General features: G+C 44.0%; 3 protein-coding genes and 1 long non-coding RNA gene across 7 annotated transcripts in view; 2 read left to right on the forward strand and 2 right to left on the reverse strand.

Moving 5' to 3' along the window:
* The window catches only part of LOC143293069 (uncharacterized), a 68,913-nt gene extending 67,671 nt beyond the window's left edge, over nt 1–1,242 (forward strand). The window contains exon 31 of the mRNA XM_076603950.1: nt 1–1,242. This exon is cut by the window's left edge and continues 624 nt beyond it. The gene's annotated coding sequence lies outside the window, so the exon portion shown is untranslated.
* Nucleotides 1,243–9,197: 7,955 nt separating this feature from the next.
* LOC143293072 (uncharacterized) lies at nt 9,198–14,267 on the forward strand. Its single transcript, XR_013056724.1, has 2 exons — nt 9,198–9,367; nt 9,530–14,267. It is a non-coding gene; the product is annotated as an uncharacterized LOC143293072 (long non-coding RNA).
* On the reverse strand, nt 12,310–39,042 carry LOC143293070 (stearoyl-CoA desaturase 5-like). Of its 4 annotated transcripts, XR_013056723.1 has the most exons (6): nt 36,559–36,700; nt 33,922–34,162; nt 31,219–31,349; nt 24,552–24,757; nt 18,105–19,224; nt 12,310–18,006 (listed from the first exon to the last, which is right to left on the reverse strand). XR_013056723.1 is itself a non-coding variant. In XM_076603953.1 (5 exons), the coding sequence occupies exons 2-5, from the start codon at nt 34,133–34,135 to the stop codon at nt 18,801–18,803; spliced, it is 975 nt and encodes a 324-aa protein (XP_076460068.1). In that variant the 5' UTR covers nt 34,136–34,162; nt 38,885–39,042; the 3' UTR covers nt 12,310–18,800. The 4 variants fall into 4 exon arrangements, 3 of the variants coding, with proteins under 3 accessions (XP_076460068.1, XP_076460067.1, XP_076460066.1); XM_076603953.1 differs by lacking the exon at nt 36,559–36,700 and adding an exon at nt 38,885–39,042 and having other exon boundaries at nt 12,310–19,224; XM_076603952.1 differs by lacking the exon at nt 36,559–36,700 and adding an exon at nt 36,850–36,979 and having other exon boundaries at nt 12,310–19,224.
* Nucleotides 39,043–60,947: 21,905 nt separating this feature from the next.
* LOC143293073 (group XIIA secretory phospholipase A2-like) lies at nt 60,948–68,234 on the reverse strand. The gene is made up of 4 exons (XM_076603956.1): nt 67,900–68,234; nt 63,425–63,492; nt 62,119–62,284; nt 60,948–61,082 (listed from the first exon to the last, which is right to left on the reverse strand). Exons 1-4 carry the CDS (start codon nt 68,099–68,101, stop codon nt 60,964–60,966), a joined length of 555 nt encoding a protein of 184 aa, XP_076460071.1. The 5' UTR covers nt 68,102–68,234; the 3' UTR covers nt 60,948–60,963.
* Nucleotides 68,235–72,089: the final 3,855 nt, after the last annotated feature.

The following is a 72,089-nucleotide window of genomic DNA, read 5'->3' on the forward strand; positions in this document are numbered from 1 at the left end:
GCTACATCACTTCACTGGTGGACACTTGTGATTAGCTACATCACTGCAGTGGTGGACACTTGTGATTAGCTACATCACTGCAGTGGTGGACACTTGTGATTAGCTACATCACTTCACTGGTGGACACTTGTGATTAGCTACATCACTTCACTGGTGGACACTTGTGATTAGCTACATCACTTCAGTGGTGGACACTTGTGATTAGCTACATCACTTCACTGGTGGACACTTGTGATTAGCTACATCACTTCAGTGGTGGACACTTGTGATTAGCTACATCACTTCAGTGGTGGACACTTGTGATTAGCTACATCACTTCACTGGTGGACACTTGTGATTAGCTACATCACTTCAGTGGAAGTAGTAATTTGCTACATCACTTCAGTGGTTGACAGTAGTAATTTGTTCCATTACTTCAGTGGAAGTCAGTAGTAATTTGCTACATCACTTCAGTGGAAGTCAGTAGTAATTTGTTACATAACTTCAGTGGAAGTCAGTAGTAATTTGTTACATAACTTCAATGGAAGTCAGTAGTAATTTGTTACATAACTTCAGTGGAAGTCAGTAGTAATTTGTTACATAACTTCAGTGGAAGTCAGTAGTAATTTGTTACATAACTTCAGTGGAAGCCAGTAGTAATTTGCTACATCACCTCAGTGGGAAGTCAGTAGTAATTTGCTACGTCACTTCTGTAGAAGTCCGTGGTAATTTGCTACATAATCTCAGTGGAAGTATGTAGTAATTTGCTACATCACTTCTGTAGAAGTCAGTGGTAATTTGCTACTGAACCTCAGTGGAAGTATGTAGTAATTTGCTGCGTCACTTCTGTAGAAGTCAGTGGTACTTTGCTACATAATCTCAGTGGAAGTATGTAGTAATTTGCTACGTCCCCTCAGTGGAAGTATGTAGTAATTTGCTGCGTCACTTCTGTAGAAGTCAGTGGTACTTTGCTACATAATCTCAGTGGAAGTATGTAGTAATTTGCTACATCCCCTCAGTGGAAGTATGTAGTAATTTGCTACATGATTGAGTGGCTGGATATCTGGGTGCTGTCAAATAAGTGCCTGCTTGTGTTTCACAGAATCTAAGTCACACATGAGCTAATTTGATTATTATATATAAAGACATGTTACTGAAACACATTGGTTTGGAGTTGTTGGTTGTTGTTTTTTCATGTGTTATGTATTGTGAGATAACTCCAACATCTCCTGAGTTTGGGTCATTTAGTGTCATGTAATTATATGTGTTCTTTCATTATTGTTAATTGCTTTGAACATTTTTCTTTTACTCTTTCTCTATATCGCGGGTTTACCTGCTTTTAATCTGGATATGGTCTTTAGGATTGGTTTGACGAAAGATATCTGCATGTGTGTGTGTGTGTGTGTGTGTGTGTGTGTGTGTACATATGTATAAAAGACACAGTGTAAGCATGTTCATTGTCATTATTTTGTGTGTTACCATGTATTATCCTATTTATGCTGATAGCAGTGGAATCAGTGCTCATATTCATGCTTACAATATAATCTACATTCATCTTACATTATCTGTTGTTACTGATAAGGTCCATACATTTCCATGTGAACATTTTAACCGGATATGCCTGTTCATGTATGCTTGTAAGAATAATGTGCATGATCAGGCCTGATAGCGTGACAGAGCGAGTTTTCCTTGAACAAATTTTGAGTGAAAGGTAAACCTCTTGTTGGGATCAGGGTGTATCTGTCAAGCAAATTGGGGTTTTTGTGTGTGTTTTTTGGTGTTGTTTTTTGGGATGGTTTTTTTTTTTTTTTTTTTTTTTTTTTGTTGGGTTTTTTTGGACAGTAGCAAACAGGTGACGTGGAGGCATCATGGCACAGTCAGTCAGGCATTGGATTTCTGTGTTGGTCAGTGACCAGGGTCGGAGGCCCCGTTTCAACGTTATGTTGTGTGTGGTTGGGAAAGGCTCGTCACTCCAACTCTCCTCACTCCATCCAGGTGTGAAAGGGAACCTGACTTTGGTTATGGGAGGCTGAAACAGCTGAAGGAGAGAATTGGGCCGCGCTTTCCCATGCTGAACCCTAGACACAGTGGGTGTGGATTCACTGCCTTCCTATGCTGAGCCCTGGACACGGTGGGTATGAATTCACTGCCTTCCTGTGCTCAGCCCTGGACACAGTGGATATGGATTCACTGCCATCCTATGCCCAGCCCTGGACACAGTAGGTATGGATTCACTGCCATCCTATGCCCAGCCCTGGACACAGTAGGTATGAATTCACTGCCATCCTATGTCCAGCCCTGGACACAGTGGGTGTGAATTCACTGCCTTCCTATGCCCAGCCCTGGACACAGTGGGTATGAATTCACTGCCTTCCTATGCCCAGCCCTGGACACAGTGGGTATGAATTCACTGCCTTCCTATGCCCAGCACTGGACACAGTGGGTATGAATTCACTGCCTTCCTGTGCCCAGCCCTGGACACAGTGGGTATGAATTCACTGCCTTCCTATGCCCAGCCCTGGACACAGTGGGTGTGAACTCACTGCCCCGATGGTTGTAAAAAGCTGGGGCACCTTTAACATTTTTGTGTTTTTTTGTGGATAGCAGCAATCTGAGGTATGTTTCCTTCCTCAGTTTTGGTTTCAAGGAGGTGTTGAAGCATGCAGGCTGATCCATATGAGCTAGTACACATTGCTTTATTGGTTATTTTAGATAAAGGAGGGTGTGAAAGAGAGCAGATGCCAAACCAGTGTACAGACTCAAAGGGCTGTTGGTTCTTGAGAACCTACCATAGGTATATACAAAACATTAGCCTAAAATGAGATAAGAAAATAAGCAAATGAGTGAATACATTCAGATTTTTGTTGGTGTCATAGTGTACCAAGTCAAACTGATACAAACTTGGGACTATTGGTTTGTTTCGATCATCAAATTCCGCAGCACAGACTCAGTACATGGGACTATTGGTTTGTTTCGATCGTCAAATTCCACAGCACAGACTCAGTACTACGATGCCTCTGTCAGTCTCATCGTCTAATCAGGCAGTTAATAAATACATTATTTTTTCCTGGATGAGAGTATAGCCCTCTTCAGCATGGCCACTCTGTTGCTGAATGGTTTGGGACCTACGTGGCAGGGTTTTCTCCCTTGAGCTGTTCCCCTGGATGTGGACTTACAGAAGTGCCTGCTTCTGTTGTGTTGAAGTCCACAGAATGCTGTTGAAGGCAATGCCTGCTTCTGTTGTGTTGAAGTCCACAGAATGCTGTTGAAGGCAATGCCTGCTTCTGTCGTGTTGAAGTCCACAGAATGCTGTTGAAGGCAATGCCTGCTTCTGTCGTGTTGAAGTCCACAGAATGCTGTTGAAGGCAATGCCTGCTTCTGTCGTGTTGAAGTCCACAGAATGCTGTTGAAGGCAATGCCTGCTTCTGTCGTGTTGAAGTCCACAGAATGCTGTTGAAGGCAATGCCTGCTTCTGTCGTGTTGAAGTCCACAGAATGCTGTTGAAGGCAATGCCTGCTTCTGTCGTGTTGAAGTCCACAGAATGCTGTTGAAGGCAATGCCTGCTTCTGTCGTGTTGAAGTCCACAGAATGCTGTTGAAGGCAATGCCTGCTTCTGTCGTGTTGAAGTCCACAGAATGCTGTTGAAGGCAATGCCTGCTTCTGTTGTGTTGAAGTCCACAGAATGCTGTTGAAGGCAATGCCTGCTTCTGTCGTGTTGAAGTCCACAGAATGCTGTTGAAGGCAATGCCTGCTTCTGTCGTGTTTAAATCTACAGAATGCCTTTGCTTTTGTCAGCCTCCTTGTGCATAAATATTTCCTTCTTTTTTTTTTTTTTCGAAGCCACAAGGAGGGGAGCATTCTGTCTGTATCCATCAAGGCCTGACCAGGGCGTCATTGACAATCATTCACACGCAAAGGAATTTTCCCAAAGATTTATTTGAAGTGTTATTGGTGTTCCATACAAACAAATGATGGAAGTATTACCTTGATGAAGGTCTTACTGGAACAAAAACTAAACAAAAAAAAGATGATGCTGTGTAGATCTTGACTAGAAACTGAAACAAAGGGTTTTCTGGGGGAACATGGAACTCTGCTGGCAAACTGTGCTGTTCAACATTCCAAATGGCTGTCCAATGCTGGTGTCAGCTTCCAGTGGAGTCTTAACATGTGAGCTCTGGAATGGGGCTTAACCTTTTTGTTGTCGTTTCTTTGTTTTTATCCTAGTTTTTGCTAATTTTTAGCAGGTCTGATGTATAGTATAGCAGGTGGATATGCATATTGTGTAGCTCTGGTTATGTTCACCAGTGTTTTGTATTTGGGGGATATGCGTAGTGTACAGCTATGGTTATGTTCAGTATATTGTATTTGGTTAGAGACCAAACATACACTTAAGATATATATACTTTCAGAATCAAAATGTACTACCTTGTTGTTGCTGTAATCTACAGTTCTTTTCTGTCCAGGATCATGTAACAGTTTCACCCATCCATCTCGTTATGGCAGCAAGGTAAAAAACGACTGTGATATATAATATATATGTATGCCCATGTCTTGTGGGTTCTCATCTTTTAATCTCTCACCCAATTACTGGTCCTGTTGGTGTTGACTTCTTCATTCGTAGGATGCAACTCCCATGTTCACTTGTATGAACATGAGTGGGCTTTTATGTGTATGACCGTTTTTACCCTGCCATGTAGGCAGCCATACTCCATTTTCAGGGGTGTTTGTGTTATAATTCATGGCCTTTGTATTTATCTGTGTATAATTGTACGTGTTTTTTTTCAGTTATTAGTGAAAAAGTTTGTAAGATTTCTGACTGGTTGTAACTGTTGTGTTTCCCAGGCATGTAGATGATGTATGACAGCAGAGTAGCAATTCTTAATTTAAACATGTTATCTTGGAGGTGCCACAGCGAAACTGGTTACATGCGGGACTTGTGATCCAGTGTTGAGCAGTGACAGGGTTCCATGACCCGTTTCAGCATGCTGGTCTGTCCTTGGGAAAGGCACTTCACTCCGGTTTTCCTCGCCCCATCCAGGTGTGAATGGGAACCTGACTTTGGTCGGGGAAGGTTGAAGGAGGATAGCCCTGCCCTGCTATTGCTGAGTCCTGGACACAGTGGGTGTGTATTCACTGCCCCTACGGTCAACAACAGTGGGTGTGAATTCCCTGCCCCCTATGGTCAACAACAGTGGGTGTGAATTCCCTGCCCCCTATGGTGGTCAACAGTGGGTGTGAATTCCCTGCCCCCTATGGTCAACAACAGTGGGTGTGAATTCCCTGCCCCCTATGGTCAACAACAGTGGGTGTGAATTCCCTGCCCCCTATGGTCAACAACAGTGGGTGTGAATTCCCTGCCCCCTATGGTCAACAACAGTGGGTGTGAATTCCCTGCCCCCTATGGTCAACAGTGGGTGAATTCCCTGCCCCTATGGTCAACAACAGTGGGTGTGTTTTCACTGTCCTTATGGTCAAGAGGCTATGGGGACCTTTAACTTTTTTCCCTGACCACCACCAGATTAAGGTAAAGTGGGACTTATTGAAGCACCTGATTCAGTGTGATTTGAGTGAATGTAAGGATGGACACATGTTCAGTGTCAGACTGTCATCATCATTTCTGCTGTTGGGGGCAAACAGGGAAAGTCTCCACTGTAAATCAGTCAGTTTGATGCTGTGGTCATTTCATTGTATTCTTCACTACTGTCTGGAAATTTTCTGCTCAAATGTTTGTACAATAAACATTCAGTGAAATGTTTTGTTGAGAGATTGTGGTCAGAACAATCAGTCATCTGTGGTGGAGGTGTTTTTTTCCCCACAAATGGCATGGTATATATCACGTAAAAGATGAAATGCAAAAGGTTGTCCATGCAAGCCAAAGCCTCCCCCAAGACCAGGAGTTATTTCAACTTCAATGCATTGCATGTGACAACTGACAGGGCTTCAAGATGGTGTAGAAAGCTGGCCAGGATTGTTACAACAGACTTGACCAGTTTGTTCAGTGTGAAGTCTTTTATGGAAAAACTGATCAACTTTTAACTCATGGTGGGTTACTCTGCATGTCACAGAGCAGTGCCACACACATTCTTGAAGGCCCCTTTGGCACTGCAGTTGGCAAATGTACTTACGCTCAGGAACTGTAGATTACATTTTGTTGAATATGAAAAATGAATACAAGCCATGAAACCTTTTTTTTTGGTTTATTACTGTTTAGTTTGATACAGCACTGCAAAACAAAACTACCATTTGTGTGATGTCCACAAACTGCTTTGAGGCAAAGTAATGTCATCGTTACACATGTTCTCGTCAGACACAGCAGCTGTTCTGAGCTTGTGGATCATGAAGACACAGCTTGTTAGCAATCCTCAACAAAACATTTTGTATCATTATAGAAAAAGCCTTTTATGCAAACAAGGAAGCACTACACATAAATAACACTAATATTAAATATTTAGTTGTAACCCTTTGGACTGAAGTCGTTTGAGGAGAATCACAACTCTTGACAAAATGTATCTGTTCCACGTAGAACAAAGAAATGTGAAAATCAATACTTCAACCTGTGATCACCAATTTGTGAGGGGCCTTGAACACAATGCCTTCCTCTGTGGCAGTAAAGGCAGGGCAGAGGGTGACCCTGACTGTTGGTTCTGAGAGCCAGTCAAGGTGAAGAGCTTCCTGACTGACAGCTGATTGATCTGCAAGTGTATAGACTGGAAGGGTTCAGACACTAGTAGGTCTGCACATCTGTTGACAAGAGAGACCAGAACACATCTCCACCCTTCATGAATCCACCAGGTGCCATGACCAAGATTCAAACCCAGGAGCCTCAGATCAAAACAAACACTGGAACCACTTGGCTGTCATGCCTGACAGTGCTACGTTCTGTGACTGACTTTCACCATGTGGACTTGGCTGTCATGTCCGGCAGTGCTACGTTCTGTGACTGACTTTCATGTCAGGCAGTGCTACGTTCTGTGACTGACTTTCATGTCAGGCAGTGCTACGTTCTGTGACTGACTTTCACCTTGTGGACTTGGCTGTCATGTCTGGCAGTGCTACATTCTGTCAGGCAGTGCTACGTTCTGTGACTGACTTTCATGTCAGGCAGTGCTACGTTCTGTGACTGACTTTCATGTCAGGCAGTGCTATGTTCTGTGACTGACTTTCACCTTGTGGACTTGGGTGTCATGTCTGGCAGTGCTACATTCTGTCAGGCAGTGCTACGTTCTGTGACTGACTTTCACCTTGTGGACTTGGCTGTCATGTCTGGCAGTGCTACATTCTGTCAGGCAGTGCTATGTTCTGTGACTGACTTTCACCATGTGGACTTGGCTGTCATGTCAGGCAGTGCAACGTTCTGTGACTGACTTTCACCTTGTGGACTTGGCTGTCATGTCTGGCAGTGCTACATTCTGTCAGGCAGTGCTACGTTCTGTGACTGACTTTCATGTCCGGCAGTGCTACGTTCTGTGACTGACTTTCATGTCCGGCAGTGCTACGTTCTGTGACTGACTTTCATGTCAGGCAGTGCTACGTTCTGTGACTGACTTTCACCTTGTGGACTTGGCTGTCATGTCTGGCAGTACTACATTCTGTCAGGCAGTGCTACGTTCTGTGACTGACTTTCACCTTGTGGACTTGGCTGTCATGTCTGGCAGTACTACATTCTGTCAGGCAGTGCTATGTTCTGTGACTGACTTTCACCATGTGGACTTGGCTGTCATGTCAGGCAGTGCAACGTTCTGTGACTGACTTTCACCTTGTGGACTTGGCTGTCATGTCTGGCAGTGCTACATTCTGTCAGGCAGTGCTATGTTCTGTGACTGACTTTCATGTCAGGCAGTGCTATGTTCTGTCACTGACTTTCATGTCCAGCAGTGCTATGTTCTGTGACTGACTTTCATGTCAGGCAGTGCTATGTTCTGTGACTGACTTTCACCTTGTGGACTTGGCTGTCATGTCTGGCAGTGCTACATTCTGTCAGGCAGTGCTATGTTCTGTGACTGACTTTCACCATGTGGACTTGGCTGTCATGTCAGGCAGTGCAACGTTCTGTGACTGACTTTCATGTCAGGCAGTGCTACGTTCTGTGACTGACTTTCACCATGTGGACTTGGCTGTCATGTCTGGCAGTGCTACATTCTGTCAGGCAGTGCTATGTTCTGTGACCGACTTTCACCATGTGGACTTGGCTGTCATGTCAGGCAGTGCAACGTTCTGTGACTGACTTTCACCATGTGGACTGACCAGTCAGTCAACACACTTCTTCCCTGTCCCACACAGACATATATTTCACAGCTGAGTCCTTCTGTTTCCATCATCGTTATCATCATACTGCAAACATGCTTCACTCAAATACTCGGGATGCAATGATGGCTTCACCCAGACGTAATTCCTGTGAAAACAGATGATCTCCAGTTACACACACAGAGGAAATCTAACCATCTGGGTAATCATCATGCCAACATCATTTGCACACAGTCCATATGAATTGTCAGCAGACTTCCAAATCTCAATAACAGAACTGAATGACTCCACGAAATCAGTTAGATGGTCTCCACCGTACCCTTACTTCCCTTTGTCAAAGACACATTACTATTTTCAGTTCAGGATGTCAGAATGATAAGTGCTAGTGAAAATATGACTGAGCCACCATCCTTATCAATCCCTAGACTGCTGAGACACAGCTTACAGATAGGGACGTCAGTGAAGGGCTGTCACCTCACTGAGATCAGACACAGCTTACAGATAGGGACGTCAGTGAAGGGCTGTCACCTCACTGAGATCAGACACAGCTTACAGGTCAGGATGTCAGTGAAGGGCTGTCACCTCACTGAGATTAAGACACAGCTTACAGGTCAGGATGTCTGAAGGGCTGTCACCTCACTGAGATCAGACACAGCTTACAGGTCAGGATGTCAGTGAAGGGCTGTCACCTCACAGAGATCAGACACAGCTTACAGGTCAGGATGTCTGAAGGGCTGTCACCTCACAGAGATCAGACACAGCTTACAGGTCAGGATGTCAGTGAAGGGCTGTCACCTCACAGAGATCAGACACAGCTTACAGGTCAGGATGTCTGAAGGGCTGTCACCTCACTGAGATCAGACACAGCTTACAGGTCAGGATGTCTGAAGGGCTGTCACCTCACAGAGATCAGACACAGCTTACAGGTCAGGATGTCAGTGAAGGGCTGTCACCTCACACAGATAAGACACAGCTTACAGATAGGGACGTCAGTGAAGGGCTGTCACCTCACAGAGATCAGACATAGCTTACAGGTCAGGATGTCAGTAAAGAGCTGTCACCTCACTGAGATTAAGACACAGCTTACAGGTCAGGATGTCAGTGAAGGGCTGTCACCTCACTGAGATTAAGACACAGCTTACAGGTCAGGATGTCAGTGAAGGGCTGTCACCTCACACAGATCAGACAGAGCTTACAGGTCAGGATGTCAGTGAAGGGCTGTCACCTCACAGAGATCAGACACAGCTTACAGGTCAGGATGTCAGTGAAGGGCTGTCACCTCACAGAGATCAGACACAGCTTACAGGTCAGGATGTCTGTGAAGGGCTGTCACCTCACTGAGATCAGACACAGCTTACAGGTCAGGATGTCAGTGAAGGGCTGTCACCTCACAGAGATCAGACACAGCTTACAGGTCAGGATGTCAGTGAAGGGCTGTCACCTCACAGAGATCAGACACAGCTTACAGGTCAGGATGTCTGAAGGGCTGTCACCTCACAGAGATCAGACACAGCTTACAGGTCAGGATGTCTGAAGGGCTGTCACCTCACTGAGATCAGACACAGCTTACAGGTCAGGATGTCTGAAGGGCTGTCACCTCACAGAGATCAGACACAGCTTACAGGTCAGGATGTCTGAAGGGCTGTCACCTCACTGAGATCAGACACAGCTTACAGGTCAGGATGTCAGTGAAGGGCTGTCACCTCACTGAGATCAGACATAGCTTACAGGTCAGGATGTCTGAAGGGCTGTCACCTCACTGCAATGAGACACAGCTTACAGGTCAGGATGTCAGTGAAGGGCTGTCACCTCACTGCAATGACACACAGCTTACAGGTCAGGATGTCAGTGAAGGGCTGTCACCTCACTGCAATGACACACAGCTTACAGGTCAGGATGTCTGAAGGGCTGTCACCTCACTGATTAGACAGAACTTTGAGGTGTCAGTCACCACTCTGTATCTGAACTTTTTCCTCTTGGGATTACATTACTTTTGTTCAGCAAAATCAGTTATACCACTTAGAGTGCACCAAAAGTAATCACACTTCATTTCTCAACATTCAGCAGAAAAGGGGTTAAACAATTCAGGGATTAATATATTTAAAAACTGAATAATAATAATAAATTGACTTTCATGGGTCAATAAAATGGAGACTTTTCCCTATCAGAAATGCAGTGAATGAAAAGCAAAGTGGTAAAATACTATCACCTTTTCGTCCTCTTCCTTCTGACACTCAGCACTATTCCAGACAAAGGCATGGTAAACAGGGAAAAAAAAATGCCATGTGTTCAGACTGTTCATTTCCTGCAGACACACACAACATGAAACAATCACAAACTGCTGAAGGACACAAATTCTATCATGGACCAGCGTTGAGTAGTTTCTTCATACAGATACTCCAGTATCGTCAAATAGCCTTTTTTTTTCTTTTTTTAACAAACACTTCTTTTCAAACATACCTTTGTGGCACTTACCATCAACATTTGAAACAGTCACCAGTCCCACAAGCCTGTGTATCACATTTCATGACTGCAGTGTATTTTTCTCCTTTCCTCAGCTGTCCGCTGGAAAAGTCACAGCAAACCTTGTGCCTCACATCCACACAGCATGCAGTCCTGTATTTAGCAATACAGTGGAAGCCTGTGGAACACAGTCCCCTTGCCAGTCAAACACTATGTCCACCCTCCACCACACACACCCACATTTTAGCAGCTTTTTTTTTTTTCACTTCACCTGTCAGGATTAAAGCCAGCAAGCGTCTGTTGCATACCTGCTAAATTTGAAAGAAAAAACTGTGAAAGCCTGTGTATGTGTCCATAGGTACTACTTAAGGTAATTTTTACAGTATCCAGTAAAAAGAGTAGAATAAGGAGAAACTGTGCTTGATTCTGATAAAGTTATCACTGATGAAAATGATACAAACTGAAAACCAAGAACAAAAAAAGGTTAAAAAATACCAGTCAGTAATCAACATTTACACAGTGACAAAGCCAGCCACAAAATCACAAAATAGTTCAATCCATCTTTTAAAATCTACTTTGAAAAATATTCTCAGCCACAATACTGCATCCCACACTCACAAAAAACTGCGTTGACAGCTTCGTTAACCCGTGCTCTGAAATTACATTCTCATTGTGATATGCAAAAACACAGCAATTCGCAAACAAAAAATCTGAGTACTTAATCGGTTTTCTGAAATCAACTGTGGTGCAGTACATACACCTTGTGTTTATATCCGAACAGTGAAAAGTCATTTTGGTAAGAAACAACCAAAGGTGCAGTTGGCTGGACCAACTGTGACAGGTTTATTATAACTGATATCCATGTAATGGCTAACTTCTGTCAGAGACCGAAGTAAGCACTTGTGAGATCAAGGCTAGTGTCAAGGTTTTTGAGGATGCCTCTTGGCAAAGAATATGGCACTGGTCACCGACAATAGTATCTCTCTTCAGCGTAGTCTTTTTCCCTCACCCACCCTCACAACAAAGCAGCAGCAACAACTCTCTTCACCCTTCTTTACACCTAATTCCCATCTGTGTCCACGCTACAGCCAATAAACCTTTCCATCAACACTCATAATTCCCATCTGTGTCCACGCTACAGCCAATAAACCTTTCCATCAACACTCATATATATATATATTTTTTTTTTTTTCAATACATCATCAATGAAGCGTGAATAATCCACCTTGATCAATCTACAAGCAGTTCCCTATGATACTGTCATCAACACAAACTGCCTGTGACATTGCCATCAACTCTGAAATACATTCACAACCATGTGTTTCCCACAGATGTACACATGTCATTCATGTTCATGTCACAGGCTATCCAGCAATCCTCAAGTGACAGGGGTGTGAGCACACACAAAATATGACAGTAATATCTGCATCATTTATGTACTCAATGCATCGTACTTTAATCTTTCAGAAATCCCTGTGTGTGTGAGCAAGTATGTGGGTGTGTATGCATGTATGGGTGTGTGAGTGTGTGTACCCTGAAGGTACTTGTGTGGACAAGATGTTTTCAAGTGTATCAATGGGAGTAGATGAGAATTCTATCACAGCCAAACAAATGAAAAAAACCTTTGAAACATTTTCAATGTCAATTTTTTTTCAACAATTGGCAAAGCTGTACACATCAAAATGAATTGATTAGTTGAACAGAATACATTCCATATGTAAGGGAATGGTTGATTCACACTATCAGTTAACAGACAGAATGGTCGATTCACACTATCAGTTAACAGACAGAATGGTCGATTCACACTATCAGTTAACAGAGGGAATGGTTGATTCACACTATTTGTTAAGAGGGAATGGTTAATTCACACCATTTGTTATCTATGGAATGACAGAAGCAGAGGATTTCCACTTCCAGGTGTTGACTACTCAAAGCAAGTGGACAACTAGATAGAAGTGTCTGGTCAGATATATAAAACAGCAGGTAAGGGGCAGAGTGTTAAACGTAACGTTCAATCACATTTTTTTTCTTTCGTAATGCTTTTTATTCAACTGTTAAGGCAAAAACATCACACTCACAGCATGAAAAAAAAAGAAGAAAATCTCAATTTCAATGGAATTGTAACTAAAAGAATTATCAATACAAGTGTCATTTAATTCTACCCAACACAAAAGGACTGAATATTTTGCAGTGAAAAAACAGTTTGTTCGTAAATATATTGAAGACCAGCTCTGAGCATTTGGCATATTCATAATCTCTATATCAAAATAAACAGAAAAAAGAAAGCGCACACACACACAATACCCACATCCTTCACAGCAGACACATCACAGGGAACCAAAAATGGAAGCTTCAACAAGGCAGTTTTATCTACACAATCCTAAAACTAAAAGCTTCCCATTATTTAGCCTTTGTGAGGAAAACATCCTTCACCAACCAGATTATAATAGAATAAAGAATAATATCAATAAACAAACTTTAAACATTTTTCGATCGTGCTTTAAAACAAAACTGACCAGACTTGGTAAAAACTAAATCATTAATGAAGTGGATGTGCACATGACAGCAATTCTGGGTCTAACATGACAAAAGAAAAAAAACCCCACTGTATTCTGCACATCTGTCATTTCAGCTGATATCCAGAGTGGAACATGCTGGATGCCTTCAGCAAACAAACGCCGAATTACAGAGGGGATAGTTTACAGACAGGAGTGAACGAGCTAATGTGTTGCAGAAAACTGAAATAAACACTCATCCTCCATTATATATATATATATATATACATATAAAAGCAAACACTACATACACAACCTCAAAGTGCCCACATCTTTTTTGGGAGGGGGGGGGGATTGTGTGGTGTTGTGTGTTAATCATTTATGAAGGCAACAACCAACCATTTTCAATATCAAACCCAGACATAACCAATTATCAGTCAGTTTCATCACCTTCAGAAGAAAACAGGATATACGTGTTGCAGTGTTAAGTCTGGCACTCACACAATGTCTCTCTCCATCAGAGGACATGCCTTTTCAGTTTTGTATTCCCCATAACTAAACGCCAGCATGGGTCACAGGCTGTTGCCCAAACGTGGCAGACACCAGGAATCCACAAACTGGAAGTGTGTTTTACTGACCGGCGATCAGCCAAGGTCCAAACACCACAATTCCATGTGGACTTCTCTGATGACACCAAGGCATCAGTTGTTCAGATGGGGAACTGAACATATCTTGAAAACAACACACACAAAATCCCTACATGTCACTTCAGTCAGCTGTATTATCTGCGGAATCAGAATACTACTTCATGGGATTCCAAGTCAGCTGTATTATCTGCAGAATTAGAATACTTCTTCATGGGATTCCAGCACCCATGGTTCCCATGTGATTTTCTATGCTCATCGTTGTTCAAACATCACCGAGTGATGACAATAATGTCATGGACAGCAACAGTCATCCAAAAGACAACAGCAGAGGTTCCAACCCTGAAGGGTTTGGGGTAAAAGAAAAGAAAACAAACCACTACGCCACCTGAAATCATGGAACAAACTTCAAGACAGGCCTGCATCAGGGACTGTTCCTCCCCATCTTTAAACATGTTCCTACAGTCTATTGTACTGTACTGTACTGTACCATAATGAACTGCACTGTATTGTATTATATTGTATTACATTATACTGTACTGCATTGTATTGTATTATATTGGTCTGTACTGTATTGTATTGTATTGTATTATATTGTATTACATTATACTGTACTGCATTGTAGTGTATTATATTGGTCTGTACTGTATTGTATTGTATTATACTGTATTGTATTGCATTGCACTGTACTGCATTGTATTGTATTATATTAGTCTGTACTGTACTGTACTGTATTGCATTGTATTATACTGTATTGTATTGCATTGCACTGTACTGCATTGTATTGTATTATATTAGTCTGTACTGTACTGTACTGTATTGCATTGTATTATACTGTATTGTATTGCATTGCACTGTACTGCATTATATTGTATTGCATTGCACTGTACTGCATTGTATTGTATTATATTGGTCTGTACTGTACTGTACTGTATTGTATTATACTGTATTGTATTGCATTGCACTGTACTGCATTGTATTGCATTGCATTGCACTGTACTGCATTGTATTGCATTGCATTGCACTGTACTGCATTGTATTGTATTATATTGGTCTGTACTGCACTGTACTGTATTGTATTATACTGTATTGTATTGCATTGCACTGTACTGCATTATATTGTATTGCATTGCACTGTACTGCATTGTATTGTATTATATTGGTCTGTACTGTACTGTACTGTATTGTATTGTATTATACTGTATTGTATTGCATTGCACTGTACTGCATTGCATTGCATTGCATTGCACTGTACTGTATTGTATTGTATTGCATTTAGATTTGTGTGTGCGGAACTCGGGCTGCTCTTCCCAGAGATAATGCGTCAACAGTGCAGCATCACCCCCTTTTTCCTTCTGTTTCCTGCCTGCAAGTGCACTGCTGTTCCTTCTGTTTCCTGCCTGCAAGTGCACTGCTTTTCCTTCTGTTTCCTGCCTGCAAGTGCACTGCTTTTCCTTCTGTTTCCTGCCTGCAAGTGCACTGCTGTTCCTTCTGTTTCCTGCCTGCAAGTGCACTGCTGTTCCTTCTGTTTCCTGCCTGCAAGTGCACTGCTTTTCCTTCTGTTTCCTGCCTGCAAGTGCACTGCTGTTCCTTCTGTTTCCTGCCAGCAAGTGCACTGCTTTTCCTTCTGTTTCCTGCCTGCAAGTGCACTGCTTTTCCTTCTGTTTCCTGCCTGCAAGTGCACTGCTGTTCCTTCTGTTTCCTGCCTGCAAGTGCACTGCTGTTCCTTCTGTTTCCTGCCTGCAAGTGCACTGCTGTTCCTTCTGTTTCCTGCCTGCAAGTGCACTGCTTTTCCTTCTGTTTCCTGCCTGCAAGTGCACTGCTGTTCCTTCTGTTTCCTGCCTGCAAGTGCACTGCTTTTCCTTCTGTTTCCTGCCTGCAAGTGCTTTGCTTTTCCTTCTGTTTCCTGCCTGCAAGTGCTTTGCTGTTCCTTCTGTTTCCTGCCTGTGAGTGCACTGCTTTTCCTTATATTTCCTGCCTGCAAGTGCATGGCTTTTCCTTCTGTTTCCTGCCTGCAAGTGCACTGCTTTTCCTTCTGTTTCCTGCCTGCAAGTGCTTTGCTGTTCCTTCTGTTTCCTGCCTGCAAGTGCACTGCTTTTCCTATCAAAAAGGACTTTTTCCTGCCTGCAAGTGCACTGCTTTTTCTATCAAAAAGGACTTTTTCCTGCCTGCAAGTGCACTGCTTTTTCTATCAAAAAGGACTTTTTCCTGCCTGCAAGTGCACTGCTTTTTCTATCAAAAAGGACTTTTCAACACAGTTTTGCCACAGACAACTCTTTTGTGGTGGTGGGCTCTTTAACGTGCGATACGTGCAGGCTGCACACAAGACCTCAGTTTATCATCTAATCTGCATGACCAGAACGGAGTCTGAGAAGGAATACAGACACTGCTCCCCTTCCCAGATGATGATGAACTGATATTGTCAGCAACTTGACAAGACAGGCAAGCAAGGTCTAGGTTCCTGTGCAACATCAGTTACATCCTGTGCAGGGACTGCACAAACAAGAGGGAAAAGCCGCTCCACAAAGGGCATTCCCCTGCACTGAGCTACATTCTCAATAGTCTGGCATTGTTTTGAGACCTTGATGTTTGTCCTCTGATCTTGACCTTCACTCACAGTTCATGATCTACCCCCAGCCAGTCACTCCACCAGACAGAACATCCCTGGATCTGATGAAAGGCCCAAGTTATTTCAGACCCCCATGTTTTGTTCTATCATCCCAGGATCTGATGAAAGACCCAAGTTATTTCATACCATGTTTTGTTCTATCATCCCAGGATCTGATGAAAGGCCCAAGTTATTTCATACCCCCATGTTTTGTTCTATCATCCCAGGATCTGAGGAAAGGCCCAAGTTATTTCATACCATGTTTTGTTCTATCATCCCAGGATCTGATGAAAGACCCAAGTAATTTCATACCCCCATGTTTTGTTCTATCATCCCAGGATCTGATGAAAGACCCAAGTAATTTCATACCCCCATGTTTTGTTCTATCATCCCAGGATCTGATGAAAGGCCCAAGTTATTTCATACCCATGTTTTGTTCTATCATCCCAGGATCTGATGAAAGGCCCAAGTTATTTCATACCCCATGTTTTGTTCTATCATCCCAGGATCTGATGAAAGGCCCAAGTTATTTCATACCATGTTTTGTTCTATCATCCCAGGATCTGATGAAAGGCCCAAGTTATTTCATACCCCCATGTTTTGTTCTATCATCCCAGGATCTGATGAAAGGCCCAAGTTATTTCATACCATGTTTTGTTCTATCATCCCAGGATCTGATGAAAGGCCCAAGTTATTTCATACCCCATGTTTTGTTCTATCATCCCAGGATCTGATGAAAGACCCAAGTTATTTCATACCCCCATGTTTTGTTCTATCATCCCAGGATCTGATGAAAGGCCCAAGTTATTTCATACCCCCATGTTTTGTTCTATCATCCCAGGATCTGATGAAAGGCCCAAGTTATTTCATACCCATGTTTTGTTCTATCATCCCAGGATCTGATGAAAGGCCCAAGTTATTTCATACCCATGTTTTGTTCTATCATCCCAGGATCTGATGAAAGGCCCAAGTTATTTCATACCCCCATGTTTTGTTCTATCATCCCAGGATCTGATGAAAGACCCAAGTTATTTCATACCCCCATGTTTTGTTCTATCAGGCCCTGGCTGTGACCCTGATGTCTACTTTTCATCATCACCAATCAGCTGATGAAGACTGGACCCAGAGCCAAACCTGTCTTCAGCCTTCCAGCCGTCACTGCTACAGTGTGACATCATCTTCACCCCTAACCTTCAATACTGTCATACCTTTATGCGCTAACAGTGGCCGCTCACTGGACCGAGCTTGGTGAAAAGTGGACGCAAAATGCAAGTTGTGTTTGTGCCTGCAACCTCTTTCTATCAAGCCATGAAACGACTCTGACCTCTGAACTTGAAGACAGGATGGATGGAATGTCCTCGCTGTATCGACAGGGACAGTTGGGAAGGTCTTTTCAAATCAACGTTTCTTGTGCCAGCTGAGAAAAAAAGTCAGCCATAATGTTCACCACACACAGACATATACATGGACGGACACCCACCAGGGTGAGTACATCAACTCACTTTTTCTGTTCAAAATGCAATCCCAAGACAAGTGACTCATCCGGCACAGGCAGACACACTTTGTCAATCACCTGCCAGCCTCCTGAGACCAGAGATCACTTTTTCTGTTCAAAATGCAATCCCAAGACAAGTGACTATCCTGCACAGGCAGACACACTTTGTCAATCACCTGCCAGCCTCCTGAGACCAGAAACAGATTCCTCACCAATGACAGACATTGATATGTTGTTCAAAGAAGGAGAGAGAAAATGGAGGTCTGTGTTTACACATTTCCAGTGCTGTCCATCCCAACTTCTGCACAAAGAAACTTTCACAATGATCGGTACTTTGGTCTTCAGTCATCCAACCCTCTCCCCTCTGGTTTAAATGTGTTTATCAAAGTGTGTGTGTGTGTGTGTGTGTGTGTGTGTGTGTGTGTGTGTGTGTGTGTGTGTGTGTGAACAGAGTAAACCTAATTTGTAAGTCGATTCCAAGAGACCTACAAAATGTTAAAACTGTGACAGCAATTCTCAGTGACCTAACACCCAAAACATGGCACCAACAGACACTGTCACATATCTAGGTATCAAACAAAAGGAGGAAAATAATAAAACTTAGGTACACAGCTCAGACCGCATTCAATCATGCTACAGGAAATTCACACACAAAAAAACTTGTCCATTTCTTTACAATGCACCCACATGTGTCCAAGCTACAATGACATAAAACTAACCATGACCACTCTTCTTGGTCAGTACGCTCTTCCCTACTCATCCCTATCATTTTTTTTTTCAAACTGAAGGCAGAGGGAAAATAGAAAGAACTAAAAAGGCTGACTCCCTTTCTCAACCACCCCCCTCCCCCCCACAGCCACAGCCACACGCAGTCAGTCGGTGCCATCACCAGTGCGAGCTTTGCGTTTCAAGACGACTGACTTGGGGATGCTGCGCCGGTCATAGGCCAGTCCCAGGAAGGCCATGCAGTCAATGAACATGGTGGTGATGTTGAAGTGCCAGCCGTACTCGCTGGTGGAGTAGTCGTGGGGGAAGACGTGGTGGTAGTTGTGGAAGCCCTCCCCCACGGCGCTGAAGGACACACCCAGGTTCTGGGTGGGGTTGATGTTGCGGTCATAGGGCTTGTTGCCCCACATGTGGGCGGCGCTGTTCACCAGCCACGTGGCGTTCAGCCCCAGCGTGTAGCGCAGGATCGACGCCAGGAAGTACGAGTTCCACAGGCTCTCCCCCCACACGTACCAAGGCACCAAAGTGGGAATCACAAAGCAGCACAGCACCATCAGAGGGTAGTACAGCCTGCACACAGAGAATTCAATCATCTATTTTGATGTCTCATTCCCCACATTTCCCTTCCCTGCAACAAACATTAATTCATCCATTTTGATGTCTCATTCCCCACATTTCCCTTCCCTTCAACAAACATTTCATCCATTTTGATGTCTCATTCCCCACATTTCCCTTCCCTTCAACAAACATTTCATCCATTTTGAGGTCTCATTTCCCACATTTCCCTTCCCTTCAACAAACATTTCATCCATTTTGATGTCTCATTCCCCACATTCCCCTTCCCTTCAACAAACATTTCATCCATTTTGATGTCTCATTCCCCACATTTCCCTTCCCTTCAACAAACATTTCATCCATTTTGATGTCTCATTCCCCACATTTCCCTTCCCTTCAACAAACATTTCATCCATTTTGATGTCTCATTCCCCACATTTCCCTTCCCTTCAACAAACATTAATTCATCCATTTTGAGGTCTCATTTCCCACATTTCTGTTTTCAAAAAAACATTTACAATCACCAAATAAAAGACACCAAAATTTTGACCAAACAAAATCTATGAATGATGCAGTCAAGTATCAGTTAACTCAAAAACAATTCAAGAAGGGTGCATTTGTGTATATGCTGAACAATCCTAATGTAGAATATATATTTTGACACAAAGGACAAAATATGAAACTGCTGAATAAACAAACAAAAAAACCCCACTTTCTTGAAATATGTTACTGTGACAGAAGTTGCCCAATTCCACACAAGGAAGAAGCCACAAGTATGTGTTCAACAACTAGTTATGTGATAACAATACTGGTAATGCAGACTGATGTTCACACCTCCCAGCCACAGCTCTTGGTGTTGTAGGATTGTCAGACCTGTCCCACTATGACCATCACAACAACTAGTTATGTGATAACAATACTGGTAATGCAGACTGATGTTCACACCTCCCAGCCACAGCTCTTGGTGTTGTAGGATTGTCAGACCTGTCCCACTATGACCATCACAACAGCACAGGCAACAGCTGTCCTGACTGCCTGGGCTACAATTTGATTATTGTGGAGAGTGCCTTGCCAAAGTTACATCCCCACTGTCTTGGCCTCCTTCTTCTGCGTTCACTCGTATGCACACGAGTGGGCTTTTACGTGTATGACCGTTTTTACCCCGCCATGTAGGCAGCCATACTCCGTTTTTGGGGGTACTGTCTTGGCCAAGAGTGTTTAGGACAGCATTGGGATGGTCCTTTTTCTAAATGCAAGGGTGCAAGCAGAGACCTACTCAAGCCTTCATTTTTTTTTTCTTCTGCCCAGAAGAAAGCCTGAAACTATTATGCAGACTCAATGAAACATAGAATCAAGCCTCAACACTGTTACCATATTGTTATTTTTTCAACGCAGTGATTTGGGAGAAAATGATTATGAAATCTGGGAAAATTCAATAAGAGAGAAAAATGAATTTTAAGCTTCATTGCAAAACAAAAAGAAAGAAAGAAACACCATTTCAAAGAACAGACGTGGCACCCCCCTGACCAGTCACAGAGGATGGGCCTTTTTCTTCATCAGGATGCAGTATCCAGCACAGCATTACAAAATGGTCTGCTAATGGTCAAAAAGGGAAATGCATTGGAGCAAAACAATACCACAGTTTTATCTACAGCAAAACCAAATGGTCTGCTAACGGTAAAAAGGGAAATGCATTGGAGCAAAACAATACCACAGTTTTATCTACAGCAAAACCAAATGGTCTGCTAACAGTAAAAAGGGAAATGCATTGGAGCAAAACAATACCCAGGGATGAAAACTAGTTTCCCCCAAAAAAGAGAAGATTTTTGCCGGGGGTCTGGGTGCCGCTAGGCCCCCAGTGGGGTCCAGGGGCAACGCCCCGGCGGGGGTCAGGGGCTGAAGCTTTTTTAAGAATAATATGGGCATAAAAATGTATAAAAAAAACCACTTATCCCCCTTTCGCTCTAAAAAAATCAAACCAGAACAAATGCTCAAAAGCTGCTTAAATTTTAAGAACTAGGGTCCTAAAATAAGGTGTAAATATGTAGTAGTATATAATGCCATAAATCAAATACAAATGATTGAACATATAAGGTAATGACCCATGCTTATTTCAACCAGCATCATACACATTAACAAATTAAAAATGTAAAGGACAAAGGCAATTTACCTTGCATCTATGCTGCAGCAACCTTCTTCCTGTTAGTTTAACCTTCCGCCAACATCACATGTAAAACACCAGCTTATTGATGAAGTCAGTCTTCCTTAAAACAATAAACCAGCAGTATCCACAGTTCACTCTGATGCACCTTCACACACATAGGTATAGTTGCCGAAGAATGCACTCAGATTTGTCCTGCTCTCTGAAAACTCTAATTTCTTTTCAACTATTTTGATGCTACATTGAAGTCTTTTGATTAAATTCATAGTATGTACATTCTTTGTACAGGTCAGTCTCATACTGTGCATACTTTGTGCATACTTTATAGTTTGTATCAAATGTTTTGTTGTGCCATGATTTTGGAAGAAGTCGTCACACAGTTCACCATATGAAAACACGCATGAGGTTATGCCACAAAAAAAATCTTCTGTGTCTATCTATTTAGTAAGAGGAGGGAGCAGTAGCATGTGTTGCTAGTCTTTGCCAGGATGGTGAACCACAAAGTCTTAAAAACTATAAACACACATGTAACACAGGTACAATCATTTGTAATTGTAGTTAAAAAAAAAAAAGGTTGGGATATATAGTATACACAAAGCAGGCCACAGGAAATAACTATGACAACTAGTCCAGTTTGGCTGCCTTTAGCTTTGTGAAAAAAGCCCGAATGTCAGCAGAAGGCACAGAGATTTTGCGTGTTCTGTTCTTTGACTCCAACCCTGACAGCACTTGTGAACGAGATGGAGTGGAGGAGCTTTCTGAAGGCAAGTGTCTTCCCGGCTGAGTAGATTCAGAACTAGGAAAGCAGGCAACAAAATGGTTAGGCAACCATGTATCTGTGACATCTGGTGGAGCAGCATAGGAACTCTTTTTCGTCAACAGAGCTTCCTGTAAAAAAGAATTTTAAAAAAAATTACCAAGCCTTCATTAAATTCAACACTTACATTAACAGTGTATGTGATGATATAATATGTGTACATGTATGTGCGCGCGTGTGTGTGTGTGCGTGTGCGTGTGCGAGTGTGAATGTATAGGTTTATGTTTGTGTATGAATCATTGAATCATGTGTTTTAAGTGTCATACATTTTTAAAATATTTAAACCAAATCCTCTTGAACTAGTAATTATAGTATTCTGTTCCAGAAACAAGAACAAAAAAAAATAAAAACAACAATAATAAATAAATAATAATTAATAACAATACTATTATATATTAATATATATTATATATTAATATTATAAAATAATAATAATAAAAATCCTTGCAACACAACTCAATCAGTCAATGCGCATTCATTCAGTGAGTCACCATCCACACAAAGCCATTCACCAAACAGTAAGCAAAGCTAGTAAAAAATAAAAAAAAGAAAGAAAAAGCTTCATCCAAAGATGACCAGTCATAATGGCTGCATAATAACTACTCAAAAAATAGGCTGATTTGAAAACAATAGTTCTGTGTGGACAGTATTCAATGGGGCCAGATACAGTAATCAGGTTTTTTTCTGCACAATTTTCCAGTGTTTAATTAGTTCTGGTTGCTTTATTTCTTCTCTCTTCTGACAATAACTTTTATGTGCTTTTTATAATTAAGTGTGTGGTTATGCAGTTATGCAGTGATTTATAATTATATGTGTAATGCGGTTTATTATTATTTCATTAAAGTTATATTTCTTGATATATGATTCTATGTATTTAATGTTTTGCTTTTAGGGATGTGTGTGTGTGTGTGTGTGTGTGTGTGTTTGTGTGTGTAAGTGCATGCATGCATGTGTGTGTGTGTGTGTGTGTGTGTGTGTGTGTGTGTGTGTGTGTGTGTGTGTGTGTGTGTGTGTGTGTGTGTGTGTGTGTGTACATTGTGTATTTTATAAAAAATAAAATAAAAATAGTAATAATAATTTAAGATTTTTCTTTAAGGAAGGTGCTAAAAAACGAGGTCAAGGATTCATTTTTAGAGAGAGAGAGAGAGAGACAGACAGACAGAAAGTATGAGTGTGCATGAGAGAGACGGACAGACACAGACATAAAGTATAAGTGCATGCATAGGCAATGTGTCATTCAATGAGCATGTTTGTGTTACACAAGCTATGTGTGTGATTGTTAATGCTTGTATAAAACTGTTTGAGATTTTATATTTTACATAAATGATAAAAAAGGATTGTTTAAATGTTGATTTTCAGCATCACTACAGTTAAACTAATACAAGTGAAGAAATAAGATCAGCATCACAACTTTTTTTCTAAAACATAATATTATGAAAAAGCACAAGTGTTCATGCATACAAACATGCCTTCAATGGAGATCTGAGAGAGAGAGAGAGAGAGAGAGAGAGAGAGAGAGAGAGAGAGAGAGAGAGAGAGAGGGATGGGGGGGTTAATCATGATACATGATAGAAAGGGAGGTAATCTGGCATGCACACAGTCACACTCTTGTTTCAGAATAAATATACACATTTTAAATAATTTGGATTACAAATCGACAAGCAAATCTTAGAAACAGGAATCACATGACAAACTTACCGTAAAGGTTTGAGTTTCCCTTCAAAGCCGCGACATTTTGTTGATGAGCTGATCGCATGATGTGGTCTTTGATGGCGACGAATCCACGCAACTTGAAGTCTATCACTTTTTGGCATGGTTCACAAAACACTTTGAACTCTTGATCCTTCTCTCTTTTCCGAATGACATCGCCAACTCTTCGCTCACAAACAAATTTTTGCAGCCACTCGCTCCTCCAATTACTCACTTTTTTCTTTTTGTTTTGAATTTCGTTTGATCCACGTTGTCGTCGAACGACGCCATCTTGGATTTGACAACGGCGGAAGTGCAAAAGGCGCAAAGCTAATGTGGATCGGGTTTGTTTTTTATTATTTTTTAAATAATTTTTTTTTAAATGCGATTTTTTTTTCGGCGAAGATTTTTTTTTCGGCGAAGACTGCTTAATTTGACAAAAAAATTCGGCGAAGACGGCGAAGCAGTTTTCATTATTGAATACCAAAGTTTTATCTACAGCAAAACCAAATGGTCTGCTAACGGTAAAAAGGAAAATGCATTGGAGCAAAACAATACCAAAGTTTTATCTACAGCAAAACATAAAGCACACTCCATCTTGTTATGAAAACAAACTATAATACTGAAGCTATTCTCTCTCTCTCTCTCTACACACACACACACACAGACACTGACTTGCGCTGTATCCTGACCACGGGGTCCCTGTACAAGTCAGACAGGTCAATGGACTGCCCCTTGACCTTGACCTCTGGGTGCTTCCTGACCAGCAGCCATCCAATGTGAGCAAAGAAGAACCCCCGCCGGGCATTGTGTGGGTCGGCATCCGTCTCCGAGTACTTGTGGTGCACACGGTGATCCCTAGCCCAGTCCAGAATGTCGTTCTGCACACAGTGCACAGTGAAAAGACAGTCAGAGAGACAGAGTGGTCCCTGGCCCAGTCCACAATGTTCTGCACACAGTGCATAGTGAAAAGACAGTCACAGAGACACAGTGGTCCCTGGTCCAGTCCACAATGTTCTGCACACAGTGCACAGTGAAAAGACAGAGAGACACAGTGGTCCCTGGTCCAGTCCACATGTTCTGCACACAGTGCACAGTGAAAAGACAGTCACAGAGACACAGTGGTCCCTGGTCCAGTCCACAATGTTCTGCACACAGTGCACAGTGAAAAGACAGTCAGAGACACAGTGGTCCCTGGCCCAGTCCACAATGTTCTGCACACAGTGCACAGTGAAAAGACAGTCACAGAGACACAGTGGTCCCTGGTCCAGTCCACAATGTTCTGCACACAGTGCACAGTGAAAAGACAGTCAGAGACACAGTGGTCCCTGGTCCAGTCCACAATGTTCTGCACACAGTGAAAAGACAGTCAGAGACACAGTGGTCCCTGGTCCAGTCCACAATGTTCTGCACACAGTGCACAGTGAAAAGACAGTCACAGAGACACAGTGGTCCCTGGTCCAGTCCACAATGTTCTGCACACAGTGCACAGTGAAAAGACAGTCAGAGACACAGTGGTCCCTGGTCCAGTCCACAATGTTCTGCACACAGTGAAAAGACAGTCAGAGACACAGTGGTCCCTGGTCCAGTCCACAATGTTCTGCACACAGTGCACAGTGAAAAGACAGTCACAGAGACACAGTGGTCCCTGGTCCAGTCCACAATGTTCTGCACACAGTGCACAGTGAAAAGACAGTCAGAGACACAGTGGTCCCTGGCCCAGTCCACAATGTTATGCACACAGTGCACAGTGAAAAGACAGAGAGACACAGTGGTCCCTGGTCCAGTCCACATGTTCTGCACACAGTGCACAGTGAAAAGACAGTCACAGAGACACAGTGGTCCCTGGTCCAGTCCACAATGTTCTGCACACAGTGCACAGTGAAAAGACAGTCACAGAGACACAGTGGTCCCTGGCCCAGTCCACAATGTTCTGCACACAGTGCACAGTGAAAAGACAGAGAGACACAGTGGTCCCTGGTCCAGTCCACAATGTTGTTCTGCACACAGTGCACAGTGAAAAGACAGTCACAGAGACACAGTGGTCCCTGGTCCAGTCCACAATGTTATGCATACAGTGCACAGTGAAAAGACAGTCACAGAGACACAGTGGTCCCTGGTCCAGTCCACAATGTTCTGCACACAGTGCACAGTGAAAAGACAGTCAGAGACACAGTGGTCCCTGGTCCAGTCCACAATGTTGTTCTGCACACAGTGCACAGTGAAAAGACAGTCACAGAGACACAGTGGTCCCTGGTCCAGTCCACAATGTTCTGCACACAGTGCACAGTGAAAAGACAGTCAGAGAGACACAGTGGTCCCTGGTCCAGTCCACAATGTTCTGCACACAGTGCACAGTGAAAAGACAGTCACAGAGACACAGTGGTCCCTGGTCCAGTCCACAATGTTCTGCACACAGTGCACAGTGAAAAGACAGTCACAGAGACACAGTGGTCCCTGGTCCAGTCCACAATGTTCTGCACACAGTGCACAGTGAAAAGACAGTCAGAGACACAGTGGTCCCTGGTCCAGTCCACAATGTTCTGCACACAGTGCACAGTGAAAAGACAGTCAGAGACACAGTGGTCCCTGGTCCAGTCCACAATGTTCTGCACACAGTGCACAGTGAAAAGACAGTCACAGAGACACAGTGGTCCCTGGTCCAGTCCACAATGTTCTGAACACAGTGCACAGTGAAAAGACAGTCACAGAGACACAGTGGTCCCTGGTCCAGTCCACAATGTTCTGCACACAGTGCACAGTGAAAAGACAGTCAGAGAGACACAGTGGTCCCTGGTCCAGTCCACAATGTTCTGCACACAGTGCACAGTGAAAAGACAGTCAGAGACACAGTGGTCCCTGGTCCAGTCCACAATGTTCTGCACACAGTGCACAGTGAAAAGACAGTCAGAGAGACACAGTGGTCCCTGGTCCAGTCCACAATGTTATGCACACAGTGCACAGTGAAAAGACAGTCACAGAGACACAGTGGTCCCTGGTCCAGTCCACAATGTTCTGCACACAGTGCACAGTGAAAAGACAGTCAGAGACACAGTGGTCCCTGGTCCAGTCCACAATGTTCTGCACACAGTGCACAGTGAAAAGACAGTCAGAGAGACACAGTGGTCCCTGGCCCAGTCCACAATGTTCTGCACACAGTGCACAGTGAAAAGACAGTCACAGAGACACAGTGGTCCCTGGCCCAGTCCACAATGTTCTGCACACAGTGCACAGTGAAAAGACAGTCACAGAGACACAGTGGTCCCTGGCCCAGTCCACAATGTTATGCACACAGTGCACAGTGAAAAGACAGTCAGAGACACAGTGGTCCCTGGTCCAGTCCACAATGTTCTGCACACAGTGCACAGTGAAAAGACAGTCACAGAGACACAGTGGTCCCTGGTCCAGTCCACAATGTTCTGCACACAGTGCACAGTGAAAAGACAGTCAGAGACACAGTGGTCCCTGGTCCAGTCCACAATGTTATGCACACAGTGCACAGTGAAAAGACAGTCAGAGACACAGTGGTCCCTGGTCCAGTCCACAATGTTCTGCACACAGTGCACAGTGAAAAGACAGTCAGAGACACAGTGGTCCCTGGTCCAGTCCACAATGTTCTGCACACAGTGCACAGTGAAAAGACAGTCACAGAGACACAGTGGTCCCTGGCCCAGTCCACAATGTTCTGCACACAGTGCACAGTGAAAAGACAGTCACAGAGACACAGTGGTCCCTGGTCCAGTCCATAATGTTCTGCACACAGTGCACAGTGAAAAGACAGTCACAGAGACACAGTGGTCCCTGGTCCAGGCCACAATGGACCAGTCCACAATGTTCTGCACACAGTGCACAGTGAAAAGACAGTCACAGAGACACAGTGGTCCCTGGCCCAGTCCACAATGTTCTGCACACAGTGCACAGTGAAAAGACAGTCAGAGAGACACAGTGGTCCCTGGTCCAGTCCACAATGTTCTGCACACAGTGCACAGTGAAAAGACAGTCACAGAGACACAGTGGTCCCTGGCCCAGTCCACAATGTTCTGCACACAGTGCACAGTGAAAAGACAGTCAGAGAGACACAGTGGTCCATGGTCCAGTCCACAATGTTCTGCACACAGTGCACAGTGAAAAGACAGTCACAGAGACACAGTGGTCCCTGGTCCAGTCCACAATGTTCTGCACACAGTGCACAGTGAAAAGACAGTCAGAGACACAGTGGTCCCTGGTCCAGTCCACAATGTTCTGCACACAGTGCACAGTGAAAAGACAGTCACAGAGACACAGTGGTCCCTGGTCCAGTCCACAATGTTCTGCACACAGTGCACAGTGAAAAGACAGTCACAGAGACACAGTGGTCCCTGGTCCAGTCCACATGTTCTGCACACAGTGCACAGTGAAAAGACAGTCACAGAGACACAGTGGTCCCTGGTCCAGTCCACAATGTTATGCACACAGTGCACAGTGAAAAGACAGTCACAGAGACACAGTGGTCCCTGGTCCAGTCCACAATGTTATGCACACAGTGCACAGTGAAAAGACAGTCAGAGACACAGTGGTCCCTGGTCCAGTCCACAATGTTCTGCACACAGTGAAAAGACAGTCAGAGACACAGTGGTCCCTGGTCCAGTCCACAATGTTCTGCACACAGTGCACAGTGAAAAGACAGTCACAGAGACACAGTGGTCCCTGGTCCAGTCCACAATGTTCTGCACACAGTGCACAGTGAAAAGACAGTCAGAGACACAGTGGTCCCTGGCCCAGTCCACAATGTTATGCACACAGTGCACAGTGAAAAGACAGTCAGAGAGACACAGTGGTCCCTGGTCCAGTCCACAATGTTCTGCACACAGTGCACAGTGAAAAGACAGTCACAGAGACACAGTGGTCCCTGGTCCAGTCCACAATGTTCTGCACACAGTGCACAGTGAAAAGACAGAGACACAGTGGTCCCTGGTCCAGTCCACAATGTTCTGCACACAGTGCACAGTGAAAAGACAGTCACAGAGACACAGTGGTCCCTGGTCCAGTCCACAATGTTCTGCACACAGTGCACAGTGAAAAGACAGTCAGAGAGACACAGTGGTCCCTGGTCCAGTCCACAATGTTCTGCACACAGTGCACAGTGAAAAGACAGTCACAGAGACACAGTGGTCCCTGGCCCAGTCCACAATGTTCTGCACACAGTGCACAGTGAAAAGACAGTCACAGAGACACAGTGGTCCCTGGTCCAGTCCACATGTTCTGCACACAGTGCACAGTGAAAAGACAGTCACAGAGACACAGTGGTCCCTGGTCCAGTCCACAATGTTATGCACACAGTGCACAGTGAAAAGACAGTCACAGAGACACAGTGGTCCCTGGTCCAGTCCACAATGTTATGCACACAGTGCACAGTGAAAAGACAGTCAGAGACACAGTGGTCCCTGGTCCAGTCCACAATGTTCTGCACACAGTGAAAAGACAGTCAGAGACACAGTGGTCCCTGGTCCAGTCCACAATGTTCTGCACACAGTGCACAGTGAAAAGACAGTCACAGAGACACAGTGGTCCCTGGTCCAGTCCACAATGTTCTGCACACAGTGCACAGTGAAAAGACAGTCAGAGACACAGTGGTCCCTGGCCCAGTCCACAATGTTATGCACACAGTGCACAGTGAAAAGACAGTCACAGAGACACAGTGGTCCCTGGTCCAGTCCACAATGTTCTGCACACAGTGCACAGTGAAAAGACAGTCACAGAGACACAGTGGTCCCTGGCCCAGTCCACAATGTTCTGCACACAGTGCACAGTGAAAAGACAGTCACAGAGACACAGTGGTCCCTGGTCCAGTCCACAATGTTCTGCACACAGTGCACAGTGAAAAGACAGTCACAGAGACACAGTGGTCCCTTGTCCAGTCCACAATGTTCTGCACACAGTGCACAGTGAAAAGACAGTCACAGAGACACAGTGGTCCCTGGTCCAGTCCACAATGTTCTGCACACAGTGCACAGTGAAAAGACAGAGAGACACAGTGGTCCCTGGTCCAGTCCACAATGTTCTGCACACAGTGCACAGTGAAAAGACAGTCACAGAGACACAGTGGTCCCTGGTCCAGTCCACAATGTTCTGCACACAGTGCACAGTGAAAAGACAGTCACAGAGACACAGTGGTCCCTGGTCCAGTCCACATGTTCTGCACACAGTGCACAGTGAAAAGACAGTCACAGAGACACAGTGGTCCCTGGCCCAGTCCACAATGTTCTGCACACAGTGCACAGTGAAAAGACAGTCACAGAGACACAGTGGTCCCTGGCCCAGTCCACAATGTTCTGCACACAGTGCACAGTGAAAAGACAGTCACAGAGACACAGTGGTCCCTGGTCCAGTCCACAATGTTCTGCACACAGTGCACAGTGAAAAGACAGTCACAGAGACGCAGTGGTCCCTGGCCCAGTCCACAATGTTCTGCACACAGTGCACAGTGAAAAGAGTCAGAGACAGACAGACAGACAGAAAGTGAGTTTTGCTGTTTATTTGGGTTTGTTTGTTCAGACTCATTAATTTTGAAAATGACCTACTGATTTTGTGGTCAACTGGTGTGTCCTGAACCAAAAACTAAACTCCAGTGTGTGTGTGTGTGTGTGACAGAGAGAGAGAGAGACAGAGAGAGAAGGGTAGGCAAAGAGAGAAAAAGATTTTTGCTGTCCCATGTTTTGTGAGTGGGTCAACAATCCAGAGGTGCTCTTTCCCTTTACAGTGCCACGGCCACAACCATTCTGCAGCACTTTTTGCACCACCAGTCTACTACAGTGTGCACTCTTGTCAGCTTTCCAGAAGGCCGCCCACAAGGGAAGAACCTTGCACTGCTGCAGAGTCACTTCAGCAATGTGCAGTGATGCTGTCCAGCGATGTCAAGTGGTGTCAGCCTGTGACCATACTGGCACTGCCCACTCTGTCATGTCAGCTGATTTCACATCACTTCTTGTCAATTCTTCACAGCATGCTGCAACCAACTGATGATTGCTTTTTATGCTGTACTCTTATAAAAAAAAAAAAATAATAATAAAATAAATGTGTGTTTGTCTGCATGTTCCTATACTTGCCCATGTATGCAATACTATAAGTGTCTGAGCAAGCACAAAAACACCCCCTTTAGAGATTATAAAAATGATATTGTATTATGTTATGTTGTATCATATTGTAATGCACTGCACTCCATCAATTTCTGCTTTTTTCCACTTCACAGTCCAGAAAACAGGTATTTTTCCCAGGAAATTACATGACACAAAACATTACCGCAACCATATTTAATGGCTCTCTGTACTTTCTCCAAAATGCTCAGTGGCACCAAACTTCTCACCTGGAAGGCTGTGGCATTGAAGATAGCCAGCAGAATGCGAAGCGGTAGTTTGGCCTTGTAAGAGCGGTGTGCCCACAGTCTGTGCACTCCTGCTGTGATCCCCAGCCCAGCAGCTGTGTACACCAGCACAGCTGCAACAACAGGTTAAAGATCCATTAGCCTCTAGTGGCTATCACGGCAGCAAACACATATCCACTGTGTGTGCCACCTCCTGTGTGTGTCAGCAGTCCTTCAATTACAATGTAATAATGATATACAAATGTAGCTATTATGCTAGTCTAAATATGTCATTTTTTTCATGTGCCAATGCAGTTCCAGAGCCAACTGCCCACCAGGTCTGCTGGACGCATTCTGACCCTTTCAGGATTAAACCCTTCTTTCATCGGCTACTGTCTTACCCACCAGGTCAGCTGGACACATTCTGACCCGTTCAGGATTAAACCCTTCTTTTACCAGCTACTGTCTTCATGCCACAAGGCAGTGTGGGTGTTCCTTCATGCTGACAACTCTCCCACATTCTATGCTACTCCTCCTTCCGCCTATTCTCACATCTCAACTTCAGAAATGAGAGGATATCACAACAAGAAACAGAACTGTGTATCTTTTGTGATTTGTGATTCAATGGGGAAAAAAGGGGAGAGAGGAAAAAAGGAAGTGACCTTCATGTGTGCCGACTGAGTGGACTTTGTCATTTTTCTTGTTTTGCTTTATTGCTTTTTCTCAAATGTTTGTTTCCTTAATGAAGATAGGTTTTTTTATGTTCTGAAAATATCACTTTTTCATTTTGAATATGCCAGTAGATACTTTGCACAGGCGCACACACACACACACACATGATTGCCAATATTTTATATGTTCATCTGTCACATGTTGAGAATGCTAATATAACGGCACATCTGTCACATGTTGAGAATGCTAACAGCACATCTATATTACATGATCTTTTTTCCTTTTTTTTTCAATCATGTCATGGATTATGTTACGTTTATCAAATCCTACATATATCCATTTGGCTCTGTGCCCATGCTGCGAATACTGACATTTGATATTTGTGCTATGGTCATATGTTGTTGGTGCTGTGTACAAACACACTCACACACACACAAGCACACATGTTTGTTTTTGTTTGGGTTTTACTTTCTTTGTTCTGAAGGCATCTCCGACAGGCTGGGAAAGAAGGAGGGGAAAATGGATAAAAGGAATAGAAAAAAAGGCAAAAAAAAACCCAAAAAAAAACAACCCCTCACATCATATGTGTGCCAACATTTTTGGGTATCATGGATTGCACTAAAAATTCACTCAGATTTTTTTTTCTTTTCTTTCATCGTTAGTGTGTGCTTTGTACATGGAGAGAGGGAGGTACAAATGGGCAGTGAAAGCTGAAGGAAGTGCAAGATGGTTTTTGGTGATTGTTGTGTTTGAAATGGCTTGTATCGCTTTGGTCCACAGGGACAGATGTGGAACAAGTTTTTGGAAATGTTGAAGTGATGTCATGATGTGGCACATTTTATATGCTTTTTGTAGTGAGGTGTGCGCTGCTGTGTGCTGTTTTTTGTGAAACTGTACATTTGTCAGAAGAAAGGGGCGAACAAATAGCAATTTGAAAGGGAGGCATTTGGAAATACATCTTTCAGAAAGCGCATCGCTCGGCGTAATAACACTCACATGCACATGTGCACCTGCTAACACACACACTCACACACACAAAAGCACACATACTCAATTACATATACACATGTACTAATGATGCATGTTTTTTTGTTTGTTTTTCTATGTGGGTGGGTGTCAAAAATGATATTTATAAAATGCTCCACTGTATATGTATTTCCCAGGCCTCGAGATACAATTCTGATATGCACTGCTTTGCATGTTATGTTGAATGTGTGTCGAAATGCAGATGATTTTACTGAATGCAGTGAACGCAATTTGTGATACCAAGGTTCTGCTCAGCAAACGCACACGCACACATGCACACACACACATGCACACAAACATGTATACACACAAACATATATTTAATCTCTTTCTTTCTCTTGATTTGCTATCGTCTTTTATACTTTACTCTGAAATGTATGAAATATCACGGGTCAGTACTGGTCATGGATCAATTTTTCGATTTCCTAGATAAAGGGGTATCTCAAAGCTGTTATGAAGAAGACCCATAATTTGACTGACATTATATGTATTTACATCTTTAAGGTTGTAATTTTGCTTTATGACACCTTGTATGGCACATGTCAAACACTGTAAACATTTGTGGTGTGATATTGTGACTGATATTCAGAAGGACATTTTGAAATTCCTCTTTTGCCAGAAATCCATATACAGGCACACACACACACAGAGATCCACCCCACCCCACCCCACCCCCCACACACATGCGCATGCATACATGCACACACTGTGTTTTGTTATCGTCGTCCATTGTGTTTGAATTAAAATCCTTTATATGTTATATTCTGTGTGTATTTCCCAAGACTTGGGAAATAACTGCTACATGCTGCTTGGTATGTTATCGTGCTTGTATGACAAAATTGCTGTAAGTCGTTTGAGGAAATGGTGACTTATACTGAAAGGGACCTCTAAGAAATGTTTGGGTTTGCTCTGCAAAGGCTACAATCAACAATGCTCCACACTGCCTTCAGGAACAACACCACAAAGATCAAAGAACAATAAATACAAACACATGACAGCACTACTTACACCACAGCCATGTCAAGGGGTGTGCCTGAGGAATGAGGAAGACGGAGTAGAGGGAAGCAAAGTGCAACACTAGGAAGAGCACCACGTTTCGCCACACTATGATCATGGGCTGTGCTTTCTGATTGACCAGGTTCTCCTCCGTCACCACTGTTTCCACTTCATCGTCAAGCCCTTCGGGAGATACCACGTCTGCCACTGGTGTCCTGGGAGCCATTTTATTGTTTCTCGTTCTCTTGGCTTTCTGAAAAAAAAAAAAAATATATATATATATATATTGATCATTGTTACAGAAATAACACCCACCCCTAGTCTTTCTTCTTTATTTACAGTTTTTTTCATACACACTACTACTTTTCACATCCAAATTTAAAAATATGATTTTTCACCCACTCTTAGAGTTCTCTCACCTCTTCACCACAGTTGATTTCTCTTACTGAGATAATAAAGTTATTCTGATTCTCTACAAGCGATACTCAATACAAAATGTTTCAGTAGGGATTCTCTTTCACAGATCCCTGAAACTTCCATATTTTTTGGAGCTGCTTCTTGCACATGTTGGACACTTTCTCTGCAACTGGCTATCAGGGACAGCAAACCCGATGAGTCACCAGCTCCAGCATCAAATAGTTCCTGCTTGCTTTGGCTACATTTACAGAATGGAGGAAGGCGGCAGAACGCCCATACAGTGTCTGTGAGGATCTAGGTTTGAATCCTGGTCTCATCCTTACTACCAAATTTTACTGCAAAATCAAACTGAGCGTCTCGTCTTTCAGATGAGATGATAAACTGAGGTCCCATGCGTAGCATGCATTTCTCACACTGAAAAAGAAACCATGGCAACAGAAAAGGTGTCCTGTGGCAAAATTCTGTAAACAAAATCCACTCTGATAGGTATACTCAAGGCCTGACAAAGCGTGCTGGGTTATGCTACTGGTCAGGCATCTTGCACTCAGTACCTCCAGTTGCAGGACCTGCATGCAGAGACTTTAAGCTGTCCACCCTTTGGCCTTTGTCTGGTCACTTTTTCATTAAAACTTCACTTTTATTTCCAAAACCAAACCACTTCCTTAAGCAGGTCTTTTTTCACTCACACACTAAGGTCTGAGCCGGCTAAAAAGAAAATAAAGACAGCAATGGAGCAGACAGCCTGTACTCACACACTAAGGTCTGAGCCAGCTAAAAAGAAAATAAAGACAGCAATGGAGCAGAGAGCCTGTACTCACACACTATGGTCTGAGCCGGCTGAAAAGGAAAATAAAGACAGCAATGGAGCAGAGAGCCTGTACTCACACACTATGGTCTGAGCCGGCTGAAAAGAAAAAGACAGCAATGGAACAGACAGCCTGTACTCACACACTATGGTCTGAGCCGGCTGAAAAGAAAATAAAGACAGCAATGGAGCAGAGAGCCTGTACTCACTATGGTCTGAGCCAGCTAAAAAGAAAATAAAGACAGCAATGGAGCAGACAGCCTGTACTCACACACTATGGTCTGAGCCGGCTGAAAAGGAAAATAAAGACAGCAATGGAGCAGAGAGCCTGTACTCACACACTATGGTCTGAGCCAGCTAAAAAGAAAATAAAGACAGCAATGGAGCAGACAGCCTGTACTCACACACTATGGTCTGAGCCAGCTAAAAAGAAAATAAAGACAGCAATGGAGCAGACAGCCTGTACTCACACACTATGGTCTGAGCCGGCTGAAAAGAAAATAAAGACAGCAATGGAGCAGACAGCCTGTACTCACACACTATGGTCTGAGCCGGCTGAAAAGAAAATAAAGACAGCAATGGAGCAGAGAGCCTGAACAATGCTGGAACTAAAAGACTAAGGAGATCTTGCAGGGTTCTTTTCTGGTGTTTCCGAAGTTCAATTTTTCAGAACATTTCATTTGAGATATGTATTTCCTTCAAAAGTTCTCTCTCATCCATCTCAGCAAAGGGCTGAAGGGTGTAATGTGTGCTTCTAACTTTCAATGTAGTTATGACCACTGATGATAAACCTTTTGTGAACCTGAAGGGCAAACTGACCTCACTAAGGTCTATGCCTTGTGAATTCTTAAGGAATACAAATGACCAGCACTTACTTTGGTTGCAATGCACCTCCTCACATTTGTGGAGAATCTAAACAGAAGCTGTACTTGCTTAGGAATTATAACTTACATTATATTTTCTTGTCCCTCTTTTACAGTCTTCAAAATCAAGGGAATCCTTTCACAATACATTTTTTTTTTACTTATCTGTTGGTCTGAGCCCGTTAAAATGACAGACTCATCCAGTGAACGGATAACAGAATAGATGCTCTTTTTAAGTGTTATATACATGGAGGGAAATAACATATATATACCTGAATAGACAGATATGCGTGCGTGCGTGCGTGTGTGCGTGTGTGTGTGTGTAGTCTCCGGGTGTTGATATAATGCGTAATTTTCTGACCGGTTCAACCCTACCTTCAAAAAAAAAAAGTCATGATAAAACATACATATTGGTATGTACATGTGTAATAAACAAAAATAAATAAGCTCTTATCGGACCGCGATCCATCAATAACATCATCACGACCCGGCTAAATCTACCTGGCATTTCTCAATCTTCGTCACGTCTGAAAATTTTGCACAGCAAAAGACAAAGAAACGCACCGTATCACGAAATGTCGAGCTGTCCACAGTTAAAATCCCAAAAATGAACATGACTTCACTGTTGACAAACATGCAGTGGCCCTGAACTGAAATAGCATCTAACTGTAGTCCCCCCCAGTCAGACGCAGCACCAACCGTCTGGCACCGAAAATATCGATTTCCCGGAACAATATTAAATGAGAAAAACAACATTAACATAGGTCAATATCATTATAATAAAGAAGTCGTAATTTTGCAAATGAATTTTTAAGCGCATTAAAGAATAACGAAAACGAAACAACAAATACAGACCAACGTCAGATCGACACTGCTGTCAACAAGCCGCAGTTCGGTTTGAAGCAGACGACAAAAATAATGCGCTCAACGTGTGTTTGTGGCGTGATAAGTAGGCCCATGTGACGCGATGAGGTCGAGGCTCGAAGGGATACCTGCCTTCCAATGAACGAAAATATCGTCACTATGGACTTATTTCTCGAAAATTCATTTTCTTAACAAATATTTACTTCAACCCTATTAATTTCAATTCGTTGATGCGTTGATTTAACTGCTATTTGTACATACGTAATGTTACTTGATCAATCCTTCCAAACCTCCTTCAAGCAAACCCACGTGGGACGAGAGAGGGAACGTGCAAAATGTCATTGTAAGCGTGATTCGGGACGGAAACACTCGAGGGTGCCTAGCCGTGACCTCCGTGCATCCTGATAGATAGAATTTTGTATCCTTTGGAGGGAACAAAGTTTAACATTATACAGACGAGCTACTATCATCTCGTTCGCATGTTTCCTAACAGGCCCTGAAAACGTTTTCATTCCCCGACATATGATCATGGGTTACTGGGGGTTTTCCCACGTTGGGTCACAACACCTTCACTTGGACCATCCATTGTATCGCAGTTCTATGTCCTTTCTTTAGGGCTTCACACATTTATTGACTGACTAGCTATTGGGAATAAATCTTCAGGCTGCCACGTGTAAAATAAATACATGAATGAACCGCACCGCACCCCCCCCCCCCCCCCCCCCCCTTTCTCTCTTCACAAAAGTTCGAAGGTCTTCAAGTGAGAAAACTGGGATTGTCCCAGCTTGTGTCGGAGAGTGCAGAATGTGAACACAAAATTTACACACTGGTGCGCGCGCTATGCATGTGTCTCCATATTGTTGTCATTATTACAAAGAGGATCGACAGTTCGGCCGGGCCCAAAATGAAATGAGGAAAAGGGGGGACTGTTTACCCAAATGTCAAGTCAGTGTAAGTAGACATATACTGACGCAGTCCCTTCTAAATTTCACAAGGTCATACACTGAATATATATTGCTTGACGAGTGTTCATGTTTTAGTCAGTACAATCTTTATCGAGTCACAAGCTGAAAGCACAAAGAAGGAGTCTACCTCGATCCGTTGATCATGTGTCCGTTTCATGCATCGTCAAAGGGTCGTTCTTTCTGTTATAGGATAAAGTCTGGGGATTTATTCCAAGTGGTAACAAGACAGGCAAGGCCTTCAAGACTCACTTGTGATAAATTAAGTCCCCTAGCATTAATTACAGAGTAATTTCCCTTTTTTACTATCTGCACCAAAACGTTTGCAAAATAAATAAAAATTCCATGCTTAGCAAAAGAAGTTCCTGTTTGAACAAAAAAATTATAATAATGACTCCTCTTGTTGTTGTGTCAGAATAAGAGGTCAAAGTGCCATGTTTAGAGAATACAAAAAATATAAATATAACAGTAAATACAGTTTGCATATAATTAGGCTTCTTTTTTTTTCTTCTTTTTTTTGTGCCCATCCCAGAGGTGCAATATTGTTTTAAACAAGATGACTGGAAAGAACTGAATTTTTCCTATTTTTATGCCAAATTTGGTGTCAACTGACAAAGTATTTGCAGAGGAAATGTCAATGTTAAAGTTTACCACGGACTGGACACACAGACACACGGACACACACACACACACACACACACACAACCGAACACCGGGTTAAAACAGACTCACTTTGTTTACACAAGTGAGTCAAAAATGAACTTGAGCAACCGACTGCATGACTGAGTACTGTTATTCAGTCGCTAATTGTCACCCGGGCCTTCCCCTAATCATCAGTCGCCGAAGCTTTAAGTCAGTTAAGATAATTACTTACAGACTCCAGGGCCAACTGAGTATTCCAGCCCGGACTGAAATCAGACCTTTTATGCTGGTAATTCCGACACAAATATTCTGGATATTGTATATTATCACAGAGAGAAAGCGTCAGGTTGAAAATTTAATCATGAATAGTGAAATTTCAGTCAAAAAAACAGTAAAGCCGGCTTGTTGATTGCTTCACTTACTTGTACACGTCGGTGGCCGCGGCTATTCTAACGAATGCAATAGATTCTTCACCTGTCTACACGGGCACAGTGTGGTTGCCCATAACACTATACTATATTCGACCTACGCTGTCAAACCGGTCTTGAAACGACTCAGTGATCACAGTGATTGCGACCTCAAGTTTGGGTCGTCCGAAGATTTCCCCATGCAGTCAGTGCATGGCCAATAGCGTTTGCTCAAGTGCTAAAGCGAGTCTATAAGCTGCTACCGGGTAGCTGCCAACAGTGTTCGTCTTGGAAACCGCAAACAGAGTGACTGTAAAACGGCGCCCCCCCCCCTCTCCCCCCGCACCCCCCCCCCCCCCCCTCCCCCGTACCTGGCTGAATACACTGAGGCCAGGCATGCTTGTTTAGCTTCGTGTTGCAGTGTATAGTGACATGAGTGGTGAACTAGGTCAAACGGGTTGTGTCAGTCTTACAACAAAATAAATGCAGCAGCCGCCGGCCGCCCCGCCGTGCCGTGTAAGTTTTTGACAATACCCTGCTCCAGTTTGTAGGTGGGTGTCTATATACACCGTGGCACACAAACTTACTGAACTCAGCGTTTTTCAATAGGACCCGTCTTGGCTGTCACTGAGTCAGCCTGTTTCTCTGCTAGCTTACCCCTCCCCCCCCCCTCCCCGGCCTCCCTCACCCCCGCCACCTTGCCACCCCACCCCCACCTACACCACGCCCTTTCACACACACCCGGTTACCGCCCATAGCTTGTGCAGTTCAAGTACAGTCTGATCAGTGCTCGTCATTTGCGTCAGAAATTAACAGCATGCTTTTCAACTGTCTATCAGCCACAAAGTCTGGATATTGTTGTCGCGCCCCAACCCTCCTGGGACGGGACCTACCTTCTCACACAGAAGGAATCAGGAACTTGAAAGGGTAAAGAAAGTTTTATTACACGACAAACAATTGCAAATACAAACAAATGACAATAAAGAAAACCCCCAAACAAAAAGTATACTGTCACAAACTATGGCATACAGCCCTCATGCAATCAAAGCACACACATGCACGCGCACACACACATACACACACACGTACTCATTCTCTCACACACACACACACACACACACACACACACACACACACACACACAAACTTGGATCCCGAGTGATGACTAATGATGAAAGTCGATGTCCCTTCTGGGAACGTGAGGGAAAGAAGGGGAGGGGACAAACACAAATCTTGACCTCTCCCACCTACCCCTACCGCAAACGGTGAGCGGCACTGTTGAGGGGGCTGGCGGAAAAGCTGGAGTGATGAAGTTCGACAAGATGATAAACGACGATGCTGCGACGAGGGACGACGATGAGAAGATGGACGAACGGGTGATGTTCGGGAAGGGTCAAAGGACGCAACTGGGCTGGGGAAAGGGAAACAAGGGAAATGGGACGAAAGGGAATAGCTGGGCTGTAACGTCCACGCTCAACCCAGGACGCTATTGGAGTCTGGCAAAGGGACGCTGCACTACCACCACCATTACTTGGGAAATGAACTTATCCGAGACCTATTACAATACGGGAAAAATTACAACAATGAATTTTACTCAAAATCCCCCATAATACTAGGACGAGTAATGATTTAATACAGTGCAGCAAGAAAATCAATTAACCACGTATAACATCAAACAAGCTAGCCAACCACTTTTACACTTTTCAGAATCATTTCGAAAGAGACCCCTTCCTATTTATCCAATGTAGCATTCACACACCAAAAAAAGAACGAGAACATTTAAACGTTTAACTGAAGATAAATACTGGCTACGTACATGGAACTTACATGGTACAACTTGTTCCCCTGGTGGACTTGGCTAGTCAGGAAAACCCAACTTCAACACACACAGGTGTTATACACAACTGGGCAATACATATTGCCACACCCAGAACATCCACATGGATGTTACTCTTGAGAGCTCTACCGCGCGTCTGCCTTCCAAAAACCAGTTTTAAAAATTCAGCTGATGCTGCCCTGAGTACAGCTTAATGGAAAAATAAAAACCCAGCACGTGAAAACCCAAGAAATGACACTATATGAAACTCAAGCACAAAAACAACAGGCGTTCGAAGTTTAGACATTATACAAATCCATCCACACACAGGCACATGAAATAGGAAAAAGGTCAAAAGGTAAAAAATGTAATCCATCTCGCGACAATTGTATATTATCAGAGATAGCATTTACCCATTACTGCTAAAAACCTGAACGAAATCAGATCGGAAGTGCAGCATCACTGAGTTTTAACTGCAGGTCCTACTTCTGATGTACATTTCAATGATGGCATTGTTTTTAGCTGGACAACTTGAAGGCAATGTACTCCCAAGAAGACCACTGAGGCGGGATAAAGAATGTTGACTGACATCCTGACCTCAGTCAAAGCTCAGTATCATGTCAGTGAGGTCACATCCCTTCTCTGACGAGCAGACTTGTCGGCAGCAGTGAAGGGGTTAAGACAGACCTCAGTCAAAGCTCAGTGTCATGTCAGTGAGGTCACATCCCTTCTCTGACCAGCAGACTTGTCGGCAGCAGTGAAGGGGTTAAGACAGACCTCAGTCAAAGCTCAGTATCATGTCAGTGAGGTCACATCCCTTCTCTGACGAGCAGACTTGTCGGCAGCAGTGAAGGGGTTAAGACAGACCTCAGTCAAAGCTCAGTATCATGTCAGTGAGGTCACATCCCTTCTCTGACCAGCAGACTTGTCGGCAGCAGTGAAGGGGTTAAAACAGACCTCAGTGAAAGCTCAGTGTCATGTCAGTGAGGTCACATCCCTTCTCTGACGAGCAGACTTGTCGGCAGCAGTGAAGGGGTTAAAACAGACCTCAGTCAAAGCTCAGTATCATGTCAGTGAGGTCACATCCCTTCTCTGACGAGCAGACTTGTCGGCAGCAGTGAAGGGGTTAAAACAGACCTCAGTGAAAGCTCAGTGTCATGTCAGTGAGGTCACATCCCTTCTCTGACGAGCAGACTTGTCGGCAACAGTGAAGGGGTTAAAACAGACTCATACTACAAAGTAAAGTCATAGCGATGACATTGACCGCGAATCTTCTGCGTTCAGATTTGTGTACAATTCTAGGACAGCATTTTATTAGGCGGAATTACAGCAGTAACAACTTGACATCAACAACAACAATATGAAGATTTGAACAAGAAGGAAGATGATGATAGCGATGATAGTAACAATGATAATTAAATGATGTTTGATGATAAGGTTGATATCAATAAGAATAAATGCTAAATCTTACAGAAATAAATGAAACCAGTTCCTCAATAACAACCTTTCCAAAACATTGCTTCAAACCACACCCCTCCTAGCCACGACTGCCCTCCGAACAACCAGCCCCAATCAGCAATCGTTTGAGGTCGTTATCTGCTGTCGCCCTTCCAACTGGTTTTAGTTCTGATTGTCTTTCAAAATAGGCTTGGGTGACATCAACTGCACTCCACTTGTGCACACGGATCTGGGTAAGCCTATTTTTCGTGACGCCTAGATACAGAGAGAGAGAGAGAGAGAGAGAGAGAGATGCTAGCCGGCAACATCAGGCTGATAATTACCACGACAAAAACGGGTACTCCAACAACGGTACAAACAGTACACAAAGATAAGGTTTAATCGCTCCACCACCGACTGAACTGCGTGCACTTGAAGTCCAGTACATCGCTTGAACTTGATAAAATGACCTTTCAACTGACCGAAAAAAAAGAAATTAATCAAAGGCTTACAAGTCCGCAACGTAAAAGTGTTCAATGACGTCACGCAAGCAACACTAAATGATGATGATAATAACAATAACTGTTGAGTTTTTCTCTCGAGTTCCTGGGCTGCAGTTCCCGGGTCAGTTTGTATCGACAAGAACGAGGCGTGTTTCACTGTGTTTGGCCTACCCCACTCCCACTCCCCGCGCCACTTGGGTAGCCAAACTCCGTTTTCAAGAGGATGGCTGCATCATTGGCCACCGTTGTTTTTGTTTTCCATACGCCTTTGATCATTGATATCAACTCCAGGATATTTGACGTATGTGTTATTATCTCCTACTTTTTTTCTTCTTTTTTTTTTAACATCTTCGTGAACATCATATTTAATGTTGAACTGATAATACTAATAATGGAGGCCACTGGCTCAAGTGCCTCACGGGACTGTACTGTACACTTGTGTGTGTGTGTGTGCGCGCGCGCGCGTGCGCGCGCGCACGCGTTCGTGCTTATGTGCGTACGTATGCACTTTGAAGAGTGGTGACTCATGACCCAGTGACAATATGAAGTACTCAGTGATTACCACAGCGCTGATACGCACATCACGTACGTGACACGGTTATTTCCCCTCCCCCACTTTATTTATCTTTCTTTTTTTCAGTAGATAGACAAACAAGAGCACCCTTTCACAAACGCCACTCCCTCCAACTAACGACGCACACAACCTTCACCAAACCAAGACCTGAGTCCTGAAAAACTCCACTGACATCCAAATTTCGCTATTCTGCTAGGTTTTCTTTCCTGTTTTGTTAACATGAAAACCTGTTTGACATGGATACCACTAGTTGCTTGCCGTTCGGTTGGAGAGTTCCAGATTACCAGCAATGACACAGTGGTATATTTTCTAACAGCCAATGAAATCGGTAATCCCGATACAGTTCCGAGCAAATGAACAGTTAAAAAAAGGAGAGAGAGAGAGAGAGAGAGAAACACCAGAAGAAAGATCTGCAGCAGAACCTCAGCGAAAGACATTCATTTTGTGCATCAATTGTCAGTCAGCTGAGGTATGTGTCACCAGTTCCCATCCTGAGGGGCGGGGAAGGTGCATCATGGATCCCTCAGTCGCTTATACGTACATCTTTATTTCCTGATCTATTGGACCCCCGTCATTATCTACAGTTTAGTCGTCAGTGAAGTGTTACTTCCGTTCTGAAGTACGGAGCTGACCTGACGAGCGTCTTGAGTTACGCTGCTCAGTGGCCAGGCATCTGCTCAGCAGATGTGGTGCTGCGTAGATACACAACTAGGCCTGTTTCAGTACTTAAGCACTCTTAGTACTTTCATGGTACATCACTGAGTACCATGCTCCGAATCAGTACGGTCTACATACAACCAGTACGATAAACAGAGGTGCGCTTTTTTGTGTGTACACGTTCGCAATTCAGTTCCTGTTGCTTTTTCTTTTTCTTTATTTTCATACTGTTTTTTTTGTTGTTGTTGTTGTTGTTGTTGTTGTTGTTTTGTTTGTTTTGTTTTTTACTTTCTTTTTTGTATCAGGAGCATTCTTGGTGGTTTTTTAATGTTGAAAAATACAAAGACAAACTCGGATAGGCAGACAGACAGACAGATAGCAGAACATGACATACATTGATACAAGCTGACATTCTGACTGAATTCAGTAATCAAGGCAGCTTCACGATGCATGAGATCAACGGTTGACAGATGACAATTGATTATCTGACATTGTGTGCAGATTAATAGTCATATGCTTTGGGCAAAAAGAAAAACAAACAAGCAAACAACTGATATGTGGCGGTGCTTCTATAGATAAGTCCTATCTCACGTAATCTAAAAGCGCGCGCGCGTACACCTATAGGAATGCACGCACTAATACGTAAAGAAAGCAGTTATGTTGAAGTTTTGATTCTTCTTCGTCTTTCGCCATTCATGGGCTGCAACTCCCACGTTTACTATTATGCACCAGTGGGCTTTTACATGTATGACCGTTTTGTATACCTGCTGTGTAGGCAGCCATACACCGCTTTCGGGGGTGAGGGCATTTGATAACAGGGAACTTGTTCTCACTGGTTTAATCCGTGACCCAACCTCGTATGTAGTACGATCAATGATAACATTGATAACACTGCACCAATCTATTGCATTGTGCTGTATTGTATTGTCAGTGTTGTGCTGTGCTGTGCTGTGTTGTGATAGACTAACACACAGGTCACTACTCAAGGTCCAGTGGAGGGGGTGGGTTGGTGTAAACATCACCGCAACAAGATACCCAGGAGGGGAGAGAGAAGAAAAAAAAAAGTCAAATCTATTAACTATATTTACCATCCTAGTACTACATATGTTAGTTGTTGTTTTTTCAGCTAAAAATGCGAATTGCTGACAGACAGACACACAGAGAGACACACACACACAGAGACAGAACAAACCGTTGACCTAAATGTCAACACAGACGAACTGCACACAATAATGAATGTTACTAAACTGTTGACAGACTCCGCCACAGCCTTGTCATAGCAAAGCGGATGTTGACAAGTGACAGTCACTGACAGTCTGCAGCCTTCATCATGCGTCTGCTGCCTGACTGTTTGTTATGTACACATAACTCTTCACCCTTACTAAACAAACACAAAATCTCTCTCTCTCTCTATAGCATCCTACATCATTGCATCTATTGGTTAAATTTCCATGTTGAACGAAAAACGGAAAAAAGCAAGATGTTGGCACGTTAGTTTAGTGACTGATTCGGATCAAAATAACGTACAATAGAAAGAGTCGAAATCCACTGAAAATGGGTTACAACATTTACTAATGGTAATATTGTATCTACATGCGGCACAGAAATTGCCGCTAAAACAGGTGCAATAATTTCGGCTGCTAAAATAGGACTAGAACAAAAAGAAAACGTATATTCTCTCCCCTCCCCGATCTTGACAACACCTAGGCCCCCAAATAGTTGTAGTAGTAGTAGCAGTAGTGGTAGTGTTGGGACCGGCAGGTTGTTTCCTAGGCCGTTTCAAGGCCTTTTTTCATGTCACCTTAAATATCCTTTTTTTCCCCATACTTGTGGGACACGCACACACTATTGCGCTACATCATTCATTCACTGTAATTCATTCGTCAAAGTCTTTTTTTTTTCTTTTGATTTGGCGTTCACGTCAAGAAGATTTTTAAACATAGTATTCCGTGCAAGTTTAGTTTCAATTGCTAGTGCATTCAATACTTGCGCAATTCTGTTAGCTAATGAATTTTTCCTTTGGTTGGTAATTCAGTGCTCTTTATAAATTTTCATCACTGGGTTTCTTGTAGTTGTACTCTCGTAATCTGACATTCTATAAATATCATTTCCATTAACATCAAAGCAAGTCTGTCTTACCGTGCGATGTATTTCAGTGATTCTCTCTCCACCAGTCTCCCTCCATCTCCCCTACCCCTCCCCCCCCTCTCTCTCTCTCTCCTTTGCATGCAATCCTTACCTTCACATAGCGATGCATGCAACAGAAAGGCATCAAACGATCAGACCATTCACAGAGCGAGGAAGCCAGTTTGCTTCAAAAAGTTATAAATAAAAAACGCGTGTGCAAGCGATTTTCATGACGTAATTTTTTTCTCTGTGTGTGTGTGTGTGCGTGCGCGTGTCTGTCTGTCTGTGTTTGTGTGTGTTTCATTATTGAAATACGTGTGAAAGTTTTGTTTTTGTTTGGGTTTCTTTGTTTCAAAAAGTCTCCCTCCTGACCAAAAACATACCGAACTCACTGATAAGACAGACTGACGCCACAGTTCTTTGACGTCATAGCTTTGTGACGTCAGCAGACTTTTAGTTGTGGACAGGAACCAGATTCAAAACGTCAGTTGGAAATATAATATACCAATATCATAATCTTTGAACACATTGAATTGTGCTGACAGGCGCAAATCCAATGATCCCAATACTGAGAAGCGAAAGTAAATGTTGCAGCAAACGCCGATATTTTTGGCTGACGTGTGTGTTTACACTGAACGGGAGTCTACTGAATCCGTTGTTTCGTTCGTCTGTGCGTCCGCGCACACGCACGCATGTGTGTTTACCCCATGGTAAACTAACAAATTCATTTTCTCTAGATTTACTTTGTAAGAGACTGTGAGAGCGAGCGAGAGAGACAGAGATCGCGCGTTCATGCGTCACAAAGTGTGTGGCCAACACAGAGAGGCTGCATGGTGAATGCGTTCGTGCGTACGATAGTCTGTGCGTGTGTGTATGAGTGGGGATGTGAGTGGCATATGCTTGAGTGCCGGTGTCAGTCCCAAAAAGGCCATCAGCCTTAGGGACTGACCAATGTCCGATGACTGGACACAGCTGAAAAAATACGTAAGTGAAATCTGCCATATGCCAAACGATTTGTGGACAATGTCCATTGATGGTTAAGGGGTTGTTATGTGTGTGGGCACTGTCCATTGATGATTGAGAGGTTGTTATGTGTGTGGACAGTTAAGGGGTTGTTATGTGTGTGGACAATGTACCTTGATGATTGAGGGACTGTTATGTGTGTGGACAATGTACATTGATGATTAACTGAGAGGTTGTTATATGTGTGGACAATGTACATTGATGATTGAAGGACTGTTATGTGTGTGGACAATGTCCAGTGATGATTGAGGGACTGTTATGTGTGTGGACAATGTCCATTGATGATTGAGGGACTGTTATGTGTGTGGACAATGTACATTGATGATTGAGGGACTGTTATGTGTGTGGACAATGTACATTGATGATTGAGGGACTGTTATGTGTGTGGACAATGTACATTGATGATTGAGGGACTGTTATGTGTGTGGACAATGTCCATTGATGATTGAGGGACTGTTATGTGTGTGGACAATGTCCATTGATGATTGAGGGACTGTTATGTGTGTGGACAATGTACATTGATGATTGAGGGACTGTTATGTGTGTGGACAATGTACATTGATGATTGAGGGACTGTTATGTGTGTGGACAATGTACATTGATGATTGAGGGGTTGTTATATGTGTGGACAATGTACATTGATGATTGAGGGGTTGTTATATGTGTGGACAATGTACATTGATGATTGAGGGGTTGTTATATGTGTGGACAATGTACATTGATGATTGAGGGGTTGTTATATGTGTGGACAATGTACATTGATGATTGAGGGGTTGTTATATGTGTGGACAATGTACATTGATGATTGAGGGCTGTTATGTGTGTGGACAATGTACATTGATGATTGAGGGGTTGTTATATGTGTGGACAATGTACATTGATGATTGAGGGGTTGTTATATGTGTGGACAATGTACATTGATGATTGAGGGCTGTTATGTGTGTGGACAATGTACATTGATGATTGAGGGACTGTTATGTGTGTGGACAATGTACATTGATGATTGAGGGACTGTTATGTGTGTGGACAATGTACGGTTATGATTAACTGAGAGGCTGTCATGTGTGTGGACAATGTACGTTGAGGAGTAAGGGCTGTGGTGACATCCTTCGCTCCCCTTTAAAGCCTCTGCCTGTGACTTGAACCAATATACTGACACAGTGTGTTAGTACACTCTCTGCCTGTGACTTGAACCAATATACTGACACAGTGTGTAAGTACACTCTCTGCCTGTGACTTGAACCAATATACTGACACAGTGTGTAAGTACACTCTCTGCCTGTGACTTGAACCAGTACATTGACACAGTGTGTAAGTACACTCTCTGCCTGTGACCTGAACCAATATACTGACACAGTGTGTTAGTACACTCTCTGCCTGTGACTTGAACCAATATACTGACACTGTGTTAGTACACTCTCTGCCTGTGACTTGAACCAGTATACTGACACAGTGTGTTAGTACACTCTCTGCCTGTGACTTGAACCAATATACTGACACAGTGTGTAAGTACACTCTCTGCCTGTGACTTGAACCAATATACTGACACTGTGTTAGTACACTCTCTGCCTGTGACTTGAACCAGTATACTGACACAGTGTGTTAGTACACTTTCTGCCTGTGACTTGAACCAATATACTGACACAGTGTGTAAGTACACTGCTTTTTGTGAAAGAAACATCCAAATATTTGCAAACGACAAAAATTGGTGTAACGGGTCTGTTGGCCAAACACCAAAGGAAATAGAGAGAGCTTTTCGTGAAACTGATGATAGAACGGCTTGTCCACAATCAAGCAAAAAGGGCTGTTGAAAAAAGCAAAGTGTTTATATAGGGGGAAAAAACTACAAGAAAGCTTGTCTGCAAAGAACTGTAGGAATGTTTTGGACAGCAGAACATCACTGACTGCAAACTGATCCACCTGACAGTCCACAACTCAGCTTAACTGTTGTCTAATTTTGCACAGACTTCCTGTAGTCATATAAACCCCCCTAGACAGTGTAGCCTTTGGTAGGAGTTTGTGACAGCTGGCAAGAAATATCTGAATAATGAATAAACAAATATGTATATACTTAATAATACAAACAATATTGTCGAGACAGCACAAGGCAACCGACAGGATGTCAGTGGAACAGACAGCTTCGGCCAGGGTTCAATTATCACGGAGGGAAATCAACAGCTGGATGGGGTTAGTGTCATGATAATCCACCTGACTTGTATGGCTTAGTGTACAGATGTTAAGCTGATAAAGACAGGAGAGAGAGAGAGAGAGAGAGAGAGAGAGAGACTTTTTTCTGACTGACGGAAAAGCGAGTCAAAAATATTATTTCAAAAATGATGTTATAATTAATGTTCGTACAACCTGTTTTGATAGACGGCAGAACTGATATTGAAATGTGCTGGATTCCCTCACACTGCGGGCTTTTCTCTAATGAACGTGCAGATCATCTTGCAAAGCTTGGAGCTAAAAACGCTTTAAATGCAATTGAACTTCCTCATCGTTTATCATCATCAGAAATGTTAATATTGTTGAAAGAAATATGCAAAATTCCTTTATGTCTTCAGAAGTTAACACTTCTGCCTTATTAAATGCTAAAAGGACTGGCAGGGCTGTTAAGAGCATGGCATTTAGGTTATTACTAAATGCCCCATACACAAAATATTGTGAAAATATTGAATGCATTTGCAAGGGACGTTTAACGGTAGAGCACGTTTTAACCTGCTGTTTAGTAATGAAACCTTTTTTATGCCTCCAGAAATTGCAGAACACGTGTTACCAGTTTCAAATGTTAACATTTTTTGGAAAAAGTTATACATTTCAAACTGTTCTTTATTAAAGTTAGCTAGCTATGTGTTAAATAGTCCAGTTGGTTGTTTATTGTAGGTCCCCACACGAACCTCTTTTCAAATAATAATCTACAGAAGTAGTGCATACAATATTTGATTACTGATAACTAATTTTTTTTGTCCTAATACCGCTTCCCCCGTCCCGCCTCTCACACACACCCTTCCAATATTATGTTTTTTTCTTTCTCCAATCACTGACACTCGCCCTCTCCATTTTAGATTTTGTACTCTATCTTTTCCACATTCTGTTCTCTGTCTGTCTAGACAGTCTGTTCCTTTCTTAGTCCCCTCCTCCCTCCCCCCTGCCCCCTCGCCCCTCCCCTCCACTCCACCGCCCCCCTTTTCATTCGAATATACTGAAATGTCGATTTCTATTTAAAAATAACAATTATGAGTATGCAGTGGTGATTTTTGCGTCAAAGAATGTAGTTTTTCACTTGGCATTGTCAGCAGGTACAGGCAGATGAAGGCTACATGGGCAGACATCCACCACCGTCTATAAAATTGGCTCAGCCAGCGGGCCGGTTCGTTCGCACTGTTGGTCACCCAACATGTTGAACGCTATCGACATGATCGTCGCAACTATCACCGCCCTGAACGAACGGGGGCTTTTCCCATCGCCAACTGCGGGGTGTGCACCAGGGAAACTGATGTCAAAAATACTGAAGGCATCTCCTTCGAACTGCCAGGTGATTCAGAGTCAGGACCGAGTCTTTGAAATCGGCCGGCCCTGATATCAGACACTTGGCCGCTGTTGAAAAAGATCTCCATCACGGAAAGTGGGCACAACCAACGTACCTTCTGTCTTCTTCACATAACCGTCTTCTTCACCAACCTCTTTTACGATTTACCGCGTTTGCCTACTTGTTGATCATGTATCTAATGATAAAAAAAACACCCCAAAAAACATAGTATATGTTGCACACCTATAGCATAGCTTACAGTTCCATGCGCTTCGGAAATTCGTAAGATTGGATGTGAGAGTGTTGCATTAATTACTAATTATATAATGTTTTCAAAACCTTACCCCTAGGCTATCTTTAGACCGAATAATGGGGTCTCAACCTTGTGACAGATGGTGATTCTTTCAAGAGGCATGACTCCTAAGCTGACGCATAAAATGCTGTCCCTTTGATGGTCTTTTGAACATCACAGCAAGGGAAGTGGATAAAAGAGTACTAAGCTGACGCATACAATACTTTCTTTCTTTCTTTTTTTTTGTGAAGGGCTTTTGAACATCACAGCAAGGGTAGTGGATGGAAAGTGGTTTTGATGTTGTTGTTTTTCTGGTGCTCTGAAACAGACCTTGACCTGTTGTAACTTGTTTGTGGTCTGTATTGAAGGAAGGTCAAACTCATCACTTGTTCCCAGTTGGAGTGTCTTTCGTTGTTCCCATCATCAGCATTTCTCATCGCTTCATTTTGAATTCTTTCCAACTTCAAGGGAATTATTTGAGAAAGTGTTGTGAACCCTAGTCCATAATCGATTACACTGACAAGTGATTTATCAGTTTCGATGGAAGAGAGAGAGAGAGGTGACTATTAATAAAGCTTGTGACGCAACACTAATACAAGACGGGAAAGATAAGACAGACAGACAGACAGACAGACAGGGGCAGATGGAGAGAGAGGAAGTTGGGGCAGAGAGAGGGAAGAAAGACTGAACAAGAGAGAGAGAGAGAGAGGAAGATAGGTGGTGAAAGGGAGATAAGGAGAAAGAGAAGGAGAGCAGGGGGTATCAGGGAGACAGAGAAAGAAAGGATACAGAGACAAACAGACAAACGGAAAACGTGGTTGCCTCAGCACGGGAAAGGATACTATGGTATGAGGGATTAGCTGAGTGGGGTCCCCAGGGAAGAGAGGCTGCCAGCACAGCCTAATATCGTTACTACGGTGAACTCGTACGGCTCTTTATTGGGAAACGTTCAACTCGCTTTCCTGGCAAACGGTGCCACTGCCAGGCAACCAAAGTGGATTTGTCAGAGTGTGGAGTGGCTGGAGGGCGCACTCTCTGGACTCTGTAGAGAGCAGAAGTTCTCTCTGTGATTTTTTTTTGGGGGGGAGGCCGGGGGGGGGGGGGGGCGTGGGGGAGGAGATGTGGAGGTGGGAGACATTAGACAGTATATGAACCAGATGCCTTGTTCTCTCTCTCTGTTTAAGAAGTGTAAATAGACAGCAACAGACAGACAGGCAGAGATACAGAGAGAGAGAGAGACAGTGACAGATAGGCAGACAGGCAGAGATACAGAGAGAGACAGTGACAGACAGACAGGCAGAGATACAGAGAGAGAGACAGTGACAGACAGACAGACAGGCAGAGATACAGAGAGAGAGACAGTGACAGACAGACAGACAGGCAGAGATACACAGAGAGAGACAGTGACAGACAGACAGGCAGAGATACACAGAGAGAGAGACAGTGACAGACAGACAGGCAGAGATACAGAGAGAGAGACAGTGACAGACAGACAGGCAGAGATACACAGAGAGAGACAGTGACGGACAGACAGACAGGCAGAGATACAGAGAGAGAGACAGTGACAGACAGACAGACAGACAGGCAGAGATACAGAGAGAGAGACAGTGACAGACAGACAGGCAGAGATACAGAGAGAGAGACAGTGACAGACAGACAGGCAGAGATACAGAGAGAGAGACAGTGACAGACAGGCAGAGATACAGAGAGAGAGACAGTGACAGACAGACAGGCAGAGATACACAGAGAGAGAGACAGTGACAGACAGGCAGAGATACACAGAGAGAGAGACAGTGACAGACAGACAGGCAGAGATACACAGAGAGAGAGACAGTGACAGACAGACAGGCAGAGATACACAGAGAGAGACAGTGACAGACAGGCAGAGATACAGAGAGAGAGACAGTACAGACAGACAGGCAGAGATACACAGAGAGAGACAGTGACAGACAGACAGGCAGAGATACAGAGAGAGAGACAGTGACAGACAGACAGGCAGAGATACAGAGAGAGAGACAGTGACAGACAGGCAGAGATACAGAGAGAGAGACAGTGACAGACAGGCAGAGATACAGAGAGAGAGACAGTGACAGACAGACAGGCAGAGATACACAGAGAGAGAGACAGTGACAGACAGGCAGAGATACAGAGAGAGAGACAGTGACAGACAGACAGGCAGAGATACAGAGAGAGAGACAGTGACAGACAGGCAGAGATACAGAGAGAGAGACAGTGACAGACAGACAGGCAGAGATACACAGAGAGAGAGACAGTGACAGACAGACAGGCAGAGATACACAGAGAGAGACAGTGACAGACAGACAGGCAGAGATACACAGAGAGAGACAGTGACAGACAGGCAGAGATACAGAGAGAGAGACAGTGACAGACAGACAGGCAGAGATACACAGAGAGAGAGACAGTGACAGACAGACAGGCAGAGATACACAGAGAGAGAGACAGTGACAGACAGACAGGCAGAGATACACAGAGAGAGAGACAGTGACAGACAGACAGGCAGAGATACACAGAGAGAGACAGTGACAGACAGGCAGAGATACAGAGAGAGAGACAGTGACAGACAGACAGGCAGAGATACAGAGAGAGAGACAGTGACAGACAGACAGGCAGAGATACAGAGAGAGAGACAGTGACAGACAGACAGGCAGAGATACAGAGAGAGAGACAGTGACAGACAGGCAGAGATACAGAGAGAGAGACAGTGACAGACAGGCAGAGATACAGAGAGAGAGACAGTGACAGACAGACAGGCAGAGATACACAGAGAGAGAGACAGTGACAGACAGGCAGAGATACAGAGAGAGAGACAGTGACAGACAGACAGGCAGAGATACAGAGAGAGAGACAGTGACAGACAGGCAGAGATACAGAGAGAGAGACAGTGACAGACAGACAGGCAGAGATACACAGAGAGAGAGACAGTGACAGACAGGCAGAGATACAGAGAGAGAGACAGTGACAGACAGACAGACAGACAGGCAGAGATACACAGAGAGAGAGACAGTGACAGACAGGCAGAGATACAGAGAGAGAGACAGTGACAGACAGGCAGAGATACAGAGAGAGAGAGACAGTGACAGACAGACAGGCAGAGATACAGAGAGAGAGACAGTGACAGACAGACAGATAGAGATACACAGAGAGAGAGACAGTGACAGACAGGCAGAGATACAGAGAGAGAGACAGTGACAGACAGGCAGAGATACAGAGAGAGAGAGACAGTGACAGACAGACAGGCAGAGATACAGAGAGAGAGAGACAGTGACAGATAGACAGGCAGAGATACACAGAGAGAGAGACAGTGACAGACAGGCAGAGATACAGAGAGAGAGACAGTGACAGACAGACAGGCAGAGATACACAGAGAGAGACAGTGACAGACAGACAGACAGGCAGAGATACAGAGAGAGAGACAGTGACAGACAGACAGGCAGAGATACAGAGAGAGAGACAGTGACAGACAGACAGACAGGCAGAGATACAGAGAGAGAGACAGTGACAGACAGACAGGCAGAGATACAGAGAGAGAGACAGTGACAGACAGGCAGAGATACAGAGAGAGAGACAGTGACAGACAGACAGGCAGAGATACACACAGAGAGAGACAGTGACAGACAGACAGGCAGAGATACACAGAGAGAGAGACAGTGACAGACAGACAGGCAGAGATACACAGAGAGAGACAGTGACAGACAGACAGACAGACAGGCAGAGATACACAGAGAGAGACAGTGACAGACAGACAGACAGGCAGAGATACACAGAGAGAGACAGTGACAGACAGGCAGAGATACAGAGAGAGAGACAGTGACAGACAGACAGGCAGAGATACACAGAGAGAGAGACAGTGACAGACAGACAGGCAGAGATACACAGAGAGAGAGACAGTGACAGACAGACAGGCAGAGATACACAGAGAGAGACAGTGACAGACAGGCAGAGATACAGAGAGAGAGAGACAGTGACAGACAGACAGGCAGAGATACAGAGAGAGAGACAGTGACAGACAGACAGATAGAGATACAGAGAGAGAGAGACAGTGACAGATAGACAGACAGGCAGAGATACACAGAGAGAGACAGTGACAGACAGACAGACAGGCAGAGATACACAGAGAGAGACAGTGACAGACAGACAGATAGAGATACAGAGAGAGAGACAGTGACAGACAGACAGACAGGCAGAGATACAGAGCGAGACAGTGACAGACAGACAGACAGACAGGCAGAGATACAGAGAGAGAGACAGTGACAGACAGACAGGCAGAGATACAGAGAGAGAGACAGTGACAGATAGACAGACAGGCAGAGATACACAGAGAGAGACAGTGACAGACAGACAGACAGGCAGAGATACACAGAGAGAGACAGTGACAGACAGACAGGCAGAGATACACAGAGAGAGACAGTGACAGACAGACAGACAGACAGGCTGAGATACACAGAGAGAGACAGTGACAGACAGGCAGAGATACACAGAGAGAGACAGTGACAGACAGACAGGCAGAGATACACAGAGAGAGACAGTGACAGACAGGCAGAGATACACAGAGAGAGACAGTGACAGATAGATAGGCAGGCAGGCAGAGATACACAGAGAGAGACAGTGACAGACAGATAGGCAGACAGGCAGAGATACACAGAGAGAGACAGTGACAGACAGATAGGCAGACAGGCAGAGATACACAGAGAGAGACAGTGACAGATAGATAGGCAGGCAGGCAGAGATACACAGAGAGAGACAGTGACAGATAGATAGGCAGGCAGGCAGAGATACACAGAGAGAGATAGTGACTGACAGACAGGCAGGCAGAGATACAGAGAGAGAGACAGTGACAGACAGGCAGACAGGCAGAGATACACAGAGAGAGACAGTGACTGACAGACAGATAGGCAGAGATACAGAGAGAGAGACAGTGACAGACAGACAGATATGCCTAAGAATACAGTCGTCCATTTAAACAACACAGAGAATACAGTTGTCTATTTAAACAACACAGAATACAGAGAATATAGTCTTCTATTTAAAGAACACAGAGTATACAGCCGTCTATTTAAACAATACACAACACAGAGAATACAGTCGTCTATTTAAACGGCAACAAAGAACACAGATAATACAGTCTTCTATTTAAAGAACACAGAGTATACAGCCGTCTATTTAAACAATACACAACACAGAGAATACAGTCGTCTATTTAAACGGCAACAAAGAACACAGAGAATACAGTCGTCAATTTAAACAACACAGAACACAGAGAATACAGTCGTCAATTTAAACAACACAGAACACAGAGAATACAGTCGTCAATTTAAACAACACAGAACACAGAGAATACAGTTGTCTATTTAAACAACACAGAACACAGAGAATACAGTCGTCAATTTAAACAACACAGAACACAGAGAATACAGTTGTCTATTTAAACAACACAGAACACAGAGAATACAGTCGTCAATTTAAACAACACAGAACACAGAGAATACAGTTGTCTATTTAAACAACACAGAACACAGATAATACAGTCGTCAATTTAAACAACACAGAATACAGATAATACAGTCGTCAATTTAAACAACACAGAACACAGAGAATACAGTCGTCAATTTAAACAACACAGAACACAGAGAATACAGTCATCCATTTAAACAACACAGAGAATACAGTCGTCCATTTAAACAACACAGAACACAGAGAATACAGTCATCCATTTAAACAACACAGAGAATACAGTCGTCCATTTAAACAACACAAAACACAGAGAATACAGTCATCCATTTAAACAACACAGAGAATACAGTCGTCCATTTAAACAACACAGAACACAGAGAATACAGTCGTCCATTTAAACAACACAGAACACAGAGAATACAGTCGTCCATTTAAACAACACAGAGAATACAGTCATCCATTTAAACAACACAAAACACAGAGAATACAGCCGTCTATTTAAACAGCAACACAGAACACAGATAATACAGTCGTCTATTTAAACAACACAAAACACAGATAATACAGTCGTCTATTTAAACAACACAAAACACAGAGAATACAGTCGTCCATTTAAACAACACAAAACACAAGAATACAGTCGTCCATTTAAACAACACAAAATACAGAGAATACAGTCATCCATTTAAACAACACAGAATACAGAGAATACAGTCATCCATTTAAACAACACAAAACACAGAGAATACAGTCGTCTATTTAAACAGCAACACAGAACACAGATAATACAGTCGTCTATTTAAACAACACAAAACACAGAGAATACAGTCGTCCATTTAAACAACACAAAACACAAGAATACAGTCGTCCATTTAAACAACACAAAATACAGAGAATACAGTCGTCCATCTAAACAACACAGAACACAGAGAATACAGTCGTCTATTTAAACAGCAACACAAAACACAGATAATATAGTCATCTATTTAAACAACACAAAACACAGAGAATACAGTCGTCTATTTAAACGGCAACACAAAACACAGATAATATAGTCGTCTATTTAAACAACACAGAGAATACAGTCGTCTATTTAAACAACACAAAACACAGTCGTCTATTTAAGCAACACAGAATACAGAGAATACAGTCGTCTATTTAAACCAAATGTGTGAGACTGACCAAATCCAGGAACTCGTCTTTACAAGTACAAAGCTAAATGAATACACATGTTCAAAGAATTAAAAACATACATTTTGCCAATAATATCAAGAGACTACAAAAGAACACACATTTCATAATGGAAAGGAGGTATCAGAAGTTTAATATCAAAATATAAAATTGCGTATTTTTAGTGCACTTTCAAGTACACATTCACAGATCATATACTTGGAAGACAAATATACTATCATTTGTTGTTTCTTTTTTTTCAAATCATGATATGTTTCCATTTTAAACAACAATACATATTTCACCGAGAGACACCGATATAACAGTGCAGACTGATATCATTACACACAGTGAACAGGCATGTATACATACAGATGCAGACTTATACCATTACACACATCGAACTGGCATGTATACATACAGATGCAGACTTATACCATTACACACAGCAAACAGCCAGGTATACATACAGATGCAGCCCGAGGTACATCTGCATTCAGTTCTTTGTTTTGCTAGAAGTTTAAGTAAAATCAGACCATATCTTGGAGGTATGTTTTCAGATGAAATAACAGTGCACATGCATAGTGTGAGTGCATGCCCCCCACACACACGTACAGTTACACATACACAACTGCGTCCAGTGATGTATACATAAAAACATGTACACATGTGCAAAAACACACAAAGAAAAAGGTTTGAAAACTGAATGACAGATGGAAAATGAGATCAACAGCATACTGAACTGTCCCTGTGGATTTCTTCCATAGAATTTGGCCAGAGGACAACACTCTCCTTGCTATGGGTTCTTTTTCAGTGCACTAAGGGTGTGCTGCACACGGGATCTACATTTTATCATCTCATCCGAATGTGTAGACGCTCAGTTGGATTTTCCAGTCAGACTTGGGAGAAAGGGCGAGAGAGGGATTCGAACCCACACCCTCACGGACTCTGTATCGAGAGACGAGCGTCTCAGGCCATTCTGCCACAATCCAGCAACAGTCCCAAACTCCAGCAAACAGCTTCCAGACCAAAAAGCTCCAGCCAGAGACAGACCAGGGCAACCGAATAGCGAAAGACAAGACAAGACGGATCCACTGAACAGGTCCATTGACAAAGCAGACATCATCATGACCATGACAGTTCACACTCTGTCCCCTCACAGCACACCATCAGATCAGCACAACATGTGACACTTATATCACAGATATCTTTTTTCTTCTTTTTTGTCGGAGGTCCAGACAGCAGAGTTCAAGCCAGCTACAGTTCCAGACTAAAGGTCTAGTTGTCAAGTTCCAGACCAAACAGCTCCAGCCAGAAACAGTTCCAGATCAAAAACCTCACGTCAGCAAACATTTCCAGACTTAAAAGTTTCAGCCAGCAACAGTTCCAGGCAATAACCCAAAAAAACTCCTGCAAACCGATTCCAGGCCAAAATGCTCCAGCCAGCAACACTGAGTTCCCGACCTAAAAAAAGCTCCGGCCAGCTACAGTTCCAGAAAAAAAAGCTCCAGTCAGCCAACAGTTTCTGGACTAAAAGCTCTAGTCTAGGAAAATTCCAGACCAAAAACTCCAGCCAGCAAACAGTGTCCAGACCAAAACAAAAACAAAAAATTCAGTCAGCATCAGGTCCACACACACACACACACACACACACACACACACAAATTCCAGCCAACAGCAGTTTTCAGACCAGCATTACAATTCAGTCATTCTGTCCTGGTCACAACTCGGTGTAGGGGGAGTGGGGACAGACACAGTCCTCTGGGTACAGTCATTCTGTCCAGGTCACAACTAGGTGTAGGGGGAGTGGGGGCAGACACAGGCCTCTGGGTACAGTCATTCTGTCCAGGTCACAACTCAGTGTAGGGGGAGTGGGGGCAGACACAGTCCTCTCTCTGGGTACAGTCATTCTGTCCAGGTCACAACTAGGTGTAGGGGGAGTGGGGGCAGACACAGTCCTCTCTCTGGGTACAGTCATTCTGTCCAGGTCACAACTCGGTGTAGGGGGAGTGGGGGCAGACACAGTCCTCTGGGTACAGTCATTCTGTCCAGGTCACAACTAGGTGTAGGGGGAGTGGGGACAGACACAGTCCTCTCTCTGGGTACAGTCATTCTGTCCAGGTCACAACTAGGTGTAGGGGGAGTGGGGACAGACACAGTCCTCTGGGTACAGTCATTCTGTCCAGGTCACAACTCAGTGTAGGGGGAGTGGGGGCAGACACAGTCCTCTCTCTGGGTACAGTCATTCTGTCCAGGTCACAACTCGGTGTAGGGGGAGTGGGGACAGACACAGTCCTCTCTCTGGGTACAGTCATTCTGTCCAGGTCACAACTCGGTGTAGGGGGAGTGGGGGCAGACACAGTCCTCTCTCTGGGTACAGTCATTCTGTCCAGGTCACAACTCGGTGTAGGGGGAGTGGGGACAGACACAGTCCTCTCTCTGGGTACAGTCATTCTGTCCAGGTCACAACTCGGTGTAGGGGGAGTGGGGGCAGACACAGTCCTCTCTCTGGGTACAGTCATTCTGTCCAGGTCACAACTCGGTGTAGGGGGAGTGGGGGCAGACACAGGCCTCTCTCTGGGTACAGTCATTCTGTCCAGGTCACAACTCGGTGTAGGGGGAGTGGGAACAGACACAGGCCTCTCTCTGGGTACAGTCATTCTGTCCAGGTCACAACTCGGTGTAGGGGGAGTGGGGGCAGACACAGGCCTCTCACTGGGTACAGTCATTCTGTCCAGGTCACAACTCGGTGTAGGGGGAGTGGGAACAGACACAGGCCTCTCTCTGGGTACAGTCATTCTGTCCAGGTCACAACTCAGTGTAGGGGGAGTGGGGGCAGACACAGGCCTCTCTCTGGGTACAGTCATTCTGTCCAGGTCACAACTCGGTGTAGGGGGAGTGGGGGCAGACACAGGCCTCTCTCTGGGTACAGTCATTCTGTCCAGGTCACAGCTAGGTGTAGGGGGAGTGGGGGCAGACACAGTCCTCTGGGTACAGTCATTCTGTCCAGGTCACAGCTAGGTGTAGGGGGAGTGGGGACAGACACAGGCCTCTCTCTGGGTACAGTCATTCTGTCCAGGTCACAGCTAGGTGTAGGGGGAGTGGGGACAGACACAGGCCTCTCTCTGGGTACAGTCATTCTGTCCAGGTCACAACTAGGTGTAGGGGGAGTGGGGGCAGACACAGGCCTCTCTCTGGGTACAGTCATTCTGTCCAGGTCACAACTCAGTGTAGGGGGAGTGGGGGCAGACACAGTCCTCTCTCTGGGTACAGTCATTCTGTCCAGGTCACAACTCGGTGTAGGGGGAGTGGGGACAGACACAGTCCTCTCTCTGGGTACAGTCATTCTGTCCAGGTCACAACTAGGTGTAGGGGGAGTGGGGGCAGACACAGTCCTCTCTCTGGGTACAGTCATTCTGTCCAGGTCACAGCTCGGTGTAGGGGGAGTGGGGACAGACACAGTCCTCTCTCTGGGTACAGTCATTCTGTCCAGGTCACAACTCAGTGTAGGGGGAGTGGGGACAGACACAGGCCTCTCTCTGGGAGTCTCTGTACGGCTTACAGCCGAGGGCCATGGTGGCAGCGTACATCATGTCGGCCGTCGACATGCAGCCTGCAACACACACACACACACACACGGTATCATTAGTTATAAGATCTCAGATTAGATTATTGTCCATATGAGGAAATGCTTCTTTTCTTCATCTTCTTCTTTTCTTCTTTACTGATTTTTATTTACCGAGGTATTTTCATAATTTAATGCCAGATTTCATCAACAGTCTTTTTATTCTCTGAAATTTGGAACACACACACACACACACACACACACACACACGTGTGAACAGTGACTTGTTCACTCCCCAGCAGTACCCTTCTTGCCCAACACAGACACATTCGCCCTTGTCTCATACCACTTATAGTGAAAAGACGTTAACCTGAAGATACACACATCATATACACGCGCCAATGCATGCACGCGCATGCATACACATATAGACACACGTACACACACACACACACAACACACACAGAAAACAACAACAGTAACAACACATATTCACAAACTGCATTTTAACGCTTCCAGTGAATGTCAACAACAACAACAACAACAACACACACACACACACACACACACACACACACACACACGTGGGAATAATACATGGCACGGCCATCCTCCAAAAAGGGTGAGACAAGAGGGAAAGACCGAAGAAGAAGACAAGAGACTCCTCCTGCCCACCCCAGCACCCCTCTTCACCCCCTTCTCTCCCTCCCCACTCCAGCACCCCCCTTCACCCCCTTCTCTCCCTCCCGCCTCCCCCCACCCCACCCCAGCACCCCCCTTCTCCCCCTCTCCCCACCCCAGCACCCCCCTTCTCCCCCTCCCGCCTCCCCCCACCCCAGCACCCCCCTTCTCCCCCTCCTGCCTCCCCCCACCCCAGCACCCCCCTTCTCCCCCTCCCGCCTCCCCCCACCCCAGCACCCCCCTTCTCCCCCTCCACCCACCCCACCCCAGCACCCCCCTTCACCCCCTACCCCCACCCCACCCCAGCACCCCCCTTCTCCCCCTGCCCGCACCCCACCCCAGCACCCCCCTTCTCCCCTCTCCCCCTCCCGCCTCCCCCCACCCCACTCCAGCAGCGCCGCACCTTTAAAGATCTGAGTGGACACGTAGGGCTTGACGTCCTTGCAGAGGGTGGTGAGACAGTCTCGGAACTGGTCGTCACAGGCGGCCTTGGCACGGTTGCACGTGTCATAGCAGCGGTCGTGGAGGTCACAGCACCGCTCCATGGCAGGCACGTGCGTCGTGTCCAGCTGAGGTCACATCACACGGGGGGGGGGGGGGGTCATGTGCACAGACCACACGTTGGGTGGCAGGGAGGGGAGGGGAGGGGTGGGTGTTGGGGGTCAGTCAATTGATAATCACAATACCAAACATAACTTATCTCTGGCTGCGATATCCAACCAATAACTATTCGTTGGTATATGCTGGTAGAAAGTTTCCAAACTCTGAATCGAAAGTTTTGTACTTTACTGGTATGCCTGTATTTCAGACTTTCGTGTGTCAGTTTTGTTATCTGCTCCAGAGTGAAGTCAGTGAGACAGACACAGTCAGAGAGACACAGAGAGACAGGTAGAAAGAAGAAAAACAGAGAAAGGAAAAAGGCAGAAGAAGAGAGAGAGAGAGACACACACACACACACACAGAAAGAAAGATGACAAAGAGAAACAGAGAGAGAGAGAGAGAGAGAGAGGGGGGGGGGTAGAGACAGAGACATAACTCGTTCTCAAAACATTAATTTTTCATAGTGCATTGGCGTTGGGCCACAATACAAAGGCAGCGTGTGGGCACTTGTTTGTTTTGATTGGGGATCACTTTAAAAACACACCCACCAGTAATGTTATTACATCAAATATTATTGCAAGACATACAGAAAGAGAGAGAGAGAGAGAGAGAAGGCGCTTACACTTACACTCTTCGTTGATATGTGTGTGTGTGTGTGTGTGTGTGCGTGCGTGCCAGAGAGAGGGAGGCAAGCAGACTGGGAAGGAGATGAGCTGAAATGAATTGCAGAGCCTTATGTCATGTATACACAATGAAAACACTCTTGTTATGCTGTTGCTGTTGGTGTGTTTTTTGCATTTTTTGTCTTTTTTTGGGAGGAGGGGGGGGGGGGCAAGGGGGGAGGAGGGGGGGGGGTCTGGTGGTGGTGGTGGTGGTAGGGTGGTCAGATGTTGTTAAGCAACACAAATAAAGGTTGTGAACCTTTGTCCTCTCTTCGAGAACACAGTGTAAGCTAATTCAGCACACACACACACACACACACACACACACACGCACACACACACGCACGCACCACACACCCACGCATGCAAACACGCACACACACACATACACGCACACACACACACACACGCACGCACGCACACACACACACAAAGAAATAAATTGACCTTTAGTCCAAAGGCGCCACATCCATTTGCTTTCGGTGTGTGACCTGGTTTGCTGACAGGCTTGCCTCCTGAATGATGAATGATAGAAATAAAAATCAGTAAAGAAATGAATTAATTCATTGTAAAAAAAAACAAAAAAACAAAAAAACACACGACTTTCAAAGCTCACAGAAACCGCTCTGTGTATTTCAATTTCGTGGAAAACGTCAAAATATGAAAGAAAAAAAAAGATATTCACAAGAATCTGCTTTGTCTTTTTCTTGTGTCTCCCCTCATTCTAGCCACTCCCCCCCCCCTCACCCCCCCCCCCCCCCCACCTCCCACCCTTATTCAGCTCCATATGCCTGGAACAGTTTACCTCACAATCTTCGCCACTCTCCTTCATTTCAATCTTTCAAAACTGGTCTGAAAACACATCTTTTGGAAAACGCCTATCCATAGACCTTCCATACCTTTTCAGTTTTAAGCCATGCAAACTCTCGCTCTCTTTCGTTTTGTGTGTGTGTGTGTGTGTGTGATTATGTAATAATACGCGTAGTCTATGAATCTGTTTTATTGTGCGCTAAATCACTTATTTTTCTTCTTTCTTTTGTGAGTTATTGCGCACGTGCGCGCGTATGTGTGTGTTTGATGTTTATTGTAAAGCGCTTTGAGCTCTCTTTAAGGGAGAAAAGGGTAAAAAAAATGTCCATTATTATTATTATTATTATTAATTATTATTATCATTATTAGTTATTATTATTATTATTATTATTATTATTAATTATTATTATTATTATTGACGGACGCCGTGACCTGTGCATTCAAGACCGACAACCCAGGCCATCACATCAGTGGTGTGGAGTGATGGGAACACTCTTGTACTGACGAAGTGACTGATTGTGAGAAGGTGGCTTGTGTCGCTCTGTTCCTTCGAAGGTCGTAGGAATCATCAAACATGCTAATGATCCCATGATAAGTATAAGGAAGCTTGGCCGCACCTGATTAGATGGATTCATTCCATTCAAACGTGATTATTTTCCTCTCTCTCCCCCTCCCTCAATGCACACCTTTCTTTCTTTGCTCCTGACATTAGTGTGTTCATTACTCTTGTCTGAACACCAACGGGGAGGGGCGGGTAAGTGGGAGGTTTCTCTCCGTGTGTGTGTGTGTGTGTGTGTGTGTGTGCATGTGTGTGTGTGTGTGTGTGTGAGTACACCCCCCGCCCTCCCCCACCCCCTCCACACACACACACACATATTCACACACACTGACACACCTATTTCTAAACCACTTTGCTTGACCATTGCTTTCTGATAGCTAAATCTTTATTGTGCTTTTTTTCATGGCAAATTCGAGCCAACACTGTCCAAGGGAGATTATGTTGTCATAAGATACTTAAGAAGGAAATATCAGTTGTTTCCCCTCCGTTAAAAAAAAAAAAAAAAAAAAAAGAACATGGGGGCGCGTCCACATTTCACATTGTGATCAGCTCTCTCTCTCTCTCTCTCTCTCTCTCTCACACACACACACACACTCACACACATACACACACGCCTCACAATGTTTCTTAATCTAATTCTTCCACATTCTGTTTCACTGAGTTTTCTCAACAGATATCACTGTGCAGAGATGAAACCCTGCTTGATTCACATGAAAATGAAATTAAAAACAACTACAAAAACAGAAACAACAGTGAATAATGATGATATTAATAAATTGAATGGAAATAACTGTATCTGTATCAGGATCAATCAATGTGCTTTCACAACAGTAATTCACACACAATTATAACACTATTTCATAAGAGTAAAACTGAACAACCCAGAAAATTCCTAAGGATGAAAGTGAACAAAAAGAACGACAGAAGACATGTAAGCTCCTGTACATAGAAAGTTAGTGGAAACCCGAAGGCCGGAACAGGTGGAACATTACAAAGACAGAACAAAGTTTCAGACACATTAATCCCTGGAACAGGCTAGCACCCACGGTGTCTACATTCTCTGACAGAAAGCCCAAGCCAGAGGGGCTGGCCATGTTGTCAGGATGTCTGACAGTTGACTACCCAAACAGCTGCTGTAGGCTGGCCATGTTGTCAGGATGTCTGACAGTTGACTACCCAAACAGCTGCTGTAGGCTGGCCATGTTGTCAGGATATTCTGACAGTTGACTACCAAAACAGCTGCTGTAGGCTGGCCATGTTGTCAGGATGTCTGACAGTTGACTACCCAAACAGCTGCTGTAGGCTGGCCATGTTGTCAGGATGTCTGACAGTTGACTACCCAAACAGCTGCTGTAGGCTGGCCATGTTGTCAGGATGTCTGACAGTTGACTACCAAAACAGCTGCTGTAGGCTGGCCATGTTGTCAGGATGTCTGACAGTTGACTACCCAAACAGCTGCTGTAGGCTGGCCATGTTGTCAGGATGTCTGACAGTTGACTACCCAAACAGCTGCTGTAGGCTGGCCATGTTGTCAGGCTGTCTGACAGTTGACTACCCAAACAGCTGCTGTAGGCTGGCCATGTTGTCAGGATGTCTGACAGTTGACTACCCAAACAGCTGCTGTAGGCTGGCCATGTTGTCAGGATGTCTGACAGTTGACTACCAAAACAGCTGCTGTAGGCTGGCCATGTTGTCAGGATGTCTAACAGTTGACTACCCAAACAGCTGCTGTAGGCTGGCCATGTTGTCAGGATGTCTGACAGTTGACTACCCAAACAGCTGCTGTAGGCTGGCCATGTTGTCAGGATGTCTGACAGTTGACTACCAAAACAGCTGCTGTAGGCTGGCCATGTTGTCAGGATGTCTGACAGTTGACTACCCAAACAGCTGCTGTAGGCTGGCCATGTTGTCAGGATGTCTGACAGTTGACTACCAAAACAGCTGCTGTAGGCTGGCCATGTTGTCAGGATGTCTGACAGTTGACTACCCAAACAGCTGCTGTAGGCTGGCCATGTTGTCAGGATGTCTGACAGTTGACTACCAAAACAGCTGCTGTACAGAGAATGAGCCTGGGCAGGCATTCAGATGGGGGGCAGAAGAAATGTTTTAGAATTAAAGACTGTCCCTCAAGAACCTTAACATCAGCACCAGTATATAGCCGGGAATCACTTGCTATGGACCACCTAACCCGGCGAAGCAAGATCAGTAAAGGAGCGTATGGAGCTGAAAACAGACACACTGCAGAGGCTCAGAGGAAATTACCATGTACAAGCCACAAACTGCCTTCCCTTCCACAGTAGCACCCTCTACCCACACATGCCCCACATATGGGCAAGCTTTCCGGGCCCACAACAGCCTTATCAGTCACCTCAAGACCCACAGTCACAAATCCTCCATCTGACACTGGAGTCGTGGCCATCTTTGAATCCGAAAAAACAAACAGTGTGTGTCTGTGTGTGTGCATGTGAGTAAATGTGTGCATATGTATGTAAGTGAGAGAGAGAGAGAGAGTGTATGTGTGTTGATGTGTGTGTGTGTGTGTGTGTGTGTGTGTGAGTGTGTGTGTGTGTGCGTGTGTGTTGATGTGTGCAAATCTCTGTGTGTGTGAGTGTTTGTGCATGCACATGTCTGCAAATCTGGATATATATATGATAAAACGTGATCAGACAGCAAAAGAGTGAAATGTCAATTTGTAAATTCTATTAATAATTCAGAACGCTAAACTAAGTTAAGTTAATAGGAGGGTTCATAAGAATCACAACATATTCTATGGAGATTGAGTTTTACAGATTTTATGACAACACACACAAGCACACACAACACAACATTAAATTTTTGCACCAACAAAAAGTGATTTGAAAATGATTTTCATATGGTAAGTTTTTGAGACCTGACCAGTGTGTTGGTTTGTGTGGAGATCAGAACTTTCTGTGCTGTGATATGAATTTGATGAATAATTGCTTTGATATTTCTTAAATGAAGCATGCAATGCAGCCCAAAAACAATAATAAAAAGTGGGGATGTTTACAGGCAGCAAGGCCTAAAGGCAAAAAATGCCAGTCCCTACTACTATTACTACTTCTCCAGATCTCTCTCTCTCTCTTATTGTTTTACTTTTTAAATTAATTTCTGCCTAACTACGTGTGTGTTTAAATCTGTTTGCATATGTTTTGAAGAATCCTTGAAACTGGCTTCTTTTCCAAGTCCAATGAAAGCTTTTTTAAAGAAAATCATTTTCCTACCGTTTTTCCACACTCAAATTCTAAATTACACACATGGTGACTGGCGAAACCAAATGTTTTCAGTTTTGCTAATATTTTCATTACAGTTACACACACGCGCGCGCGCACTCACTCACACATGAAAGAATGAGAGAGATAGTGTGTGTGTGTGACAGAGGGAGAGAGAGACAGGGGAGGGGGGGGGCGACCTGTCAAGTTTGAACTCTGTTGTCATATTTTATGTTCCAAAACTGACGACCTGCAAACAAAAGCCTAATGCCAGAAGAAATTAAAACACATGCAATTTCTGTGAAATGACACATTCTACTCACCACTTGAACATCTGTAAAAACAGCCATCTTCATTTCCCATATAATCAAACAGTGTGTCCATTGCCCCTCTGATGGAATCTATCAGGCCTTCCGAATCGAAGTCAAAATCATCGTCATCCAAAGAAATGTCGTCTGCTTGAGAAAATGAATGCTTTACACGCAAAACCAAAATTAAAAAAATAAGAAGGAAGGTCGGCTGCATGTTATCGATGAAACAACAATTATCAGATCTAGATTCACGTCGAATAAGAGTGTATCAGAACAGCAAAGTTCAACTGAAAAAGCTAAGAACTGTCGCTAGATCAATTAATTCTGTATTATTTCATTGAACTCAAAAGCGGAAGTAAGGCAGGGGAGCAAACACACACACACACAACAAACACTGTTCCACGTGTTCGTTTTCGATTGGTACGAACAGTGCAAGTCACGACAAATCTTGGCCAAATATTTTGCTTGGCCGAACCGTTCAGATGCCAAATTAATTTCTTTGGGCCCGGTTTGCCTTGCCAGACGACTCGGGCTGTGTCGACTGCGGCCGGGACTTAATGAGTTTGTTTGGTACAAGACAACTCTTGAATTGATTCAATTCAGTAATTCATTCATTAATTCAATGTAAATTTCGAGTGACTGATTGTCCATCCTGTTTAATAGTTTTGGAAAGGGATTGGGGAAGGGCAGGCACTGATGTGTGTGTGTGTGTGTGTGTGTGTGTGTCGGTGTGTACGCGCGCACGAGTGGGTGTGCTTGTGTGAGTGGATGTGCGGATGGGTTTGTGTCATTGAGCTATGAAAAGACCTCGTTTGCTTCTTTTTTTTTTCTTCTTTTTTTTTTTTTTTAAATTCAGAAAGCATAATAATTGAAATTCAATATTCTGTTCAAGTCACTGCCTATCCATGTCATCTTTTTTCCACATCAGCGACCACAATCATCATTTTGATTTTTCTGTCACTCATAGAGTAGGAGTCTGATCTATTACTGAAAAAAAATTGAATTAATTTTTTTTAAAAACAACAAAATAAAACAAACCCACAAACAAAAAACCCGACCATTAAAGCTCTTCATAACTGCTTTCTCCTTGCTATTAATGTTGTGTTTCTTTGCCTTGCCCTTGATTGCTGACAACAAATAGGCCACTGCCGGCAAAGGTCACACAAGCTGTACGGCACTGGCCGCTCCAGCCACTGTCCAGCCAGCATGCAGCACACGTGGACATCCCTCTCTCTTGACCTTCGCTGGCTGTCGCTTTTGACTACACACGGCCGAAGCTCATGTGTGTCGTCCACGACCCATACCTTTAAAGAGACAAAAACCTGTATATTCCTCCAAAGCTTGTGTGGGTCGTGCACGACCCATACTTTGTAAAGAGACAGAAACCTGTATAACAAAGTATAGAAAAGGAAAACATATCATAACAACTGATTACACACACATGCGCTCGCACACGGCACACACAGACTCACACAAACACATACATTCAGAAGAAACACATGCTCACGCATTCACACACACACACACACACACACACACACACACACACACACACCGGCACACACACGACGCACGCACTGACACAACTGATCACATGATCACACACACAAACGCATAACACCACATGCCGTTGCACATACATACAAACCCTACTGACTTATGCACACAGAGATAGATAGATACAGAGACAGAGACAGAGAGAGACTGAGACACACACACACAGAGACAGACAGCAAGACAGAGAGAGAGAGAGAGAGATGACTCGTAGCATCCTATACATGCACAATCAAAGATATTCAGTCACACGGGTACATGCTGTTACAGAAAGGGATGGAAGGGGGTTATAGCTAAAACAGGCGAAAGGGACGGGGGGGGGGGGGGAGGGGGGGGTAGTGGGAGAGTAGTGGGGTAGTGATGCTGTTGAAAGTAAAACTTCTTTATTTCAAGTTCCTTCACTAATTGCAAATTAAACCTGAAATCACTATTAAAATGGTATGGGTCGTGCATGACCCACATGAGCTTTCGAGGGGTGACCACGTTTTTTCCTCTTTAAAAAGCATGGGTCATACACGACCCACACAAGCGTCCGTGTGTAGTTAAAACGCCACCTTTAATTACTCATTAACTAATTAATGATTTTTTTTCATTTTTTGGCAAAAGTTGGTCTTTTAGGTGTAGGAAGCATTTCTGAAATTTCGTAGAAAAATATTAAGAACTGGCTGAGATATTTGCGTTTTTGTACCCTTCTGGGTTGTGTACGGCCAGCGAAGGTTATAATGCCAGGAGCAAGATGACAGCCGCTACAGCCACTGTCCAGCCAGCACGCAGCACATGTGGACATCCCTCTCTCTTAATGCCAGCAGCAACGTGGCAGAATAGTTCAGACACGCATCTGCCCGTACAGTGAGGGTCAGGGTTCGAATCCCGCTTTTGCTCTCAGTTCTCCCAAGTTTGACTGGAAAATCAAATCGAGCATCTAGTCATTCGGATGAGACGATAAACCGATGTCCTGTGTGCAGCACGCACTTGACACGCTGGAAAAAGAACCCATGGCAACACAGCTGTTGTCCTCTGACAAAATTCTGTTGAAGAACTGCACTCTGATAGGTACACAAATATATATGCATGCACACAAGGCCTGACTAAGCGCCGGGTGGGTTATGCTGCTGGTCTGACATCTGCCTAGCTGATGTGACGTAGCGTGTATTGATTTGTTTGAATGCAGTGATGCCTCCTTAATTTAAGAAATTGAAACTGAAACTTTCATAAATCTGTTCAGTCGCAAAGGTAAGCCATTACTATGTTTGTTTGTTTTTGTTTTGTTGTTGTTGTTGTTTTGCTTTTAAAAGAAAACTTGCAGTCCAGTAAGAATTAAAACAATATGGCAAGAGGGGGAAATCAAAGGACACCCACAGAAATACGCGTCCTCAGTCCCGCATACCAGTTCACACACACACACACACACACACACACACACACACACACACACAAAATCACATGCGCACACACACACGCATGTTAAATGAAAGCATGTAATTGGCAAACATATGTAAGCCTGGAAGTGTGTGTCCATGGAGAATCTGAGATGTTGACCACAGTCAGCTGTCTGAACAGTTCAGGTGATGGGTGAAAAGGAGGGAGAGTCACCGGACTGTTGGACAGAGCGCAGAACTTCAGGAAGACATGTGGACACGACAGCTGAGGTGCAGTTTCTGCGCCAACTAAGCCTGGACTTACAGTTCAGTTCAGATCAGTCACTCAAGAAGGCGACACGACATTCTGACATATCCACATACACCACACCACATTTACACTGAGCAGCGAAACCCAACGCAAAGAAAGTGTGTGCACAGGTCAGATCCAAGAGAGATAACTCCTATCGTGTACGGTATGCTAAGAAAACGAAACCATGCAGATTTGTGAATTGAAGTTATAAAAGATTGCTAGTGTAGTGCAGGACTTTCATCAAATCCAGAGCAAAACGGGAAAAACAGACATAGAATGAAAATAATTTTACACCTCTCTCCCATGATTTAACCAAGGTGAGTTGATTACAACTTGATTGTAAATTCACAGGAACTTGGCTTGAGTCACGGTGGGCTACACATGACTTTATTCCCTTGCAAAGAAGGTTATTATGGTTTTTTAAAACTTGTTTCTGACAGTAGGGCCTACCTTCCCATGTGCTGACGTGAAAACGCATAAACATACATGAAGGAAACCAAGTTAAATTAAGCTTACAGCATTGTACCATGATATGGTAATAAACAAAGATATATGTAACAGGGTGAAATTGTCCTCTTTGCCCCGCAGAGAGAGAGAGAGGGAGAGAGAGAGAGAGAGAGAGAGAGAGAGTGAGTGAGTGCACGTTTATGACCCGTGTTAGCTTTAGCATGATAACTTCACGTGCAAAATAATAATCATGTAGGGTGGATGTGCTGCATCTTGATATGTTTTTACGAAGTGAGTTCTCCTACCCTTTCCTTGTAGAACCAATATCATCAGTTCTCAGTTAGCTTTAAAAAAGAGAACAGGCAACAGCAGTGTGTGTGCGGGCCTCTGTCAACCTGATAGGGTGAGTGAAATATATCATACTTTACAGTAAGCGTTTCTAGCATTGAGAAATTGATACCAAAATGTAAATGCTATTTGTATTTCCTTATTAATATTATTCTATCAGTTTACTTTGAGTTTAGATGTTA

Source organism: Babylonia areolata, chromosome 18, assembly GCF_041734735.1.
Source record: "Babylonia areolata isolate BAREFJ2019XMU chromosome 18, ASM4173473v1, whole genome shotgun sequence".
Taxonomy (NCBI): domain Eukaryota; kingdom Metazoa; phylum Mollusca; class Gastropoda; order Neogastropoda; family Buccinidae; genus Babylonia; species Babylonia areolata.

What these genes read in the sequence shown, in the direction of transcription:
- LOC143293070 (XM_076603951.1), bottom strand. Translation starts at nt 36,630, where the DNA reads ATGTTTGTCAACAGTGAAGTCATGTTCATTTTTGGGATTTTAACTGTG. An exon ending in CCCCTTGACATGGCTGTGGT is followed by an intron (nt 31,350 to 33,921) that starts GTAAGTAGTGCT and finishes CTGTTGTTGCAG; the next exon opens with CTGTGCTGGTGTACACAGCT. An exon ending in GTGGTCAGGATACAGCGCAA is followed by an intron (nt 19,225 to 24,551) that starts GTCAGTGTCTGT and finishes CTCTGTGTGCAG; the next exon opens with GCTGTACTACCCTCTGATGG.
- LOC143293073 (XM_076603956.1), bottom strand. Translation starts at nt 68,101, where the DNA reads ATGCAGCCGACCTTCCTTCTTATTTTTTTAATTTTGGTTTTGCGTGTA. An exon ending in TTTTTACAGATGTTCAAGTG is followed by an intron (nt 63,493 to 67,899) that starts GTGAGTAGAATG and finishes TTCATCATTCAG; the next exon opens with GAGGCAAGCCTGTCAGCAAA. An exon ending in GTGGCGCCTTTGGACTAAAG is followed by an intron (nt 62,285 to 63,424) that starts GTCAATTTATTT and finishes ATGTGACCTCAG; the next exon opens with CTGGACACGACGCACGTGCC.